Source organism: Dasypus novemcinctus, chromosome 7 (genome assembly GCF_030445035.2).
Source record: "Dasypus novemcinctus isolate mDasNov1 chromosome 7, mDasNov1.1.hap2, whole genome shotgun sequence".
Taxonomy (NCBI): Eukaryota; Metazoa; Chordata; class Mammalia; order Cingulata; family Dasypodidae; genus Dasypus; species Dasypus novemcinctus.
The window spans coordinates 125,107,320-125,179,408 of record NC_080679.1 but is presented as its reverse complement, the minus strand read 5'-3'; the positions used below and the strand labels follow the sequence as shown (position 1 = coordinate 125,179,408).

The 72,089-nt window shown below is 41.7% G+C and overlaps 1 protein-coding gene across 1 annotated transcript; it reads right to left on the bottom strand.

Moving 5' to 3' along the window:
- Positions 1 to 16,699: 16,699 nt before the first annotated feature.
- Positions 16,700 to 52,129, bottom strand: LOC101435679 (cilia- and flagella-associated protein 221-like). Its single transcript, XM_058301236.2, has 9 exons — positions 52,028 to 52,129; positions 46,345 to 46,425; positions 45,571 to 45,678; positions 45,343 to 45,477; positions 41,858 to 42,016; positions 40,159 to 40,250; positions 26,904 to 26,996; positions 20,552 to 20,644; positions 16,700 to 16,876 (listed from the first exon to the last, which is right to left on the bottom strand). Exons 1-9 carry the CDS (start codon positions 52,127 to 52,129, stop codon positions 16,768 to 16,770), a joined length of 972 nt encoding a protein of 323 aa, XP_058157219.1. The 3' UTR covers positions 16,700 to 16,767.
- Between the last annotated feature and the right edge of the window lie 19,960 nt (positions 52,130 to 72,089).

Below are 72,089 nucleotides of genomic sequence, written 5' to 3'. Positions count from 1 at the left end.
ATATAGCAGATAGACTAATTTATAAATTTCTTACTACTATTAATATTCTGCTCCTTTTATTTGAACTTATAATTATCATTATACCATTAGTCATATGTATCCGATATTTAATTCTTTGGACTGTTCATGTGCCAGTTGATCCCTAAATCCCAGCAGAGTTGTGACCAACTCTCCAGTTCTTCACACTTGTCCAGGACGAAAAACAAAAGGATGATGATGGGCAAGCCCCATTCCAGAAAACAGGGAGAATCTACAGCTGCAAGAAAAAGAATTCCTTCCATCTGCCCCAAAATATCTAAGCAGTCTCTCAATCAAAGCAGTCATAGTAGTTATCACTCCAATTTCCTCAAGATCAAAGAGTGAACAAACATAAGGTGGTAATAGTAACCATGGAGCAATGTAGATTTATTGTTATTAGAGGTATTATCATGTGGTAACAGAAGAGCTTGTAACCTTGATAAAAAGATAGTGGTTATCAGAGGTTCGAGGAGAGGGGAAGGGATGAATATGCGGAACATAGGGCAGTTTTAGGGCATTGGAGTTGTTCTGTATGATGTCATAATGATGGATACATGACATTACATGTTTGTCAAAGCCTACAAAACTGTACAGCAAAAAGAGCAAACCATAAACAGTACCATTATAGTAGCAATGCATCAATTTGATTCATCAATTATAATAAATGTACCTCACTAATATAAGGTGTGATTAATAAGGGAAAATGTGCATGTGGGTGAGTGGGGGTTATATGGGAATTCCCTATACTTTTTATATCACTTTTCTATAATCTAAAACTTCTCTAAAAATAAACTTTATAATATCTTTAAAAAGATGTGTATATGTAAGAAAGTCCTATACACTCAACAATACATGCAAGGGAATACAAAATACTTATAGGTGCACAATATCCTCTAATAAAGAACTTGCAACGGAATATAGAATGAAAATTTTATATATACTCAACAAAAAAAAAGATAATGTAACAAAACTTTTGAGACAAGAAACTACACACATGCTAAAGAATGGCAAATGAACACAGGAAAGGAGCTCTAATATTTTATCAATCGGAAATGAAAATTAAGACTATATGAAATGTCATTACCCACCCAGTAGAACCAGGAATATGAAGCCTTTGTAAGACTTTATAAAAAATAGAACTCTTATATACCACTGGTGAGATTGATAAATGGTGCAATATCATATCCAGTAACACCAATACAAAGTCCTTAGATATAAACTTATCAAAAATGTGCAGATTCTATAGGTGGAATAAAGCACTAATGAAATAAATAGAGGAACTAAATCAAAGGAAAGATTTACAGTGCTCATGGACAAGAAGACTCAGTATTGTTAAGATGTCAGTTCTTGAGATGACCCAAGATGGCATCAGAGTAGCTCAGGTAGAGCACAGTTCTCTTGCAAATAGGAGAGAAGGTAGAGAAAGAGTCTGAGGGAGCCACTTTGGGGAACCCTGCAAGCCAGGAAAGTGCCACATGCATTGTCTAGAAGGGTCTGGGTACACAGAGATGGAGTGGCCAAAGGGAAAACCATGGGTTGATACCCCTGTGGTCGGGAACACCCTGGATTCCTGAGGTCAGCAGCCTCAATAAAACCTGTGGCTGAGCAGCCAATGTAGAGGGGAAAGGACAGATTCCTCCCAGGGAAGAGGGAGGGTGCAGCAGGGGGGTGACTGTGGCTTCTCTTCCACAAATGTAACTAGATAATTCACTAACTCAGAAGAGGAAGTGAAAATTGAAGGATTCATCTCCATGGATTGGTATGCCAAGAAACACCTGCCTTTGCTGGCCAGCCAGAAAGTGAGAGAAGACAGGTTGGTCCCCCCAAAACTTGCCCAGGTGCAGTAAAATTGACCAGGTCCCAAAAGGAACTCTGTGCACAATTTTGGCTATTCAAAAAGGGCAATATTAAAATTTAAGGGAAAAAATTAACACCTTTATAATGTAACACTGAATATTAATGAATTCAACTCTCTAATTAAAAGACATCGATTGACAGAATGGAAGAAAACATGAACCATCTATTTGTTGTCTACAAAAGTCTCACCTTCAAAGCAAGAACAAAATAAGGCTGAAAGTGATGTGTTGGAAAAAGATTTTTCCATGCAAATAGCAAAAAAGTAAGAGTGAGTGTAGTTATACTCATATTGGATAAAATAGATTTTAAATGTAAAACTTATTAGAGATGAAGTAGGTGACTATATAATAAAAGGGAAAATTCACCAGGAAGAAATACCAATAATAAATATTTGTGCACCTTACATAGGTGCCTGAAAATAGTCTAGGCACACACTGGCAAAACTGAAGGAAGCCTAGTGGGGACAGCTGAACCCTCAGACATCAGTGACTATCTTGCTTCAACATGTGCAACTGACTTTGGTGAGAAACCAACCTTGAGCTGGACCTTTTAGGGCCTTGTAACTGTACATTTTTACCTCAAATAAATACCCGCTATAAAGGCCAACAGATTTCTGGTACTTTCCATCAGCACCCCTTTGGGAGATTAATACACACCCCAAAACAGCAGGATATACATTCTTCTCAAGTGCTTATGGAACTTTCTCCAGAACGGACTACATGTTGGGACATAAGTCAGATATCAATAAATTTTAAAACTTTGAAATTAGATAAAACACTTTCTCTGATCATAATGGAATTAAATTGGAAATTACTAACAGACAGAAAAAAGGAAAACCCAGAAATATATGGAGATTAAACAATACACTCTGAAATAATTTTTAAATATGAAATTACAAGAGAAATAAGTAAATACCTCAAGACAAATGAAAATGAGAACCCAACATAGCAATACTTATGGGATACTGGAAAGCCCATTCTGAGAGAGAAATGTATAACCCTCAATTCTTATATTGAAAAAAGAAGAAAGAGATAAAATCAAAGACCTGACTGCGCATCTGGAGAAATTATAAAAAGAACAGCAAACCAATCCCAAAGCAAGAAAAAGAAAGAAATAGTAAAGATTACAGCAGTGGGGAAGGAGATGTAGCTCAAGTGATTGACCTCCTGCCTATCACATGGGAAGTCGGGTTCCATTCCCAATGCCTCCTAATGAAAATGAGCAAGACAGTGGGTTGGCATGACAGGCTCGTATGGCGAGCTGACAGGACAAAGTGACACAAAAAGATGATGCAGTGAGATATCGCAATGAAGAGAGACAGTGGGAAATGCAATGAGAGACACAACAAGCAGGGAGTGGAGGTAGCTCAAGTGAGTGGTTCCCTCCCTCCCACATGGGAGGTGCTGGGTTTGGCTACCAGTTTTTCCTAAAATGAAGAAGAGTAGATAGCAAGTGCAAACAATGGGGGAGGGGGTATGAGTTAAATAAATTTTTAATTTTTTTAATATTTTATTTTATTCTTTAACTTTTTAAAAAGTTAATAGATCACACAAAATGTTACATTAAAACACATGTTTCCCCATACCCCACTCCCCACCTTCATCATCTTTTTTTAATTGTATTTTTTGAAGATACAGACATCACAAAAAATGTTACATTAAAATCTATAAGAGGGGAAGCGGCTATGGCTCAATCAGTTGGGCTCCCATCTACCATATGGGAGGCCGGGATTCGCATCCCTTGGCCCCCTTGTGACAGCAGGCTCGCCCGCATGCTGTGGAGAGCTGATGGCCCATGGGCCACAGAGAGCTGATGCAGTAAGGTAACCCAACAAAGGGAGATGAGCAGACACAGAAAAAAGGCACAGCGAATGGACACAGAGAGCAGACAGCAAAGAACAAGCTGCAAGCAGGAGGGGGTGTGTAAATAAATATATAAATAAATCTTAAAGAAAAAATCTATAAGAGGTTCACATATACCTGCCACCACAACCCCACCCCACTTCTCCCACATCAACAACCTCTTTCATCATTGTGGCAGATTCATTGCATTTGGTGTTACATTTTTTTAATTTTATTTTTTATTTTTATTATTTTTATTTTTTTAATTGATTTTGTAAAAACATTACATTACAAAAAAATATATGAGGACCCCTTCAACCCCACCACCCCCACCCCACAACTTCCCCCCCAGCAACACTCATTCCCATCATCATGACACATCCATTGCATTTGGTAAGTACGTCTCTGGGCACCTCTGTACCTCATGGTCAATGGTCCACATCATGGCCCATACTCTCCCCCATTCCATCCAATGGACCCTGTGAGGATTTATAATGTCCAGTGATTGCCCCTGAAGCACCATCCAGGGCAGCTCCAAGTCCCTAAGACACCTCCACCTATCGTCTCTTCCTGCCATTCCCCATACCCATTAGCCACCATGTCCACTTTTCCCACTCCAATGCCACCTTTTCTCTGTGGACATTGGATTGGTTGTGTCCATTGCATCTCTATGTCAAGTGGAGGTTCAGATTCCTCATGGATACTGGATGCAATCCTCTCGCTTTCAGTTGTAGGCACTCTAGGCTCCATGGTGTGGTGGTTGTCCTTCAACTCCATCTTAGCTGAGTGAGGTGAGTCCAATAAATCAGATTGTAGATGCTGGAGTCTGTTGAGGCTCAGGGCCTGGCTATCACATTGTCAGTCCAGAGATTCAGATCCCCTAAATATATCTTAAGCCCCGACACCAACTACAACTCCAGTACAGTAGCATGAAAGTCTTAAGAAGAGAGATCCCATCTGAGTCCAGATTCATCATGCATAAACACCAGCTCCAAAGAAGGGCCATCTGACATGGCAGTTTAATCCCATCTGCCATGACCATAGCACCCATGGTCCTCTTTAGCCCTCAAAGGAACCAATACCTGGGGGTTGTATCTACTTTATCTGTCTCTTAGACTCTGCTCAGTTGTGCATAAGGGCAATCCTTCTGACAGCCTCCAAACTCTTTTTTAGAGACTCGTAGCCATATAAACTCATTTCTCCTTTCCATTTCCCCCTTAGATTAGGTCAAACAGCATTTTAAAGTCATGTTATTTTATGTAGACAGGGATATTCTGCTGATCTGCATTGAACCTTCCATTCAAGGTCATTCTCCAGTTGCATCATCAGTTGGTAGTTGATAGTGATCCCTCGGTGCCAGGGAGGCTCATCCCTGGGTGTCATGTCCCATGCTGGGGGGAAGGCATTGCATTTACATGCTGAGTTTGGCTTCAAGACTGGCCACATTTGAGCAACATGAAGGCTGTCAGGAGGAAACTCCCAGGCACAATGCTGCTCTAGGCCTTGTTCTTATTTCAGGCATATCAGCTCACAAGCATAGTCATTAGCATCAGGGGCTCACTGTTGGACCCTCTTTCCTTCCCAGTCCTTGCCGCTGCACCTGGGAGACTGTCGCTGCTCCCCTAGGGACGATGACAGAGCACCACCAGCCAGGACCCAGTACCCCCCCAGCTGTAGTTTTTAATTGTTGCCACTATGAGTATATCCAAACATTACCATGGACCCTGGACATATGTCCTGTATAGCTCCCTGTTAGCCATATATCACCTGTCAATAGTATCCTATACCGTATTCCTCCATTGCCATTGTTGAACCACTCTGTGATCCAGAACTTCCTGAAGATTGAAGCCCAGTATAATGTCAGGATCCCTTACTAGCAAAATGGCATATAGCGATGGGTTTTGGTGTTACATTTTGGAGCTGCTGCACCACATGGATAATAGTTTCCATTGTAGTTTACACTCTCCCCAATACATTCAGTGGGTTATGGCAGGATATATAATGTCCAGCATCTGTCCCTGCAATATCATTTAGGACAACTCTGAGTCCCCAAAACTGCCCCAACATCACATCTCTTCTTCCCTCTCCCTGCCCTCAGCAACTACCATGGCTACTTTCTCCACATCAATACTACAGCTTCTTCCATTACCAGTCACAGTAGTTCTATAGTAGAATATCAGTAAGTCCACTCTAATCTATATTTTATTCCTTCATCCTGTGGACCCCGGGATGGTGATGTCCACTCCACCTCTATATTGAGAGGGGGCTTAGATGACACATGGATGGTGGATGTAATTTTCCTGCTTGCAGTTTTAGGCACTCTCTGTTCCCAGGTGTGGTGGTTGACCATCTTCAACTCCCTGTTAGCTGATGTGGGTAAGTCCAAGGAACCAGGGAGTAGGAATTGCAACTCTGCTGATGCTCAGGATCCAGCTGGCATATGGACAGTCCAGCAATTCAAGTATCCTGAGTGTACACCAACCATAGCACTAACCACAGTTTCAGTGAAAGTGACGGAAGAGGTCTATGTGGAAAGGTCTCATCTGAGTCCAACTCCATCACACTTAGGTACACAAATTCCAAAGTAGGGCCCACTGACACAGCACTGAACTCCAGAGCCTTCTGCCATGACCATAGAACCTTTGGGTCTTTGTAGCCCTCAGGAGAACGATTACCTGGGGTTGTATCTGCTTTGGTTGTCTCTGGGGTCCTGCTGAGGCATGCAAAAGCACAACCCCTCTGATGACCTCCTGACTCTTTTTTGAAGACTCTTAGCCATATAAACTCATTTGTCTTTGCCATTTCCCCCTTTTATTCAAGGTCAAAATGCAGTTTTTAACACATGATGCTACATGTAGGCTGAGATATTCTGCTGGTCTGAGTTCACCATTTTATTCAAGGTCTCTTTCTAGTTGTGTCACCAGTTAGAGATTCGTAGTAATCCCTCGGTGCCAGGGAGGCTCATCCCCAGGAATCATGTCCCACAATGGGAGGAAGGTAATGCATTTACATGCTGAGTTTGGCTTAGAGAGTGGCCATGTTTGAGCAACATACAGGCTTTCAGGACATAACTCTTAGGCACTCTGCAGCTCCAGGCCTAGTTCAGGTTTCAGGCACACAGGCTCATAAGCATAGTCATTAGTATCAATGGTTCATCATTAGACCATCCTTTCTCATTGGTCTTAGCTGTTGCACTTGGGGGATTGTTGCTGTTCCATTGGGGAATGGGACAGCGCTCCCTTGTGTAGGAACTCAGCACTCCCTCGGTTGTTGTTTCTAACTGTAACTACTATTTTCATAGTAACATATATATGAACATTTTTATGCACCCATATACATGCCCTGGAGAACTCCCTCCCAACCATGTGAACCCCATCAATAACACCCTCAGCATTGTTGCAAGTATCTGTGAGTCTGGTCCTTCAAGTAGTGAAGACTGATTGTCGCTGTGGGCCCTGAGGGGAGTAGGAGAGAGGTATGGAATAGATGGAAACATGGTAACAGGAGGCAATGGAAATGTTCCACAAGATCATGCAATGATGGACATAGGACATGTTAAATTACACCAAAAATGTATGAAAGTCTATAGGTTAAAAGGTAAACTGTAATGTAAGACTTAAGGTAACTAGAAACTTAGAAAATTGTACAATCCAAAATATAAACCATAATATAAACCAAAATGGAACCATATTTCACAGTTTTTCAGTATCTGTACATCAGATGAAGCAAATATAACATCCACATGTAAAAAGATCATTTCTGGGGAAGGGGGAAGAGAGTTGGATGTTGGATATATGGGGGTCCCCTATTTTGTATATGTGAATTACTCTGATCTAAAACTCTTTTGAAGACAAAATTAAAAATTAAAAATAAATAAATAAAGGATGTAGACACTGAGGAGGAAATGAAAGAAACTGCCTTGCCACTGTACATACAGGGCAACACCTATTACAGCGATGAAAGGCAAAACATCCAAAACAAAGCTTTATAATATTTTTCATTTTTTAATACGCCAATTTAATTTATTTTATTTTAGTTTTCCTAAATTAGTATCTATTCTGTTTCTAATCTTTAAATGCATTACTATATTTCATTTCCTTATTAATTGAATTTGGCAATATATTAGGCTTCATTTTTGAAGAAGTTATGGACCACAGAGAGGTTCAACTAGTAGGGGAGGAACACTGGTGTGAGGTGTTAATCTTTTTTTTTTAAATAAAGAAGATAACACAGTTGGAGTCCTCTCACTTCCAGACTTTAAATTATATTATCTAGCTACAGTGGTAAAAACAGAAAGGCACTGCCATAAAGAGAGACAGATTGACTGATGGAATTGAATGGAGAGTTTGGAGATAAAACCTTACATTTATGACCAGGTGATTTTTTGACAAGGCTATCAAACCCATTCAGCTGGGTCAGAAATGCCTATTCAACAAATGGTGCCGTGCAAATTGAATATCCATAACTAAAAGAAAGAGGACCTCTATTTCACACCTTATACAAAAATTAACACAAAATAGATCATGGGCCTAAATATAGAAACTCAAACCATAAAATTCTTAGAAGAAAATCTAGGGAAACATCCTCATGATTTTGTGGTGGATGGTTGTTTCTTGGACCTTTTACCCAAAGTACGAGCAACAAAAGAAAAAATAGATAAATGGTACTGCCTCAAAATTAAATACTTTTCTTCTTCAGAAGACTTTTTCAATAAAGTGAAAAGGCAGCTAGTTAATAGGAAAAATTCTTCAGAAACCATGATCTGATAAAGGGTTGATTGCCATGTTACATAAAGAACTCACACAACTTAATGACAAAATAACAAGCGACCCCATTAAAAAATAGGCCAAAAAATTGAACAGACATTTTCCACAGTAGAAATACACATTGCCAAAAGATACATAAAAAGATGTTCAACATCACTAGCTATTAGGGAAACGCAGATCAAAACTAAAATGAGATACCATTGCACACCATACAAACTGGCCACTAGTAAAAGAAGAGAAAACTTCAAGTGCTGGAGAGAATGTGGAGAAATAGGAATATCATTCACTGTGTGAAATAGGAACACTCATTTACTCTAAGATGGCACAGGCTCTGTGGAAGAGTTTTTGCTGTTTCTCAAGAAACTAAATATACAACTACCATGTGATCCAGCAGTCCCACTACTAGGAATATATTCAGAAGACCTGGAAGCTAAGATGTGAACATGTATTTGGACACCATGCTCATATTGGCATTATTCACAACTGCTAAAAAATAGAAAGAACCTAAGCGTTCACCAACTGATGAATGGATAAACAGGATGAGGTATATTCATATGATGGAATACTACTTAACTGCAAGAAGAAATCAATTGGGGAAGCACAGGACAACATGGAGGAACCTTGAGTGTATTATGTTGAGTGAAATGAGCTAGACACAAAGACAAAGAGTGTATAGTCTCACTGATATGAACTAAATACAATGAGTAGATTATGGAGTTGGACTATGACATATAGGTTGGTGGGAGATGGAATGTGGGATGAGATGGGGAGAAGATGCTGGACTTATGTAGATTGTTTAATAAGGTTAAATGTAAATGCATGGTAATGGTTGGGCTTGACGGTGACACGTTATAATGAATATAACAAACACTGGGACATATGGATGTGATTGTGGCTGAAATGAATAGTCTAAGAAGATTAATGCTAGTTGGAGGACAGCTGGAGGATAGTAATGATCTGCAAGTAGGTGAGGATTGTAGTTAATAGAAATACAAGAATATTCTACTATAGGGTGTTAAAAGTGTGCTCACAGATGGGGAAAACAAGCTAATGTAATTTATGGATATAGTTAACAACAACATTGTAATGTTTTTGTAGCAAAAACAAAGTTGGTTCTATATTAATTCTAAAGGTAAAAATAGAAAACAGGGTTTGGTTTTGTGAGCTTTGAATATGATTAAGCATTTTTTCCTCTTCCTCATTTTTCTCATTAATAAGGACATCTTGATTGTATCACTTAACTAATGTTTTCCTCTGTGTATCTTTTTGAACACTAGAGGAACAACTCAGTTAAAAGTTGGAATTAGGTGAAAGAAAACTGCCTGAAAAAGAACTTTTTAGGAGTAATGTTCCCATAACTGGCTGAGCTGCTTTTTTTCTCTTCTATTTTTGTGAATTTTGAAATAGAGTTTTAATAATTTTAAGAGATGTCAGTTCTCAGGAGTTTGATCAACTTATTTTAAAATATATATATTGGGAAGCGGTTGTGGCTCAAGTAATTGGGCTTCTGTCTAACATATGGGAGACCCTGGGTTAGATCCCAGGGGCTTCCTGGGAAAGTTGAGCCAGGCCCTTGTGGGGGGAGAGATGCAGCAAGATGACGATGCAACAAAAGAGAGATGCTGGTGACTGTCAAGGCAAGATGGGACAGAAACCAGGAACTGAGGTGGCAAAAGCAACAGAGTACCTCTCTCCCACATTGGAGGTTCCCAGGATCAAATCCCAGTGAAGCCTAGAGGAGAAAAAAAAGAAGGGAAGACAAAAATAAATAGACTAGAATGACACACAGCAGTGTGTGGGGGGGGGAGAAAAATAATAAAAAATAAATAAATAAATAAAATATATACATGGAAAGACTCCTGAAAGTGTGTAGTCAAAACAATTATAAAATAGAAGATCGAAGGTGGAAGAGTTAGGTTACAAGTTTTAAATAATTCTTATAAGGGGAAAAAAAAGGAAATATACTAAGTGAAAAAAATAAACAGAACATAGTACATATTGTTTGACAGCATTTATACAAAATATAAATACACATAAATTCGAGAGACAGATACAGAATAGCAGCTATGTACATTGGGATCACATAGAGAGATTGATAGGTGATTACTAAGGGTTAAGAGTTTTTCATTAGTATGTTTGTTGTTTATTATTATAATAATGAATATTTTCTAATAATGATTAAAGTGATGAATGCACAACTATGTGATTAAACCAAATATACTACACACTTTGGATGGATTGTATGCTTTATTAATATGTATTAATAAAATCAATTTAAAATAATTTCTGTAAAGTCACAGTAATTGAGCTTTTATGGAATTTGTGTAAGGAAAGATGGATAGATTATTTTAACAGATTAGAGATCTTAGAAAGAGACTCTAGAGATATAGTCAACTGAATTTTTACAAAGTTGAATAGGAAATTCAGGGAAAAAAGCATGTAAGTTTTTCAACAAATTGGATGCCTATTTGCTAAAAAAAAAAGAGAACATTATGTCATAGCTCATAGTGTATATAACAATTTAGTTCATTAAGGAATATAAAAACAAATATAAAACATAAAATTCTAGAAGAAAATATAGAGCATAATCTCTGTCAATTTTGTTGAGTTCAGACACAACACCAAAAGCTCCCTGGTAGAAAACCTGATAGATAGGAATTTATCATAAATAAAAAATGTTGTCCTGGTGAAAGATCATGTTAAGAGCATGAAAGGACAAGCCACACAGTGTGAGAACATGTGTGCAAATCATATGTGTGACAAGATATTTTAACAAATATATAAAGAACTGTAGGCAGTACAGGGAATGCTGAGGGCCCTCTGAGCAGGGGTTTTATGAAAGGGCGGGCACAGAGGGAGGCTGGGAGGGAGACGCCTCCTCTCAGGGTCAGCGATTTCCTTATCCAGGAACAAATCCACACCTAGGACCACCTCCACTCTCCAGCCTCCCAGCCTGAATTTCCCGTCTGAAACCATAGTCCCAGAAACACGTCAGTTACTTCTCTGCCATCACCATGCCAGTATTTGGAAGACGCTGGGTTATACAGAGCCATAGTCCCTGTGTTATTTCTACTTCTCCAGGGAAACCTGGTTCACCTTAAGGTAAATAATTAGGGCCATCTTACCTCTGTCTTGGGTTTTCTTAGGGGCTGTGCTTGCACAGAGCCTTAGACATAATTAACAACCTCCACCATCGGGAATCAGTCATTTCCAACCCTGACTATGTGGAGCCGAATGGGTATTTTGATAAAAGTTAGGCCGTAATGGGAAGCAAAAGTGGCCCAACTAGGTGGGCACCTGGCTACTGCATGGGAGGTCCCAGGTGCAGGTCCCAGTGCCTCCTGTAACAAGTCAAGGAACCCAGCCCACACCGCAACAAGCAGATGCCACAAGCCAGCAGGGGCCACAGCCCGCAGGGAGTGGGTGTGACTGGGGCAGTGGGGCACTGGCCTCTCATGTGGGAGGTCACGGTCCCTGCCTCCCAGAGAGGGTGAGCAGACAGATGAGAGAACCATCTGGGGGAGGGGGTGGTAAAGAAAGACAGTAAAATAAATAAATCTGTTTAAAAATTAAGGCCATAAGTGTTTATTATTCAGGGAATATGAGCTTGTGAAGGGCTTTTATTTTGGGATGATATTTGTCTGCAAATTTGACATACAAATAGACTCTACTATATGAAATTATTATTATAAAAAGTGGGAAAATTGAATATTCGCAATGCCTTCTTTGGTTTTGCCAAATGGTTATCAAAATGCTTTACACTGACCCCTATGCCAGTGACAACCACAAAATGGGTTATGCAGAATTTTATTAGCTGTGACACTAAAGGCATAGTCAGTAAGATAGAAATACAATAGGGCTTTATAAAAAAATGTTTGTTATTCATCAAATGACATTACTAATGAAATTAAGAAACCCATGACTGGAAAATAATATCCACTGGTCATATAACTGCCAAAGTCCACATGTTGAGACTAAAGGACTAATACTTAAATATTAACCAGTGCAGGCAACCCATGTTAGTAGACATTTGTGAGAGTCCAGGGGTCCCGGGACCTGGATCCCCCTCCTCAGGAGAAACTCAGCCCCTGCATGCCCCAGGACACAAGTCAAAATCTAACAGACCCCCCACAGGGGCACACTGTACAGCTGCTGTCTTAGAAAGTCATTTTCCCCAGACCCCATTTATGTGCTTCAGGTGACCTTAGCAGAAACTCTGTTATGAAATGACTTTGTCTTGAGAGCCTCCATTTTCCTCCAATCTTGGCAGAGCACTCCCTTCGTTCTCTGGACCGCCACCACCAGGGAATCTCTCCTGTCCATTAGTCCCAATAAAGCCCAGGCCCGGCACTGGCCCAAGTGCATCTTTGATCTTGCTCTCTGACCGACCCTGCCCTTCAGGAGCTGGGCTGGAGCATCGTTTTATTAATACCAACCAAAATACACAAATGTGTAGTAGGTGTAGTAAAAGATGCTCCAGATTACCAGATAAATGGGAATTAAAACCACAATTACGTACCACTACTGGTATATATGTTATCTGTCATTTAATATACATGTCCTTCAACCTATAAACCATGGTCTATACATGTGATGGAATATTATGCAGCAGTAAGAAGAAATGAAGTCATCTAACATATGACACCATGGATGAACCTGGAGGACATTCTGTTGAGTGAAGCAAGCCAGGCACAAAAGGACAAATACTGTTTGATTGTGCTACTATGAAGTATATCTCGCATGTAAACTCATGGGTCATAACTAGAATATGGGTCATCAGAAAATAGTATGAGGTTAAAGAATGGAAAGCTGAGGGTAAGCTGTACAGACTGGTAAAAGATTATTAATTTTTGGAAGTGAATGAAGAAGGTGAAAGCACAACATAGTGTGTAACTGGCAGTGCTATTATATGGGTATGACCATGGTTGAAAGGGAAAGTCTAAGGTCACATATATTACCAGAAGGAAAGTTAAAACATGTGACATGGGACTGTATAGTATAGCAAAACCTCAAGTGAAATACGAATGTGAGTAATATCACATATATAAGGCTGTTTTTCTTTGTCTCAATAAATTTATGTTAATCCCACAAGATGTTATTATCAGGCCAAAAAAAACACATTATGCTAAATGAAAGAAGCCAGATACAAAGTAATACATACTCTATGATTCCATTTATATAATGTGTAAACACAAATAAATTAATAAAGATGAAATTAGGTTACTGGATATGTAGGGCTGGGGGAGGCTTGAAGGATTGAAAGGTGACTGATAAGGGAAGGGGTACTGAGTTTTTCTTTTCGGAGTAATGAAATCCCTCTAAAATTTTTTATGGTGATGAATGGACAGCACTGGGGTCATAATAAAAGCCACTGATAGCACACTTTGGATAGATTCATGGTATGTGAAAATATCTCAATAAAACTGCTTTTACAAGAGTGAAATAGGATGATGGGTGATAAGTTTTAAGCCCAGCACCATCACATAATAAGATTCACAATTTCACAAATATTTTCTTTGAAGCAAATGTTGGACTTGAAACAGCCATGTGGGTCTCTGAGCCCCCCCGTGCAGGCTCTTGCTTCCGCTTCAGGACTTGCTATGGGCACTAGGTCTACCAGGCTCCAGGCAAGGGCTGCCTAGCTGTCATCTGCAGTGAAAGTGACAGAAGTCCTGGGAAGACAGTGAAGAGCTGCCTGAACTCCTCTAGGGACTTTCTGCATCTGCTAATGCACAACCCGAAATCTGATGCCAGAGCCCTGTATTTCTGAGTAAAAGTCAGAGTGAGGGGAAGGCCCTGTGCCCCTGGACAGAACCTCTCCTGCGGGGCAGCTGGGAGAGGGCGCTCACGACCTAACCTGGGCCTGGGCTCAGGCTCCTGCTCTGGAGCAGCTAGAGGGAGGTTAGGGGCTGCTTTCCTGCCAGGCTCTACAGTTTCCCTGGGGAACTTCTGTGGGCTCCCACTGACGTCTCTGAAATAGGAAAGTGCCACTGCACTCTTGGGAAACATCTCCCCACTTCCCCACAGCAGACTGCCCCTTAGGAATGCAGTGATGGCTCTGCCAGGATCTCAGTTCTGAGCAGCTCAGGGCAGCCCGGTGAGCCTTGAAATCGAACACAGGGCATAGACCTTGGTGGTATCCCAATGAGGACACTTTTGGGGATTTGGGTGAGAGCCAATAAGAAGGCCGCATTAGGATCAGTAGCCTCTAAATCCTAATAGAATTGCACATATGATTCTCATCCTCAAAGAAAAATGCACACCTCAGGCTTGGAACTGGTCTGGTTGGTTGTCCTTTCTACTCCTAGTCCACCTTCTTTCTCCCAGTTCAGCAAGGCAATCGGGATGTCTCAAGTCAGTCTGCCCCACCAAAGGAGTCTCATGTCTCACTGAATGGATCTCGGTATCACTCCCACACTCAGTCCTTGACTGGGTTGTCTTTCTTGGGCACAAACATGGTGATGTTTTCAGAGAACAGCAGTTGGGTGCTTGGTCCATTAGGTCCCTGGACCCTCAACTCCTCTGCCCCAGCAGACACCAGAAGGCCTCTTTCCAGGGAAGTGTTCAGGAGTGACGCTCCCATTCTGGGCCTTGCCCATGGCCTGGCATGCCCAGGGCAGCATGCTGTGAGCCTCACAACTCTCCTTGCTGCTCCTTTCCTTCCTCCCTTCCCTGCTTGCACCCTTCCTCCCATGACTGATCAGTATACAAAATATATAGGACACCCAGGCAAATTAGAATTTCAGGTAAATAAGTGATCTATTGTATAATATGTCTCAAATATTGGCATAGGACAAGCTAAAAATTATTTCCTGTTTATCTGTAATTCAGAGTCAGCTGGGCATCCAGGGCTGATCTGGCATTCCTGGAGCTGAGCAGGGGCCACTGGGGTCTGCATCTCAGGGTCTGGAGCTCCCCGCCCCCTTCTCCCTCTCACCTCCCCCTCAAGGGCCTTTCCTACCTTCTACTGCAGGTGGGGTCCAGACCACTACAATAAAGTAAGTACCGCAAAAAAGCCAGTCACATGAATTTTTTTGGTTTCCTAGGGCCTATGAGTGTTACGTTCACACTATACTTAGGCTATTAAGTATGCAATAGCATTACATACATAAAACAATGTGACTGCATTAATTGAAACGAGACAAGGAATGAGCAGATGCTGTTGCAAAAATGGTACCTACAGACTTCCTCAAGGCCAAAAACCTTCAGTTGGTGAAACAAACAAGAAGAAAAAACACAGTTATCTGCAAAATGCAAGAAAACGAGGCCTGCCTGTACTTGGTGCATAATTGAATCAGGGAAACTTGTATTTTGATGTTGGACATCTAGGCTCTAAAACTAGGAAGCAAATGCCTTTGATAGCATGAAGGTGTTGAGTGGTATTTGTCGCAGCAGCCCTGGCAAACTGACACTCCCAAATCAGCCTTAAAGCTCCAGCTGTCTCACCATGTCCCCCACTTCCTGTACCCCTCACCAGTGTCTGCCACAGGAATGCCTACTGTGTGCACACCAATACTGTCCTTTCTGGGAGTGGACACCAGCCAAGCCAGCAAATGCTCAGGGAGCTGAGGAGCCCAGTTCCCCACAGAGTGGGAGGGCATCCTCCTTCCCCCACCCACTAACCCCTGGGCCCTGGGTTCTGCACCTGCCATGACTCTCAGGGGACAGTAGTCAGCATCTGGCTTTATTCACTAGTCACAGCAGCTCACACCTCACTCACAAAATCTTAATCCCAGCACTAAATCCTGTGCCAAGAAACTTCATCATGGGAGGAAGGGATGAGATGGGGAGGCGTTTTCGGGACGTGGAGTTGTCCTGGGTGTTGCTTCATGGACAAATACGGGACATTGTAGATCCCCCCAGGGCCCACTGGATGGAACGTGGGAGAGTGTGGGCTGTGATGTGGACCATTGACTATGGGGTGCAGCGATGTCCAGAGATGTACTTACCAGGTGCAATGGATGTGTCATGATGATGGGAGAGAGTGTTGCTGTGAGGGGAGTGGGGGGTAGGGCGATTGAGTTGAATGGGACCTCATATCTTTTGAATGTGACGTTTTTTAAAAAAATGAATTAAAAAATAAATAAATAAATAAATAAAAAAGAAGCTTCAAACACTGCTACCATCCATATGACCTTTATTTTTCAAAAGAAAAAGTAATAACTTAAAAACTACATCACTCATGGTTCAATTTTTTTCTCTAGGAATTTTAATTCCCAAATGGACACAAAGGAACACAGAGTCTCACAGTAAGTGGAAGAGGGGAACCGAGCTATGGGTGATGGTTATTCTAGAATCAGGTATGGGCTGAGGGCTTTTAACTGCAGATTCTTCATCTCCTCAGGCACCTTTTCTCCAGCCTTCTCTGGTTGCTGTGCTTGGTCTTTCACTTCTCTAAATAGGAAAAAATGAAAAGGACACTTGAGGACAATTAGTCACTCAAGCCACCCAGCACTGACAGTGACATCCCAGTCAAATTTAGTGGAACGTTTTAAAAATAAGGTTTTACATGGTATTTTGTGATCATTTAGGTACCGGTGAAAATCTCAGCTTGTGAGTGATACGAATCTGGCATCAATCTCCCTGCGCCGAGGTCTTAGCCTGCCCAAGTTCCATAAATGTTTAGAGCCTTGATTTCCTGAGAGGGGTGGGAGCTCCGTGGAGGCAACAAACACTCTCTCAAGTTCATTACAGCCATCAGGAGAGAGCAGATGATTCTTTGCATCTGTGAAAATAAATATTTGCCAGAAACCAAATGAACAGCAGTCTTCATGGGGAGATGGAAGGCGACATGTGCTGTGTGTTCCTTGTGACTGTCCCTGTCTATTCAGCTCTACTGCGTGTGCCTGACTGAAGGAAGGGCTTCTGTTGGCTTCCAGCTGAGGCTGATGGAGGTGAGGAAGATGAACACGTAAGGACAGAGAAGACAAAACTGAACATGAGATATAAGTCTCATCTTGAGCTGAAGAGAATTTCCAAACCAAAGGAGTTTTGAAAATGGTCTATGGGATATCAGCCCATTAAAATACAATGCAGTCAATCAAATGAGAATTACGTTGACAACTTCGACATGTGGGGAAAATGTAGGTTTGTAGATTTATCTGCAAAACATGTGAATTCAAAATACTGAGGATATATTGATTTCAAATGTATGCAATGCATGCCTGCTGTGAAAAACTGGAAGTTAACTGGTGTTTAGAAAATTTTCAGAGTTTATCATTTGCTAGCTTTTTTTTTTTCTTGCCAAGTAGCTGAAATTCACTTTAAAAAGGAAAAAGAATGACATACCCCTTTGGGCAAATGTATAAAGTAAGAAATTCTATTTCACTTAATAATTTGATAATCAAATGGCATTCCACATTAACCCAGTAGTATAAAGGGTGAAAAATCATTTTAAAGTACAAAAGAGTATAGCGGTATTGGATAGACGCCTGATCATGGGGCAAACCATTCTATGTCCTGGGATAATTTTTGAAATTTATATATATATATATATATATATAAAGTTCTTAGCCAACTATTTACCTGAAACAGAATGCAAAGGGCATCTGGGAGTTGAGTGTAATGGGATATTTTATAGTGTTTATTAACTGATCAAAGCAGGCACTCACTGATTTCCATTCAAAATTTTCATCCTTAAACTCTTACTAGAAGCTTGCAACTTCCTTTTGGAGACCTGTGGGTTGCTGCAGGCCTTGAAATGATCAGAAATGAACCAAAGACTCCCACACTCCTAAGACATGTGGGCATTCCTTTCAGAAAAGATAGGACCCAAAACACCTTAAACTAAGTTAGAAGACAAGCTAGAAAAGAACTTTGCAACATATCTAGAAAGGGTAGAGATCTTTAATATATGAGGGACTCACAAGTAAATGAAAGATAATGTTAAATAGGCAAAAAATGAAAAAACAGTTGATAAGCAGAGGATATTTTAATATTACTAGTAAGTGAAGAAATGAAAGTGAAGACAAGGGGAAGGCATTTTAAAAGGTCATCTTGGTAAAAATGAAGCAAACATAAAAAAGGACAGTGTCCTGTTGTGCAGGGTATTTGGAGACAGGTGCCCTTGACCTCTGCTGGTGGGAGGTATGGGAAGGACTTTCTGAATAGTAATTTAGCAACAAAATTACCTTAAAATGCATCCATAGACCTTGCATTTCTGTTTCTAGGAACATTCTGATACTTTTGCAGGTGTTTCTGGCACAAGGACGTTGGCTGCTGCAAAACATTGGGAAGAGTCTACATGTCCAACAATAGGGGTTGGATAAATACATGAAGGCACATCTACCCAATGAAATAGAATTATGTGTACCTACATTTATCAGTGCATATTTATGGTATATTGTTAAATAAAAATACAGAAAACAATATATGTAGAGCATGATTTAATTGTTCTTAAAAACACTTTATAAATGTAAACATATGTATACAGAAAGGTTTGGGAGGCCATATATTAAAATGTAAAAGTCACCACCCCTCAGTGATTGGATTATGTTTTTGTTTCAATCTTTATATTTTTCTGTATATTCTTAGTTTTAAAATACAAATGATAATAAATAAAAGAAAAGGTATATTCTTTTAAAAAGACAGTTTTAAAAAGACTATACTGCATGTTAAAACTTACAAACCATATGAACTATGGGGGGTTATTTACATCACAAAAGGATTCTTAAAAATTGACATGTTATGACTGTGATGCTGTATATTGGAAAGACAAACAGCATACTAGATGCTCCTCATTTGCTTATGAGATAGATTTTTTTTTGGAGGGGGGTGTTTATAGTATGGGTTTATTTGTTCTGCACTGGCCAGGTGACAGTGAACACAACATTTACAGAATAAGAAGAAGATACTAGAACCTTCCTTACTTTGCTGAAAGGGACTAAACAAGAGGTGCTTGGGGGACACATTCAGGGGAACTCAAAGAGCTAAATGAGGGATAGGGGAGATGGTTTACTAGCTGAAGTGTTCCTGTATTCTGAAAATAAAATTGCCCTTCTGAGCCAACGTTTAGCAAAGTGGAAGATTCATAACTCCAGTGTAGAGGGCTAAACATGCCAACAGAGCAAACAGAAGCCTTAAAGAAATACCACCAATTTCAAACCTAATTCCACCAGTGGAAACTTTCAGTGCTCTGTTTCATGCCCTAGAAGTCTAACTCTGGGTAAGGTTGGGGTGGGGGAGGGAAGTTTTGGACACATGGGAGAACATCTGGGAATAACTTGGTTGCACGTTGGAATCACCTGGGGAGACTCAGAAAACCTAGGCACCTGGGTCTCAACAACAAGAGGTTCTGATTCCATTAGGCTGAAGTACTGTCTGGGTAATGGAGTTTGTAAAGCAATTTTATTGAGCTATATTCACACACCATACAGTAAATCCAAGGTGGACAATCAATTGCTCTCAGTATAATCACAGAGTTGTGCATTCATCACCACAATCAAGTTTTAGAACACTTTCTTTACTTCAAAGAGAAAAACCGCATACCGTTTATGAGTTACCTCTCAGTCCTACTATCCTTCCCCAGCCCTACACAACCACTAATCTAATTTCATCTCTGGAAATAGATTTTATTACTGCATTTTTTTCAGGTGAGGAAAGAGACCTAGGGACAATAAGCAATTTGACTCTAGACCTCACATGTGATAACTGGTGGCACTGGGATTCAGCCCCAGGTCTCACTGGCTCTAGAGAGCCCCGGAGCCTTACACTGAATAAAATGCAATCAGCCATTGAGAAGAAACAGACACATCTCTGAAATCAAATGATAAGCAAATAGAAAAACTGGATTCCATCTTTAAAGTTCACTTGCAACAGACACATCTCTGAAATCAAATGATAAGCAAATAGAAAAACTGGATTCCGTTTTTAAAGTTCACTTGCCAACAACATTTGCAGGAGTGCATGTGTGCAAAATAAGCCCACATCAAAATAATGAAGGCCTTAGAAACATGTCTCCTACTAAAGCCTGAGATATTTAGATTCAGCTATGATGACAGGTCTGTACTTTATGCAGGACAAATTTTACCCAATGCTACATCTTATTATGGCATTAAAATGTCCACTTACTTCTTCTTGGTGTCCTTGCAGTCTAACGTAGGGAATTCCACTTGGATCATTTCTGGAGTCAACATAATATTTATATCCTGTTCACAAAGCTCACTGAAAAGTAATAAGATGTTTAGCTGAAACTATTTCACCTTTCCAAAGGAAAAATATAAGGAATATGCCATCACTTAAGAGTTATGCAATTCTTGTGGCTTTCAACATTGATTTCATCTACCTATTCAAAAAAAATTTATTGAAGTGTATCACTCATACATAAACATACATAAACAAGAAGTGTATAGTAATAATTATGAACTTATAAAACAAACATAACAACATCATACAGGGCTCACATACCTCACCTCACCCTACCACCAATATCTTGCATTGTTGTGAAACATTTTTAACTACTGATTAAAGAGCATCCTCAAAAGATTACTACTAGCCAAAGTATCTTACATTTGGTATATTTCCCCAACCAGCCTATTATTATTATTACTATATCATTTATACATGAACATACATAAACAATAAGTGTATAGTAAAAGTTGTAAACTTGGAAAGGAAAACATGCATAACATCATTCAGGGGTCCCGTACATCAGTCCATCACCAACACCTTGCATTGTTGTGAGACATTTGTTTCAAATTATGAGAGAATATTGTCAAAATCTTACTACAGACTATAGCCCCTATCTTTTTTTTTCTTAAAGATTTATTTATTCCTTCCCCTTCCCACCTCCCTCCCCATTGTCTGCTTTGTGTATCCATTTGCTGTGTGTTCTTCTCTGTCTGCTTGTATTCTCATTAGGCACTTAGGGCAACTGATCCTGGGACCTTCCAGAGTGGGAGGGGGAGATCACTCTCTTGTGCCACCTCAGCTCCCTGATCTGCTTACTGTCTATCCTCTGTGCCTTTTTTTGTTGCATCATCTTTCTGCACCAGCTCTCCATGTGGGACAGCACTCCTGTGTGGGGTAGCATACCTGCAAGGGGCAGTACTCTGTGCAGATCAGACTCCGCATGGGCCAGCACACCACATGGCCAGCTTTCTTCACCAGGAGGCCATAAGCATTGAACCTTGGACATCCCATATGGTAGACAGGAGCCCAATTGTTTGAGCCACATCCACTTCCCTATAATCCTTATCATACATTTGGTGGATTTTCCCCCAAACCAACCCTATTATTATTTTTTAAACATACTTTTATGACACAAGTTGTAAACTTAAAAACAATCATGCACATGTGCAGAATCCCATATAACACCCCTCTAGCAACACACCACACTATGATAGAGCATTTGTTACAGATTATGAGATAACTATCATCAGACTATTACCAGGTCCATAATGTACATCTGGCACTTTTTCCATACTCCACCATATCAACACAGTACATCTTTGGCATAGATGCTTGAATATTACATTATTACTGCTATTCACAGTCATAGGTCACTCCAGTTCTGTTTTTCCCCTGCTTCTCCACATTCACACCACCCTTCGATATTGATGTACATCTGCTCTAGCTCACAGAGGACACCCTTGCATCTGTAGTATCAGCTACAATTCTCATCCACCTCTGGGTTTACTGTGTTAAGTCATTCCCTAGATTATATTCTAGCATTCTTTCATTTGACATTTACATCCCTACAATACCCTTTTCAGCCACATTCCCATTTATAAACCTGCTGTAACTATCATGTGTTACGATCCACGCTATACATTTCCATACTTTTACAGTAAAGTTAGTTAAAACTTGTACATGCATTAAACATCAGGAGTCCATCTCAGTCATTCTCTTATCTCCATTAACAATCTACCACCTACCACCAGGTCTTGAAGATATTTTCTTTTATTTTTTTCTAGAAGCTTTATGGTTCTTGCTTTTATGCTTAGGTTTTTGATCCATTTTGACTTAATTTTTGAATAAGGCGTGAGAAAGGGGTCCTTTTTTTCCTTCTTTTGGCTATGGATATTCAGTTCTCTTGGGACCATTTGTGGAATGGAACATTTTGCCGAAGCTTGGTAGGTTTGACAGGCTTGTCAAAAATCACTTCACCATAGATGTGAGAGTCTGTTTCTGCACCATCTGTTTTGTTCTGTTGATCTGTGTGTCTGTCTTTATGCCAGTACCATGCTGTTTTTACCACTGTAGCTACATAATACGATTTATAGACTGAACGTGAGAGTCCTCTAACTCTGTTTTTCCTTTTTAAGATGTTTCTGGCTATTCAGGACACCCTACCCTTCCAAATAAATTTGATAAGCATATTTTCAATTTATTTTTAAAATGCCAGTGGAATTTTAATTGGGATTGCATTTAATCTGTATATCAATTTGAGTAGCACTGACACCTTAATGATATTTAGTCTTCCGATCTGTGAGCATGGAATGTTCTTCCAATTATTTAGGTCTTTTAAAATTTCTTTTAACAATAATTTGTAGTTTCCTGTCATATTTATTTCCACCATTCTTTTGACACTTTTAGTTACTTTTATTGTTATAATTTTTATTACTATTCTCTCCTCCAAGTCTCTCTCTCCTGTCTTTTCTTTTCAAACCATAGCACCCTTTGGTATTTTCTGCAATCTGTTCTTTGGCTACAAACTGTCTGTTTCTGTTTATATCCGTGAACATCCTAAATTTGCCATCACGTTTGAAAGACAATCTTGCTGGATGTAAGATTCTTGGCTGGAAGTTTTTCTCTTGCAGTGTCTTAAATACATCACACCACTGCCTTCTTGTCTCCATGGTTTCTGATGAGAAATTGACACTTACTCTTATTGAGTATCCCTTATATGTTATGCATTGGTTTTCTCTTGCTGCTCTCAGAATTCTCTTTTTCTTTGGCATTTGACATTCTGGTTAGTATGTGTTTTGGAATTGGTCTGCACAGACTTATTCATATGGGAGTACATTGTGTTTCTTCATCACGGATATCTATGTCTTTCAAAAGGGTTGGGACATTTTCTAACATTATTGCTTCAAATATTCCTTCTGCCCCTTTTCCTTTTTCTTCTCCTTCTGACACCCATGACACATTTGTTTACATGTCTCTTGCAGTCATTTAGTCCCTGAAACCCTGTTCAATTTTTTCCTTTCTTTTCTTGATCTGTTCTTTTGTATGTTCGCTTTCAGAGGCCATGTCTTCTAGCTCACCGATTCTTTCTTCTGCCCCCTCAAATCTACTGTTATATGCCTCCAGTATATTTTTTATTTTATTTGTTGTGCCTTTCCTTCCCATAAGATCCACTATATTTCTACGTATGCTTTCAAATTCCTCTTTGTGATTGCACAGTGTCTTCTTAATATCCTTAATCTCTTTAGCCATCTAATGGAATTTATTAAGGATATTTGTTTGAACATTTATGATAAGTTGTCTCAAAACCTTTGTGTTACCTGGAGGCTTATCTTTTTCCTTTGACTGGGCCATATCTTCCTGTTTCTTGATATGTACTGTAATTTTTTCTTGGTGTCTCCACATCTGGCTTACTAGATGGATTTATTTCTGTGAGCAATTTCTCTCTTTAGATTAGTACTTTCTCACCCTTTCTCCCTTGTATTTTGTGTTCTAGTAGCCAAGGATGTACTTGATACTGTAATCTGTGAGGCTGAAGCTGCCCACATTTCCCCAGAAACTAGTGAAGTTTCTCCCCCCCCCCTCCTTTCTCCTCTGCCAGTGATACGGACAGAGCTACAGCCATATGTAATAATCCAAGTCTTACAGACCAAGACCATCTGCAGTTGCCTGAAAAGAATGATGAAACTTCGTGTACTTTCCCCTACTACCTGGGCCAGGATGGAACTGCAGGTTTGGGCAGCAAACTATGCCATGAAGGGCCAAAATGACTATAGCTGCCAGGTAGAATGACATAGACTGGCCCTCCTCCTCCCCTGCCAAGGGTTGCAATGGATCGTCTGGAGTGCCCAACAATCTAATCCCTGTGAGCCAAATGTGCCTGCAGTTGCCTTGCGAGGCTGAGGGAGTACTGTCCCTTCTGCCCTTGGGGGGAGGGTGGATTCACAAGTGCCCAAGAGTTCAGTCCCTGTGGGGTGAAAGTGCCTGCTGTCACCCAGAGAGGCTGAGGAAACACCAGCACCCACCTATCCTATTGGGGGATGGGGACGAATCCACAGGCATCAATGGTACAGTCCTTGAAAACCAAAATTTCCTGCCATTGCCTGGAGAGGCCGAGGAAACACCAGCCCCCACCTATCCTATTGGGGGATGGGGTTGGATCCACTGGTACCTAACAGTCCAGTCCATGCTGGCCAAAAGTGCCTGTCCTTGCCTGGAAAGGCTGAGGAAGCACACCTTCCTCCTATCCTACTTGGAGCAGGGATGGAGCTACAAGTGTCTGACTATTCAGTCTGTGGGGGACAAAATCAGCTCCAATTACCCTGAGAGGCTAGGGAATCACTGTTCCCTTCTTGTCCTATTGGCATTGGGGTAGAACCATAGATACCCAATAGTTGAGTTCATGCAGGCCAAAAGCACCTGCATTCATCCTGAAAGGTTGTGGAAACACCAGACCCCTCCTATCTTAAGAGGGGTGGGAGGTGAAGGTGGAGATGGAATTGAACTCACTCAACAAACCAGTTCATGGGGGCACACAGAGCCTGCAATTGCTTGGAGAGGCTAAGGAATCACAGCTTCCCTCTTATCCTATAATGGGCTGGGGATGGAGCTGAGTACACAGTCTGTGGAGGCTGAAATCACCTGTGGTTGCCTGGAGAGGCTTAAGGAACACCAGCCATTCCTATCCTATGTGGGTAGAGTGGTGGAGATGGAATCGAAGGTTCTCAACAAACTAGTTCTTGCAGGCCAAAAACACCTGCAGTTGCCCAGTGATGCTGGTAAAGTTCCCCCCACCTTCTTCTTTGCTGGAGGTGGGGCTAGGGCCTAGGCTATCACTGCAACACGATCTGGTTGAAAGAAGCCAGTTCCCATAGTTACTGTGATTTTCAACTCTCATTGAGATTTTCAATCAGTCTCTCTTCCTCTCCTGTCAGAGGCAGAATTAAAATGGTGGCTACAAGCCTCTTTACAACTTGGACAGGTTCAAACTTCAGCTGTTCTTAGGATTATGCTTCAACCAGCCAAATTTACTATTCAGTACATGCAGTTGGTGCCCAGCTGTCTCTTCCTACTCTGTTTTGGGGAAATAGAGCTTCCCACTCCAGTCATGGAATACCTCCTGAGGTGGCTTGTACTGCCAGTGTAGGATGGGCACTGGCTGCCACAGTGTGGAATGATCAATTCATGAATCCTCAATGCAGAGAGGCAGTCTTCTCCTTCCATTACTCATGGATGTTTCAGGATGCTCTTCTGGTCTCCTGCCCCCCCCCCCATGAGGTGCTTTAGATTACACTGGGTGACTACTAACGGCACTGCAGGATGAGCTGACTCTTGAATGCCTTACTCAGTCTGCACTTGCCCAGCCCTTCTAATGTAAATTTTAATGGAAGATGAAGATCTATAAAACTCTAGGCCATGTTGGTTAATTTAACCAGAATTGTAAAATGGATTTTATTCTTGTCTGGAGAAAAGAAACCCACTAACTGCACTGCTCTGGAGGCCACTGTTGTGCAAAAGGGCAGCCCATAGGATCAATGGGGAAAGTCCCTGGTGTAGAAGGATTCTGGGTATTTGTGGAAGGTTGGAACCAAGAGAAAATGCTGAGAAATGGAGGTGGGGTGTGAGAGAAAGAGAGGGAAAAAAAGTCCTGGCTAAAATATATGGAACATTCTCTCTGAAACGATGTGATGATAAAATAAATTCTAACATATTTTTTAAAGGGATAAAGAAGAGCCTGAGACCTAGAGGGACTTGCATATGGGGCTGCACAGGGTTCCAGCTGGAGGCAGGGTACACTGGGTATTGGAGAAACATGCACAGAGGTTCTCGTGTGAGAAGCAGCTCCTGACCAAGGACGCACACTCTGCTGGGTTTAGATTTGCTCTCGGTTCTGATGCTGAGACTCTAGCTACCAGGTTGAAATAGGGATGAAGCAGGAGATTCAAGGACACAGTTTCACTGCCCATTGGATGCTGATTGGTGAGAGCAAATTTAAGGGCCTTGCTTTCATGGCTATCCAAATCCTGCCCCTCTTTCAAGTATTAATCCAAGTCCACATGATCACGGAAACCTTCAAAACCCATTTATGCCCTCTCAGTTCCCCTCATTTGAGCTCCTGGAGTGCCTAAAGATAAGGAAACTTTTGATCCTACCATGAACTTAGTTACCATCTTACCTAGTTAGCGGAATGGCTAGGTGTTGGCCTTATCTTCTTATTTGGCTTTCAAGCTCTCATGACATCTGCGATATTTTTGGAAAACAGACCACATGAGAGACCCAAGGAAAAAAGAAGTACCATTGGGCTATTTCCAATCTGTCTTCTTCTGGCAGGCCATCCACAATTGAAGGGGCATCTATAGGAAGTATAACTGTATTGAAGGAGTCGCAGCTGTGGAGAAAACACACAAGCAGCCAAATGTACGTGATCACATTATTAGTTTGGGTGTCTTTATGTAATTTTCCCAAAGCATGTTATTTTACACTGGGAGAAGCTTCTACTACTGTTTTCCTAGAGGGAAGACCTTCTACTGGGTAGGTTCCAGTAGAACCCAAAAAGGACATTTTACCAGAGTTTAGAAACAGGATCATAAGATTTTTTCCCTTGTAAGGACTAAAATTATATTATTTCTTGGAGAGTGGGGACTGGTAAGTTATTTTTCATTCATAATAGCTTTTCCCACTTTTATATATTCCCTTTGTCATTCTATTCAATGTCAAACCTTCCTTCCCTCCCCCATCCTTATGCATTATTTGGTATTACAAGTTTAGAGCTTTATATAAAAATTCTTGGGTATTAGGACATTAAAGGAATTGAGCTAGGGAGAATAAATGTATTGTTATTTAAATTTGGCCACAGACTTCTGGCCACACACTCACTCTTTGTTTCTACTCCTTCCTTATAAACCTTTCAAATGATATTAAAGGAATAAAAAAAAAAAAATGAACCTGCAACAGAAAAGAGAAAGGACGTCAGTGGGAAAAGTTTCAATAAATTCCAGGAAGAAGTTCTGGATGCTGGGAAGAGAGCTGTCTGAAGCAAAGGAGAGAAGAAAACTGACTTCCTTGCAGACCCTTGAGAGGTAGCAGAAAGCAAGTAAGGCAGCAGATGGGGTGGCAAATGGAATAACTGAAGGCTCCTGGTGAGGACTTACATGTCTTTGAGTTAAGTCTCTTCCCCCCCCCCTTTATTTTGTTTTAAATGTTACATTCAAAAAATATGAGGTCCCATATACCCCTCATCCCCCCTACCCCACTCCTCCCACATCAAAACCTCTTCCATCATCGTGGCACATTCACTGCACCTGGTGAATACATTTCAGAGCACTGCTGCACCACATGGACAGTGGTCTACATTGTAGTCTACACTCTCCCCATTCCACCAGTGGACCATGGCAGGACACACAATGTCCAGCATCTGTCCCTGCAGCACCACCCAGGACAACTCCAAATCCTGAAAATGCTCCCTCATCATATCTCTTCTTCCCTCTCCCTACCATCAGTAGCTACCGTGGGCACTTTCTCCATATCAGTATTACAATTTCTTCCCTTACTAATCACAATAATTCCCCAACAGAACACTAGTAAGTCCATTCTAATCCATACTCTATTTCTCCATCCTGTGGACCCTGGGATGGTTATGTCTAGGCTCTTTATCTTCTTTTAGTTCTTGTGCAAAAATGTGCCAGCTTGCCGAGTATAAGAGATGGTTGAAAAAAATTATGGAACATAGTTTACACAGCTGTAAAAAGAATGGGGAATGGGATCTAAGCCCCTTCTCAGATAGAAGCAGAATGAGCATCACCATTCCCAAACCCTCATGTTGGGAAATGAATAGTGGACTAAAGTAGACTCATCATTATTTTCCTATAGACTTGTTATTTTTCTAGCAATGCAGGAACTTTTATCACTGATATAAATATAGCGCCCACCAGAGGTTCTGAGGGACAGGAGAGGGAAGAATAGGTATAATGTGGGGGCATTTCTAGGACACTAGAATTGTCCTGCATGACACTGCAGTGACAGATACAGCCCACTATATATTTTGTCACAACTTACAAAAATGTGTGGGACAGAGTGAAAAACGTAAACTGTGGTCCATGGTTAGCAGCAATGCTTCAATATGTATTCATTAATTGTAACAAATGTACCACACTAATTAGTAATATTGTTAATGTGGGAAAATGCACATGGGGGAGGGTGTGGGGCATATGGGAATTCCTCAATTTTTTTATGTGACATTTACGTAATCCAAAGCGTCCATCTACCACATGGGAGATCTGAGGTTCAAATCCTGTGACTCCTTGACCTGTGTGGAGCTGGCCCATGCACAGAGCTGATGTGTGAATGGAGTGCTGTGCCACCCAGGAGTGTCCTGATGTAGGGGAGCCCCATGCACAAGGAGTGCACCCCATAAGGAAAGCCACTCAGTGCAAAAGAATGTGCAGCCTGCCCAGGAATGGTGCCACACACATGGAGAACTGACACAACAAGATCATGCAACGAAAAGAAACACAGATTCCCATGCCGCTGAAAACAACAGAAGTGGACAAAGAAGTCCCAGCAAATACACGCAGAGAACAGACAACTGGGGGGGGGGGGGGGGAGAAGGGCAGAGAAATAAATAAATAAATAAATAAATACATATATTTTTTCTTTTTTTTTTCTTTTTTTTAATTGATTTTATAAAAATATTACATTAAAAAAATATGAGGTCCCATTCAACCCCACCACTCCCACCGCACCACTCCCCCCCCAGCAACACTCACTCCCATCATCATGACACATCCATTGCATTTGGTAAGTACATCTCTGGGTATCTCTCCACCTCATGGTCATTGGTCCACATCATGGCCCACACTCTCCCCCATTCCATCCAGTGGGCCCTGGGAGGATTTACAATGTCCGGTGATTGCCCCTGAAGCACCATCCAGGGCAACTCCAAGTCCCAAAGGCGCCTCCACATCTCATCTCTTCCTGCCATTCCCCATACCCATCAGCCACCATGTCCACTTTTCCCACTCCAATGCCACCTTTTCTCTGTGGACCTTGGATTGGTTGTGTCCGTTGCACCTCTAGGTCAAGAGGAGGCTCAGATTCCACATGGTTACTGGATGCAATCCTCCTGCTTTCAGTTGTAGGTACTCTAGGCTCCATGGTGTGGTGGTTGTCCTTCTTCAACTCCATCTTAGCTGAGTGAGCTGAGTCCAATAAATCAGATTGTAGATGCTGGAGTCTGTTGAGGCTCAGGGCCTGGCTATCACATTGTCAGTCCAGAGATTCAGATCCCCTAAATATATCTTAAGCCCAGACACCAACTACAACTCCAGCACAGTAGCATGAAAGTCTTATGAAAAGAGATCCCCTCTGGGTCCAGTTTCATCACGCAGAAACACCAGCTCCAAAGAAGGGCCATCTGACATGGCAGTGAACCCTATCTGCCATGACCATAGAACCCGTGGGTCCCTTTAGCCCTCAAAGGAACCAATACCTGGGGATTGTATCTACGTTATCTGTCTCTTAGACTCTGCTCAGTTGTGCATAAGGGCAATCCTTCTGACAGCCTCCAGACTCTTTTTTTTTAGAGACTCATAGCCATATAAACTCATTTCTCCTTTCTATTTCCCCCTTACATTAGGTCAAACAGCATTTTAAAGTCATATTATTCTATGTAGACAGGGATATTCTACTGATCCACATCGAACCTTCAATTCAAGGTCATTTTCCAGTTGCATTATCAGTTGTTAGTTGATAGTGATCCCTTGGTGCCAGGGAGGCTCATCCCTGGGTGTCACATCCCACCCTGGGGGGAAGGCATTGCATTTAGATGCTGAGTTAGGCTTCGAGACTGGCCACATTTGAGTAACATGAAGGCTGTCAGCAGGAAATTCCCAGGCAAAGTGCTGCTCTAGGCCTTGTTCTTATTTCAGGCATATAGGCTCACAAGCATAGTCATTAGTATCAGGGGCTCACTGTTGGACCCTCATTCCTTCTCGGTCCTTGCCGCTGCACTTGGGGGACTGCTGCTGCTCCCCTAGGGACCACGGCACAGCATCCCTGGCCAGGGACCCAGAACCCCCCCAGCTGTAGTTTTTAATTGTTGCCACTATGTGTATATCCAAACATTACCATGCACCCTGGACATATGCCCTGTATAGCTCCCTGTCAGGCATATATCCCCTGTCAATAGTATCCTATACCAGTATTCTTCCGCTGCCATTGTTGGACCACTCTGGGATCCAGAACTTCCTGAATATTGAAGCCCCAATATAATGTCAGGATCTCTTACTAGCAAAATGGGATATAGCGATGGGTTTAAAGGTTAGATATAGAATACGTGTTGACTTGGAAAAATTCTACATCCTATCTTTTTCTTTTCCTTTTTCTTTCCCCTAATTATTGAACTTCTCTTCACAAGAGCCCTAGACCACAGCAATTCATGTATACAATATACAGCACTCCCACACATCCACCACAAAACCTTTTCCCTTCCACAGCGATACTCTTACAACCTATTCACAACATATTTACTTAAAGTGATGTACAGAGTCTGAGACAATAGCTTTCAAACCAGGTGACATCTGTGCTTACATTGTGGTGCATACTTTAGGACACGCAGTTTTCTAACATTTTTAGTTATCCTATGTTTTACATTATGGTTTACATTATCATTCGGTCATCCCCTATATGTTTATGATGTAATATTACATATTTTATATCCATCCTTGTGTACTCTCACGAAAATCCTCTCTTACCCCACATTTACCTTGGTTTCACACATTTAACATCCATTTTCCCATCCCCTTGGTGCCCACAGTGACAGCCAACCTCCGTTACCCGAGGAGCCACGTCCAGAGATACTTGCAACAGTGTTCAGGTCCTAACTTGCTCAGCTGCCCCAATGCCCTGGGAGCCACCCTTCCTCTCAAGAGATACAGTTCCCTCTATTTGATGGCATTAGTCCTCCCCAAGATGTGGGTCCACCCCCACTCTCACTACTTGGGTCTCTACCCAATGGTATCACCCACTCTGTCAAAACGAGCATTCAGACATTCCCCAGGAGCCCGTCCCGCATCAGACCATCCCTTCTGAGCATCCTAAACAGGTAACCCTCTTAATTATATTTTGATACGATTTTCTCAGCATTTTACTCTCAACCAACACCTGACACTCTCCTGTGTTCGTATGCTACCCTTCCCTCCACCCACTTTTTGGGCAATATTACCCATCCACCCAGCCCCAGCCCCCCTCAAACCCGCAAAGCCCCACCCAAAGGCAACCCCTTGCCCCCATTTTATCAATTCTTTGTGTTCATACTTACCGCCAGCTCATCATAAATTCCACCCCTGCAGACGTCGGCTCACATCCTTCCTCCACCCCCTGATTTCCTGTAAGCCTATCGTTCAGTCTCTAGCTCTCTGAGGCAGCTTGCTTATTTCATATCATTAAGGTCATGTAGTATTTGTCCTTCAATGCCTGGGTTGCTTCACTCAACATAAGGTTCTCAGGATTCATCCATGTTATCACGTGTGTTTCTAGTGTATTTGTTCTTACAGCCGCGTAGTATTCCATTGTGTGTATATACCACATTTTATTGATCCACTCATCTGTTGATGGGCATTTGGGTTGATTCCAACTTTTGGCGATAGTGAACAATGCTGCTATGAACATTGGTGTACACATATCGGTTTGTGTCCTTGTTTTCAATTCTGATGGGTATATACCCAGCAGTGGTATTGCTGGGTCATATGGCAAATCTATGGTTAGTTTTTTGAGAAACCGCCAAACTGTCCTCCAGAATGGTTGGATCCTTCTGCATTCCCACCAGCAGTGGATGAGTGTTCCCATTTCTTCACATCCTCTCCAGCATTTTTATTCTTCTGTTTTTTTTATAACTGCCAATCTTATGGGAGTAAGATGGTATCTCATTGTAGTTTTGATTTGCATTTCCCTGATAGCTAGAGATTTGGAGCATTTTTTCATGTGCTTTTTAGCCATTTGTATTTCTTCTTTAGAGAAGTGTCTGTTTAAATCTTTTTCCCATTTTTTAAATGGGTTGTTTATCTTTTTATTTTCAAGATATAGGAGTTCTTTATATATGCAAGTTATAAGTTTCTTATCAGATATATGGTTGCCAAATATTTTCTCCCACTGTGTGGGCTCCCTTTTTACTTTCTTGACAAACTCCTTTGAGGTGCAGAAGGCTTTAATTTTGAGGAAGTCCCATTTATCTATTAGTTCTTTTGCTGCTCGTGCTTTTGGTGTGATATTCATGAATCCATTTCCTATGACAAGGTCCTATAGATGTTTCCCTACACTGCTTTCCAAGGTTTTTATGGTCTTGGCTTTTATATTTAGGTCTTTGATCCATCTTGAGTTGATCTTTGTATAAGGTGTGAGATGGTAATCCTCTTTCATTCTTCTACATATGGCTATCCAGTTCTCCAGGCACCATTTGTTGAATAGGTCACTCTCTCCCAGTTGAGAGGGTTTGGTGGCTTTATCAAATATTATATGGCTATATATGTGAGGTTCTATATCAGAGCTTTCAATTCGATTCCATTGGTCTGTGTGTCTCTCCTTATGCCAATACCATGCTGTCTTCACTACTGTAGCTTTGTAGTATGTTTTGAAGTCAGGTAGTGTGATTCCTCCAATTTCGTTTTTCTTTTTCAGTATGTCTTTGGCTATTTGGGGTCTATTTCTTTTCCAAATAAATTTCATAGTTAATTTTTCTAGTTCCTTAAAGAAGGCTGTGTTGATTTTTATTGGGATTGCATTGAATGTGTATATCAGTTTTGGTAGGATATGATAATATTCAGTCTTCCTATCCATGAACAAGGAATATTCTTCCATTTATTTAGGTCTTCTTTAGTTTCCTTGAACAGTCTTGTATAGTTCTCGGTGTATAAGTTTTTACCTCTTTAGTTAAATTTATTCCTAAGTATTTGATTTTTTTATTTTCTATTGTGAATGGTATTTGTTTCTTGATTTCCCCCTGATCTTGCTCATTATTGGTGTACAGAAATGCTACTGATTTTTGCGCATTGATCTTATAACCTGCGAATTTACTAAACTCATTTATGAGTTCTAGAAGCTTTGTTGTAGTTCTCTCAGGGTTTTCTATGTATAGGATCATGTCATCTGCAAATAATGAAATTTTGACTTCTTCCTTTCCAATTTGAATGCCTTTTATATCTGGTTCTTGCCTCAGTGCTCGAGCAAATACTTCTAAGACAATGTTAAATAGGAGCGGAGACAATGGGCATCCTTGTCTTGTTCCTGAGTTTAGAGGGAAGGATTTTAGGATTTTTCCATTGTAAACAAAGTTGGCTGTAGGTTTTTCGTATATACTCTTTATCATGTTCCAAAAATTTCCTTGTATTCCAATCTTTTGGAGTGTTTTTATCAAGAAAGGGTGCTGTATTTTGTCAAATGCTTTTTCTGCATCTATAGATATAGTCATATGATTTTTTTCCTTCAATCTGTTTATATGGTGTATTACATTGATTGATTTTCTTATGTTGAACCATCCTTGCATACCTGGGATGAATCCCACTTGGTCGTGGTGTATAACTCATTTAATGTGTTGTTGAATACGATTAGCAAGTATTTTGTTAAGTATTTTTGCATCTAGGTTCATTAGAGAAATTGTTCTGTAATTTTCCTTTCTTGTGGTGTCTTGTTTGGCTTTGGTACTAGGGTAATGTTGGCATCATAGAAGGAGTTCGACAATGTTCTTTCTGTTTCGATTTTTTGGAATAGCTTCAGCAGGATTGGTGTTAGTTCTTTCCGGAATGTTTTGTAGAATTCACCTGTGAAGCCGTCTGGCCCTGGGCTCTTCTTAGTTGGGAGGTTTTTAATAATTGATTCTATCTCTCTGCTTGTGATTGGTTTGTTAAGATCATCAATTTTTTCTTTCGTCAATATGGGTTGCTTATGTGTTTCTAGGAATTTGTCCATTTCCTCTAAGTTGTCATTTTTGTTGGAATATAGTTTTTCAAAGTATCCTCTTATGATAGTCTTTATTTCTGTTGGGTCAGTGGTGATATCGCCTTTCTCATTTCTTATTTTGTGTATTTGCATCTTCTCTCTTTTTTTCTTTGTTAGTCTCGCTAAAGGTTTGTCAATTTTGTTGATCTTCTCAAAAAACCAGCTCTTGGTCTTGTTTATCTTTTCAAGTGCTTTCTTATTTTCTATTTCATTTAGTTCTGCTCTTATCTTTGTTATTTCCTTCCTTTTTCTTCCTGTTGGGTCACTTTGTTGTTGTTTTTGTAATTACTTCAAATGTGCAGTTAATTCTTCAATTTTTGCTCTTTCTTCTTTTTTGATATATGAATTTATGGCTATAAATTTCCCTCTCAGTACTGCTTTTGCTATATCCCATAAATTTTGGTATGTTGTGTTATCATTATCATTTGTTTCAAGGTAGTCATTGATTTCTTTTGAGATTTCCTCTTTGACCCACTGTTTTTCTAAGAGTGTGCTGTTTAATTTCCAAATCATGGTGTGAAACCTGGGCTTCTGTCCCTTGCAAATTTCCACCTTCACTCCACTGTGGTCAGAGATATTGTTTTGTATGATTTCAATCTTTCTGAATTCATGAAGTGAGGTGAGGGGCCCCCGCTTCTCTAGACAGGGGGCTCAGGGTGGGGAGGCGCAGGCGTGAGAGGACGCACAGTGACTCGAAGGACAACTGCGGAGACGAGGCGGATGGCGCAGGTCTACTTTATTGAGGAAGTACAAGCAGTTTTATAGAGTATGAAGAGAGGGGATTGGTGGAGGATGATTGGGTTCTGATAGGCTAGATTAGCTGTTGTTACCTTATAAGGGCATAGAAGCAGAACTCGTCTACTAGGCTGGTCAGTAGTTACTAGTGAGAGCTTAAATTTGAGAGGGCTGAGCTGGATAGCTCGCTGATAGGTGGAAGAGAGCAGGCGTGTCTTTACGAGGTAGGAGGCCCTGAGATTGGCCCAGACGGAGGTGGTGTGAGGGGGCTTGCGTGAGTTTCCCCTGCAGGGAGGCGTAGGTGCATACCTCGTCCTGAGGGGCCAACCAAGGGAGGCGTATTTCGTGCCTCAGACCTCGGAGGTGGCCAGTTCTGAGAGCCAAATTTTGCATGCTTGCCCTCAATGAAGCCTTTCTTTGTGGCCTAGCATATGGTCTATCTTGGAGAATGATCCATGTGCACTTGAGAAGAATGTATATCCTACTGTGTTTGGGTGTAATAATCTATATATGTCTATTAGATCCAGCTCCTCTAATATACTGTTCAAATGTTTTGTTTCTTTAGTGATTCTCTTTTGAGATGTTCTGTCCAAGGTAGATAGTGATGTATTAAATCCCCCACTATGATTGTAGATGCATCTATTGTTTCACTTAGTTTTTCCAGCATTTGTCTCACGTACTTAGAGGCACCCTTGTTAGGAGCATAAATATTTATGATTGTTCGATCTTCTTGACAGATTTTCCCTTTCACTAAAATGTAGTATCCTTCTTTGTCTCTCACAATTGTTTCACATTTAAAGTCTATTTTGTCTGATATTAATATAGCTACTCCTGCCTTTTTTTGGTTATTGTTTGCTTGTATGATTGTTTTCCAGCCATTCACTTTCAATCTCCATGCGTCTCTGGGTCTAAGATGTGTCTCTTGTAGACAGCATACAGATGGGTCATATTTCCTTATCCAATGTCCCAGTCTGAATCTTTTGATAGGTGAGTTTAATCCATTGACATTCAGTGTTATTACTTTCAAGGAATTATTTGTGTTAGCCATATTTTTATTGGATTTGTGTTTGTCATATTTTGTTTGTATTTTTTTCCCTTCTACTTTGTCTTTTTTTTTGTTGCTCTTATACTCTCCTCCAACTCTTCCTGTCCTGTTTTTTCCTTTCTTCCTGCAGAACTCCCTTTAGAACTTCTTGAAGGGGAGGTTTCTTGTTGGTATACTCTTTCAGTTTCTGTTTATCTGCGAATATTTTGAACTCTCCATCATGTTTGAATGCTAGTTTAGCTGGATAGAGTATTCTTGGTTGGAAATTTTTTTCCTTTAGTAACCTTGACTATATCATACCACTGCCTCCTTGCCTCCATGGTTTTAGATGAGAAATCAGCACTTAATCTTATGGAGCTTCCCTTGTATGTGATGGTTTTCTTTTCTCTTGCTGCTTTTAGGATTTTCTCTTTGTCTTGAGCATTGGATAATTTGACAAGTATATGTCTTGGGGTGGCCTGTTGGGGTTTATGACCAGTGGAGTGTGCTGCGCTTCTTGGATATGTACGTCTGTCTCTTTCAGTAGATTTGGGAAGTTTTCAGCCATTATTTCCTGCAACACTCCTTCTGACCCCTTTCTCTTCTCTTCTCCTTCTGGAATACCTATAATACGTATATTTGACCATTTTGCATTGTCATTGAGGTCCCTAAGTCCTAGCTGGATTTTTTCTATCTTTTTATCGACCCCTTCTACTATCTGTTTGATTTCTGATGTACTGTCTTCCACATCACTAATTCTCTGCTCTGCCTCTTCTAGTCTGTTGATATTTGCTGCAAGTGTATTTTTGATTTCTTGAACTGTGGTGTTCATTCCCATCATGTCTGTTATGTTTTTGCGTATGTCTGCAATTTCCCCTCCCAGTGTTGTCTTCATGTTGTTAACCTCTTTCATTACTTCATCAAATTTGTTGGTGATAAATGTTCTGAGATCTTTCATTGCTTATGCGAAGTTCTGCTCCCCTTCCTGATTTTTAGTTTGTTGATTGGATTCAGCCATGTTTTCCTGATTACTGATTTGGTTTGTCGATTTTTTTTGCTTTCTGGTCATCCTTTTGTCTTGACGGGTTTAATCAGTTCCTTAGCTTCTTTGTCTAGTCTTGGAGATTAATTAGCTGTTATTTTTGCGTAAGTGTTATATCTTCTTTTTGTCACTTTGTTCTTCTTATTTTAATTTCTTTTTTTTTTTTAAAGATTTATTTATTTATTTAATTTCCCCCCTTCCCCTGGTTGTCTGTTCTTGGTGTCTATTTGCTGCGTCTTGTTTCTTTGTCCGCTTCTGTTGTCGTCAGTGGCACGGGAAGTGTGGGCGGCGCCATTCCTGGGCAGGCTGCTCTTTCTTTTCACGCTGGGCGGCTTTTCCTCACGGGCGCACTCCTTGCGCGTGGGGCTCCCCCATGCGGGGGACACCCTTGCGTGGCACGGCACTCCTTGCGCGCATCAGCACTGCACATGGCCAGCTCCACTCGGGTCAAGGAGGCCCAGGGTTTGAACCGCGGACCTCCCATATGGTAGACGGACGCCCTAACCACTGGGCCAAAGTCCGTTTCCCTTATTTTAATTTCTTGTTGCTGGTTAAGTTCACTTTAAAGGAAAGTATTAGTGCCGGGGAAAGGCAATTGTGTAAGCAAGGAAAAAGTGTAGAGTAGTATTGGTGATATATGTTAACAAAGCAAGAATATGAGATCTGGGAGGATGGAGGTTAGATTCATGTAAATTGTGTAGAGTTATAGCTGTAGGTAGAGTACCTATTATGAGGTAGATGACTGCATATGGGAGGAATATGGTATGAGCTACAAAGTTATTGTTTTCGTGAGAGAGGGAAAAAGAAAAGAAAGGTAATAGTTTCAAGAGTGGATACCAGAGAGAAAACAAAACAAAGGTATTAGAAATTAAGAGTTAGACACTCTGTGGATCAAAGAAAGGGAGGTGGGGGGTGGAATATAGGAGAGACAGTAGATGATAGCAGATATCAAGATGTAGGGGAAGGGGGATAGTGTAGGTAGCCTAAATCAATTCAAACAGAAATGAGGCAGTGGAGGATGGGAAAATCCAGCAAATGTGCAGTATTCCCTGTAGCACCTATTGTATACTTGAATTAAAATAAAATAAGTGGAAAATGAGGGACAAGAGGGAGAGAGAAAACAGAAAAAGAAAAAATAATAATAATAAAGAAAAAAAAGAAAGACGAGAAGAAAGGAAGAAAGAAAAAGAGGGTGGGCAAACGGTGGGGAACAGGTAGGGGGAAGAGAAATACAGGTATACACGAACCACAATTGCATCACTATCTACAACAACAATGAAAAAACCCCTAAATAACTGTATAAAAAAAGGACTTTGGGGGACACGCTAGGAGAAAAGACTAGGGGATAATGCAATATTAGCAATCAGGGCATCAAAAAGAGTAAAAAATAAGATAAAATGAAAATAAAAACAAAACAATATGAACCAATAAAGATAAAACACAAACGTTAAAGTCCAGGGCACTCAAGGACCCCAGGTAGATGCCAGGGTGTGATGGATTCAGGGTTGGAAAGTCTGAGACACTGAAGACTCAAGAGGTGTGAGTCTGGGGTGTGGACCACCAGAGTCCAGGGGACCCAGCCTGGCAACCTCAAATCCGGTCAACAGGAAGCTTAGGAGCCCTGCAGTGCAACACAGCCCTCAGGGATCCCCGTAGCTGGGTGCCAGCCCCATGGGGGAAGCAGATCTGCAAACTCTATATTTAATGTCTGTACCCTGCAATTCACCTACTCCTCAGGGTTTCTTTGTGTGGGTGTATCGTCAATTCAGCCTTTGGACAGCTCCCACCCTGTGCTCCCACGGAACGGCCACTTGAGGGCGCCTCTACACCGCCGCCAGTTCAATGACCCAGATCCCAAGCCCCGCCGGGTGGCTGGGCTTCAGCTGGAAACGCGGAAAACAGACTCCAAAACCAGAACTCCCAAACTTCGCAAAATATTCCCCAATCGGCTTCCAGACGTGTCCCCCTCCCTCACTGCACCCTGCAACAATCTCCCAACTGTGTCCCCTTATTGCCAAAAATCCATTCCGTTGCAGATCGCCAGCCGGACCTGTGGGGATGGGGCTCCAGGCGGAAGCGCTACCACCCCTGTCCGCAACCAAAAATTCCCCCACTTCACAACAAAACACCGTCTGTCTCCCCAAATCGATCTGCAAAGGAGTCCTGTCCCATCAACCCCTCACCAGCCTGCCCAGGACCCGCGAATTCCTCAGCACCGCAGAGCCTCCAAAAAAAGGAAAAAAAAACACCCTTGCCACAGCGGCTCCCCGAGCTGCAGCAGCGCCCGATACCGCGGCTCCACCCACCCAAGGAGGGAACTTTCCATGCCCAGCTGGGACCTCCGTTTATATATTATAGACTTATCCTCTCTGTTACCTTCCCACCAAATCGAAGTCAGACACCTTCCAACCAGCAAAAATCCCCGAAACAGTGCGGTCCCAAAGAGCCTTCAACGCTGCCCAGCCACCCCCTGCAGAGACACTACCAGGCAAGTTCACTCAGCCACCATCTTGCCCCAACTCCCATATATTTTTTCAAAATCAAAAAAAAAAATTGCCAAATAGTCACCTGTGACATTCCTTTTTTTAAAAGTGTACCTCAATTAACAAATTTGAAATATGAAAATTGGTGGATACATCATCAGAGTTCTCAGAGAAGTAATCTTCTCTCATGCCTTAAAAATACAATTTGACATAGCATCAACATTTAACCTTTCAGGATCACAGCCTCTGTGATACAAACAGATGAGCTTCGGCTTACCTCTGGCTCACCTCTGCCTTAGAGGTGTTGGGCAAGGATGGGAGAACTAGGGACTGGAATCTTTTCCAGTGCATTGTTCCAGGAATAATGTCCTATAATGAAAACCAGCAAAGGGAAACGGATTTGGCCCAGTGGTTAGGGTGTCCGTCTACCACATGGGAGGTCCGCGGTTCAAACCCCGGGCCTCCTTGACCCATGTGGAGCTGACCCACGTGCAGTGCCGATGCGCATAAGAAGTGCCCTGCCACGTAGAGGTGTTCCCGCATAGGGGAGGCCCACAAGCAAGGAATGCGCCTGTAAGGAGAGCCACCCAGCGGGAAAGAAAGTACAGCCTGCCCAGGAATGGCGCCGCCCACACTTCCCGTGCCACTGATGACAACAGAAGCGGACAAAGAAACAAGAAGCAGCAAATAGACGCAGAGAACAGACAACCGGGAGAGGGGGGGGAATTAAATAAATAAATAAATCTTAAAAAAAAAAAAAACCAGCAAAGGACATCAAGTATAAACCCAGTGTGTGGTGAGATAAAGTCTAGGAAAAACTTCCCTTGCCTTCAGGGCCACTGTTTTTCAGTCTGGAAAGTTTAGCTCCAAAATGTTTTATTCCATTAAGCTTAATTTTTCTGACGCTAAGAGACAACTGCACTAGCAAAGAGCATTAAACAGGACAACACGGAAATAAAGTAGGGACAAAGGAGACCTGTTTTCTCCTTTCTTCACACAGTAGGAACAGTATATCCACTCAAGGGGGGATGGATTTGGCCTTTGTGGTCTGTTTTAATGATTGCAAATGCAAGGCTAGTGCAATATTCCAGACAATGGGTAGCTCATCAAAAGGCACTCCGAGCAAGCGGAGAGGCGGGTGAGTACATGAAGCATGTGTGCAGATGAAGGAGGGCACGGGTGGGGACCACCAGATCGGGGGCGTGTAGGATGTGTGCTGGGGGGTAAAGGGGGGCAGGTCACAGAGGGCCTTATGGGCAAAGTGCACGAACCTGGAGCTGGCTCCTGTGGGCAGCAGGGAGCCACCAAGGGCCTCTGAGTTAGAAAGCAGTGCAGCTAAGGGAGACTTCTGGGGATGGTGACTGTGGCAGTGGTGGGCAATGGGACAGAACAGAGAGGATGGATCCACATGCTCTTGAAGAGGCAGACTGTGGGGACTCGTTTAGATGAGTGAATGAGGGAGAAAGTGGTCAGGGTGACCCGGGAAATTGCCCAAGTGCAGTAATGAACTGAACTTGGGAATTATTGAGTCTGAGTGGCCTGAGTGCACCCACACAAGGGGTGTCCTGGATGGTGGGTTTTCAGGACAGCCCAGTCTCCTGGAGGGAGAAGGACATCTTTGGTGCCACCTCTTACTGTGCACCTGTCACAACATCTGCCCATGCGTTCTTCCCACCTTGGAACCCTCTTTACATGGCTGAAATGGGAATGCAGTGAGCCTCAGGAGTAGCCTTCAAGAGGAAAAGTGAGAGAGAATGTTGGGGAAAGGGCAACATGCAGCCCAAGAGGCGGCTATGGGTGGGCAGGAGGTGACAGGGCTGGCAGAGTGAGAGTGAACGGAAACCATCGAGGCTGTTGCTCTCGGTCGAGGCTGCAAGCCTTCTTTTCCTTAACCTGAGTGGGGGCCCATTGCCCTCGGGCCTGCACCTCCCTGCAGCCCAGGGCCAGCTCGGCTGGCAGCCCGGTGATGGCTTTACTGTGTGATGGAGAAAGTGCTTTTGGGTGACAGGAATGGTGGCGCTGACGTGGGAATCTTTGGTAAACTTGCCCTTGGGGTGAGGGCACAGATGATAACCTATCACAGTTTCTGTGTAGGTGAGAGGGTGCATCACAGCCAATAAGCCCGGGCTGGGATTCTATAGAAGAGAGAGAAAGAGAAAGGAAGATTCCTTTTTGTTTATCAGTCTCAGCACTGGGCCAGGACAGTCGCCAACCAGTGCCTCTGACTCCCACCAGCACCAACACTTCAACTCCAGATCATCTCGTCGGGGGTAGATAAGCGGGACAGCAGAGGTGTCTTCAAATTGGCAGGGCTTTTAAATGTCACAGTCGTTCATCCAGGCCACTTTTTGGGTTTAAGAGCTTCATTTCATCCCACGTAGATTTACTGAGTCACTTGGAAACAAGTAAAACTGAAATGTCAGCCTACAATGGCTTAAGTATTTCTTTCCAAATTTGATAAATTAGTGGAAATGTGGAATAAGCCAACTGACTGAAAAGCAAATAAGCTCCTGGTTTTGAAAACAAAAAGAGCCTCCTTTGTCATTTAATGACTTTCAAGAGCAGAAAAAGGAGAGAATGACATTTGACCTATCATATCAGGAAATGCCAACACTTAACATTGGGTAATGTTTTTAATCTGGGAAGGCTCCATTTGGATGTAGGGTCAGGTCCTTCAGGAGGTCTGCACCAGGTTTTTTGTTGGTGTTATTTTTTACTCCTGAATTATGGGGTTTTCTACCCTGGCCGGTGGGAACGGGAACTCTCTTTGCCCTGTGTGACTTTCCAGTTTGCTTCCTTGAGTCCTTTGGGGTTATTCTTTCCTGGCTTTGAGCAGTTTCCTGACACACATGTGCTGATCAGTATTCAGGTGCTGATTTGAGAGAGACCCAACACAAGCTCCAGAACTTTCTCTCTGCACCTCTCTCCTCCCTCGTATCCTGTCCCATGACCTCTCAGACTCTTGGACCCCTCATTCCTTCTCATCAACTTAGGAAGACTCCTGGGCTTGGTGTGGGTTCCCCGACTTTTCCTGCAGCTTAGATGCTCTCTCCAGGTAACCGGCAAGGTTTACCTCTGTCACTTAACATCTCTCAGGGACCACTGTCCTTTGTTAGTTGATGCCCAATGTATGTTTTCCTAAGTTTGTCTGTTTCTCAGTTGATTCAGGCAGGATGGGAAATTCAGACCTTGTTACTTCATTTTGACCAGAGTGGAAGTCAGTTATTATTTCTTGAATGCCATGTCTTCCTTCTTTCTTCATTTACACTGTTATTTTGATGGAGTATATGCCCAAGCAACTTCCTAAGACAGAAACCTGCCTTCCTGTCAAGAGGCTCTGGGCTTAGAGATTTTTTGAAAAATGCAAGTGGGGCAAGAATGAGAACTATGGAACCTCTGCCAGTTTGCCCAACACTTTTAGAAGAAATAGGTAAATACATCTCTACATCCTGGGGACTTCCAACGATCTGAAACCAATGACTACATTTTTGCATGTGAAATTATTGGGACAAATTTTATGGTTCACCAGCAATCTCTTAATGGAGAAAACAGCATAAGAGTGGAATGTAAAATAGGAACAAAAATGCATCGACTCAGGGAAAATTTCATAGGTGAAACTTTATCTAGAAACTATAGCTCTACAAGCAAATCCTGTGATTTTTTTCTCTTCCAAACACAGGCAGAGCTGATAGACCCAAAAATTCCATGGGAACTAAATGGGCATGCGATCTAGCCACCATCCCTGATAATGCTCCCCAGAGCAGAGGGCCTCAGATTCCCTCGTCCTCTGCTCGTGTCCACTAGCAAAAAGTAGGGAATGATACGAACACAGGCTTTCATAGAAAGGAGCCACAGAGGAGGCTGTCCCTGAGCACGGCCGTGCTTGGATTCCCACCCTGTACATGGAATCTGTGCCCAAGTATTTGTGGAATTAAAGGATAAATAAATTCTGATACTTTCCACAAAGTATGAGCCTGACTAGGGAAAATTCTCTTGACCTCTCGAGGCTGGAAGTTTCCCGCTGTTAGAATGGGAGTGGAGTGGAGTGGGTGGATTTGGAGAGACCAGAAGTGGAAGAGTGGTTTTGTAGCCTGCCGTGGGGTACCCCAGGGTTGTGCATGGACACCCCTCTGTGGATGCCCCGAGGGCAGAGAGGGTGTGGGCTGAGCCCCTGACCCCATCACAATCTGAGCAGTCAGAGCCTCCTCCATTTTACCTGTTGGCTTTCCAGGTCAGATTCTATTTGATGAAAGGCGCCTGCCACTAAATGAAGGGTGTAAACCTTGAGGCAAATGCCCTGTGAGGTGAGTTCCAGCTCTAAGATTCTCCATGTCTCCGTGGAACACTTCCCTCACCCAACAAGACTCTGAGGAGTGCATCCCATGATGGCCAAAGTGCTAACATCGCAGCTCGCAGAGGAAAGCAACCTCGATTTCAGAGCAGGGGCGAGGTAAGGAATCCGGGCTCTCAGGTGGGTTTTGGTTCCTCCTCTTACACCAAGTAGCTGAGCAATCTTAGTTATGACCATCAGTAGCTCTGCCCATATGAGAGGCAGAGCTTATATGGAAGAGAGGGAAGACTCCTAAGTAGTGTCTCAAGTACTTCTTAATTCCATGTGTGCACGTGTGTAAGTGAATGGGCAAGAGTGTGTGTGTGTGCATTAATCTTTAAGAAAAGAGAACATAATTTGGGTGATGACTGTGGATTTTCACTGATGGTCACATTATTACATAGAACCTCGTCAGATTCCCTGTCTGGATCTGATTCCATCAGGATTGGGGTAGACAGATATGGAAGAATAGAAGAGGGAACCCTGTGAGGGTAGACAGGTGTAAGTGAAGAGGGCGCACAGTGTGGCTGGGACACATGCAGCAGGGGGCCACGGGGTTGGGGTGTTATTACTGGCCTCCCATGATCAGGAGGTTGGGCTTCATTTGGTAGAAAACAGGGAGCCGGTGAAGAATGTTGAGCAGTGTAGTGGCCTAAGCAGAGTGTGCTTCAGGGCAGTTAATCAAGTGAGGTTATAGAAAACCCAAACACAAAACTGGGAGGAAGAGATACACGCGTGGAAGGAACACAGACCTCTGCCCAAGGACAGAAAAAGGAATAGGCAAATCACTGTAGTGACACTAACTCTGGGTGACAGGGCTTGGGATGATTTTGCTTTCTTTTTCTTTCTCTTTCTTTCCTCTTCTTCTTCATGTATAATACCATGAATGTATGTACAGCTAATGATAAAAGATCATGAAAACAAATGCTACAATTCTTGAAAGAGAGAAATGCAGATATTCTCCAAACAATAAACACAGACATGCAGTTTCCAAGATGAGATATCATTTAACATTTGAAATTCCAAGAGAAAAATGTATTCCCTATTAATGCTTCAGTTTTCTTATAAAGTCACTCACTGTTGAAATAATGGAACAGAGAACAAAAGACTGTCACTTAAAAGAACTGTCACAAAAATATAAAGCTGATCATAGTCTAGGGACTTGGCCAAGGCCTCAGGTGGCTTCATGTTCAAGATCGAGGTCTTTCCAGAGAGCTGAAGTGTGGCATCCTGCTTTGGAAGGGTGATGATGGTGGTGGCTTCATCCTTCACAAGGACTAAGAGGAGGCAGTTTGACTCTAGGCCACAACAGGGTGGGGTAGGGAGTCTGGGGCAATTCTGGGAGATGGGACATGTTACCTCAGCTCCTTGCTTCAGGGCTTGAGCAAGCTTTTGAGGTTTGTAACTTGTCGATGACTTCTGGATAGAGAATGGCTGATACCCTTTGATTTGGTACACTTGAGGGACCTGAAAATGAAAGAAGACAACTGAGTGGATATCCTTCAAAATCTGTTACCCTTCTCGAGCACTACCACACATGCTGGGTTACTTCAAGAGGTAGGTGGGATCTATTTCTAAATGACAGCATTTCTGAGCCACCCGATGTTAAAAGTAAAACATGCATCACAATGTAACCGGAGATTGTGGTGACTGCTAATTAGGACCAGCACCAGATAGATGTCAGTCCAGAGCCTTCTTCTGTGTCCCACCACACATAAAGATTCATACTTCCTCTCCCATACCAGATGGCTTAACTGCAGAGAGACACCCAACACTGGCTGGTCAATTTAAACATTTTCCAAAAAAGAAGTGGTCATATACCTCAAGAGAGGTCAATTAACTCTTATTCACTTCATCTTGCCTTTTTTCCTCAAGTTTCTAATAAATGCAGTTTGGAGAGCTTCATGTGTGTACAATCTGTGATTTTCATAGTTAAGACACTGCTCTGTGTGAGCCACATTCAGCAAAAAGGATCTGTTACACCTCACACATACAATAAAATAACAGCAGAAAAACATACATAGTATGCTACCCAGTAACACCAAAATGATAAAATAATACAATTCAAATTTTAAAATATTTTGTTGACTTCATAAGAAACACAATCAACGAATGCCATGTGACAGGTCTGACCTGCAAATTCAGGAAGGAATAACACTGCTTAATCTGAACTTCTGAAGACCTAATTGGGACCACCCCAAGACCATCAGTTGCCTAAAATGTGAAAAGTTTTAAAATTGGCACATAATCCACAGAGGAAAATCTTCTATTTCCACTACATTTTGAAAGAGGAAATTGACAGTTCTCAAGGAACACTGTTCCCGACCCCAGTTGCTACTCTACGTACGGGGTGCTGAGGCAGCTCTAGTTATGCCTCTCAGGACTGAGGAGGGCCACATTCCCACTGAGCTGGAGGAACACAAACACCAGCGGTAACCTTGAAACCGGGTCCAAACAACAACTCAAAATGCACCAAGAAACACCAGCCCAGGAATTATAATGGAGGAAACCTAGTTTTCTCTGATTTCCTACCATAGGAAAGTAGTTATTTATAGCACTAAATAATCTGAGATTGATTTTTGCCCTGGTTTTTATACCAATTGGATGAGATATCTTATTAATTTACTAGAGACTAGGTGAAATTCTACTTCTGCTGAAAGAACATACAACTGGAATGGCACTCTGAAGTGTTGCAAGGCCCTGGCTTTGTCTCTGAAGTGACGCTAGCGTGGGATGGAATACAGACAATACTGTATACCTGTAGTCCAGGAGGATAGCACGGTTTAAAGTCTGCTGTGCAGGAGTAAAGGAGTGGATTTTTTAGGAAAGTAAGCATTCACCAAGTCAGGTAAAAAAACACTGTACAAGGTTCATTTTTCTTTGTTTGGGATAGCCTCATAAAGAAAACTTGAAGAATTTGTGATTCTAACTTATGTCCTTACTAGGAGCTGTGGGGGCAGTTATAATACATAATAGCTAACATATATTGAGCATTTACTATATGCCAGGAAATGTGTGAAGAGTTATATTAGCTCATTCAATTCTATCAACAGCTGATAAAATTTAAGGTCTCATTTCATAGATGAGGAAATTGAGGCTCCAAAGATTTAAGGAATAGGTGCTTGGTGGTACCAGGACTGAAACCCAAGCCTGTAGCCCAAAACACACACTCTGCCTTTTAAGGAATTGGCACTGCAGGCCTGGCCATCTCTGAGGCCTTTTCTATTCTTTCTCAAAGAGGAAAACTCCAGCAACCAACCGTTTTCACCTTTTTTTCATTTCCTGCGGCTGGGGTTTGTTTAACCCCGACGCTGACGGGGGGGGGGTTTGGAGGAGTCAGGCTAGACTGCAGCGGCATCTGAGGCTGTGGCAGACAGCCTCAGAGGGGCTCTCAGGTGTGGAGGACGCATGGCAAGGGGAGGAAGAAAGCCGCGGAGACCAGGTCTGTGCGCAAGTCTGGTTTATTGCGGAAGGGGACACAGCTTTATAGGGTTAGGGACTGCGTGGAGGGATTTGATAGGTGCGGGCGGGTACTGCTTCCTCATAGGTGATTGTAAGCGGTTGCTAGGCAGAGGGCTGCCTGAGAGGTTTGGAATAGGGGAGGGGAAAGGGGGAGTGAGAGCTGGCCGGATGTTGGGCTAGGCAGGAGATAAAAAGGGGGAGGGCAGCGCCGGCCAGCCGTTAGCAGCAAAGGCCTAGTCAGGCGTGGTCACCTTATCTAGGCCCAGTGGGCAGAGGCGGTATCACTTCTTGCTGCACCGTTTGCTACTGTGGCAAGCCGGGCGCCCTTCCTCCCACAATTTCCCAAAAGAGTCACATGCAGATGTGTGTTTAAGCCTTTGTTCCTCAGGTTGTGTATAGCTGTGGAATCTATCAGCAGTTTGATTGGAAACCAGCCTGGAAGAATACTAGTTGGCTCTACTCTCAAATCACTGCAGAGATATGGAGAGATATGGAGATGATGACTCTGTTGTAATTCACTGCTGGCCCAGGATGTTTTCCTGATTAAAAGCCAATTGTGGTTGGCGTTGGGGAGGAGGGAATCTTAATATTCAAATCTATCCTTCTGTCTGAATTGCTATCCTGAAAAATTTCATATGAAACTGCAAATTTTGTAGGTCAAAAGTGGTTAACTAGCAGTAAGTTCATATGGTCCAAAGGAGTATTTCTAGAATTTTCACTGGTATTCCTCTTCAAAAGGGGAATAATGATTATATATCACAGTCTTCTGGATTTATGGTTTCATGTTTGTAAAAATGACAATGCTCATTTTTTCAATCAAGGAATAAGAAAGTAATAAAAGAAGGTAAACATTCATTCAAAATTCTAGCATTTGGATTTGATAAACATGATTTCAGATCTCTTCTCCCTATATACAGGCATAAAGATGAAAGCAACTTTTGGAAATGGGGTCCAAATATATGTGATTCTAAAATTAGAGCAAACATTAAAGGAAACTTTTAAGTTTAACAGAAAAGGAAACTGAGGTGAAACTGAAAAGAACATGCCAATTAATTTCTAGAATGCCCCTCTCCCCATATCACCTTTACGAATCCTTGTTTCAGGAAGATAGAATTACCTGAAAAATTTTTGAGCATAGGAAGATTCCCTTCCTCCTCCAAACTCCTCCTCTGTTTCCTGGGTCAATTCTTCTATTGATGTTTTTATCTGCTGATGCCCTTTCTCTTTTCCTCTTCTTTCTCCTCCATTCCCATTTCTCTCACACTCTGCCCCAGTATCTAAGCAAAATCCTCTACCGACCCCTGGTTATCATTCATCTTTGAATGAAGACAGTTCCATGGAGATCATTAGCTTCAGATTAGAGTGGGGAGGAATAAAGCAGGGTACTGCAGTTTGGATTTATCTCTTAAATTTGCAATGCCTTCCATAGTGGATATAAGCCTCCCTCTTGGTTTTCAGGGGTCCAGAAGGAAGGTATCACTCTCAGAGGCACTCTGTAAATCACTGGCTTTCTTTTCGGTGATCTGATGAGTGCTGCTTTCCTTCCTTCCTTCACTATCTTCACTTTTCACTATCTTCACTTTTATCCATTTTCCTTGGTGAGGAGGGTAGACCACAGATTATGACTGGCATACTGCCTTGACCTCCCCTGCCATTTTGCAATCTCCAACAGCAGTCCCTCCTCCTTCCATGCATGACCTGTGACCTGCATGTAACTACCATCAAAGACTCCCTGGGCAGGCCTTTTAGGGATGTGATACCAGAAAAAATGGCATCCTGCCCTAAGCCTTAAGAAGGATGGACAGGCTCATAGCTTCTTGGGGGTTTTGACTCAAATTTTACAATGTGGGCTGGAAATTCAGCATAATGTATGGTTTGAAACTAGTTTCTTGTTTCGTTGAAAATGGAGCTTTCAACTCCATTTTCCATTCCAGTTTTCAAGGAATGGCAGTGCAGTGAAAATGCCTTTAGTCCATTATGCCTATGACTTCAATCTTAATAAACCTGGAGGACTTTGTTTGATTCTTCCATAAAGCTATCTATGAGACTGGGTACCTACATTCTAGGGTCATACTTGAGAAAGGAAGTTATACTACTTTTCTTTTTCTTTTTCCTTCATGAAATAGATTTTATTTTTTTAATTGATTTTGTAAAAATATTACATTAAAAAAATATATGAGGTCCCATTCAACCCCACCTCCCCCATCCTACCCCTCCCCCCCAGCAACACTCATTCCCATCATCTTAACACATCCATTGCATTTGGTAAGTACATCTCTGGGCATCTCTGCACCTCATGGTCAATGGTCCACATCATGGCCCATACTCTCCCCCATTCCATCCAGTGGGCCCTGGGAGGATTTACAGTGATCAGTGATTGCCCCTGAAGCACCCTCCAGGGCAGCTCCAAATCCCAAAGATGCCTCCACATCTCGTCTCTTCCTGCCATTCCCCATACCCATCAGCCACCATGTCCACTTTTCCCACTCCAATGCCACCTTTTCTCTGTGGATCTTGGATTGGTATGCCACATGTCATATCCAAGTTGGAATTGTACTTGTTTGCATTAGTGTTTCATCTCCTCAGGAGTGATGAATTCCTTGAGGGAAGATTCTGTATGTGATTTACCTTTTCTATTTTCTACTGCAGCACCACTTAGAATCCCCTCCAGGCTTGAGGGACTATGTCTCCAAGCTGCCAGGAGTCCTCCTGAGACAAACAGCTCTAGGGGTCAACGCTTTTCAGGCATTGCCTTCGTTGAAGGTCAAGAGGAAAGGGTATACATACATGGGCCTCTACCTACTTCAGCTGCAGAGCTCATCATGGTTCAGCCAATGTGTGGATTGAAGCCTCTCTCCCTGCCAGTCCTTCTGTCCCTGCCCCCTCACAGGTGCTACTCCTAAAAGCACCCTAATATGCATTCTGTGTGCTAATTTCTGTCTCAGACACCCACAGAACCTAGGACAGTGCCTGACATATTATGTGCACGCAAGAAATACCATATTTCATCTATACTAAGACACTGTCACTAAATTAGTATGAGGCCATGCTAATAGGCAATTCTGTATGAAATATTTCCCAATTACATAGACAATAAATGTAAGAAGAAAGTGGATCCTAGGAAGCATGAAATACAGAATTTATCAGAATCAATAATTCTTTTTAGAAAAGAAAACTGAACATTCCATTTTTCATCAGCCCTGACCAGCAGAGAAGTCTTTGTAGAACTCAAGAACCAAAGGAAATGTATAAGGTCTGAATTATTCAAAAGTACTCAGATGGGTTCCAAAAGAACATGTGGAAATTGCTTTTCATCTGTACCCCATTAATTATTGAGTATTAGGCATTTATTCTTGCTTGAAAACCACAAATATATTATTTCATATGAGATAAATAGTCTGATATTTTAAATCATTTAATTATTTAAGTGAAAAAACACATGGATTCTGAAAGTTGATCTTGTAATTCTTGAGGACATTAATCTGCAATGCTTAGCAAGTATTTTGGAATGTGAATGGCACGTTTATTCTCTGAAATTAAAAATCATTTTGCATATACTCTTCGATATTGATTTAATCACACTTTTTATTATTTACTTGGAGAATGTGGGCAACATTTAATTACTGGCTATGTGACCCTGTGCCTCAGTTTCCTCATCTGTAAAATGATAAGCCAGTCTCAAAGATTTGCCGCAGATCAAATGAGTGGATACCACTAAAACTCTTTAGATACTGCCTGACACTCAGTAAATGCATTGTAAAGGTTAGCTATTATTTTTATTATAATGCATCATTATGCCCATAACAAAAAGAACTGTCACACCTCCTCCTCACCACTTTGAGAGAGAAAGAGAGAGAACTACTTATAGGGAGAGAATTGTGAGTCTGATGGTTTAGATTCTGGGGACACATTTCCTAATTACTAGCTTGGGTGACAAATCTGGGGGCTGCCCTTCTCTGGCATACCCATTACCCCATGCAGCAGAAGGGCTCTGATGAGCAAAGCCTGTCTCCTGGAGCCAGGCCTGGCTCTCTTGGTTTCTCTCTCTGCCCTTCTGCTCTCACACCAGTTCTTGGGTCTGGGTTCTTGGAAGGGGCTCTAGTGCTCTGAGCCAGATTCCAGGCTGGGCAAGACCCAGCCCAGTTTACCAGGATGCTCTGCAAAGGTTTATCAGATGCAAGGCAGATGCAAAGAGATGATCCCTCGTTTCCCACTGGGCCCAGTTCCCTGGGCACAGATCTCCTTGGAACCTTCCTGGAGGAGGTTAGGGGCTGGGAATGGGCTAGGGTTTGCCTTGGCTGCCCAACTACATCGGGCCTCATCTGCTTCCATGCCTCAGGCTAACAGCACCCACCAACTCATTGGAGCCTTGTGGAGGACTGTAGAATGGGAAGGCAAAGGGCAGCACAATGCTGGGTGATACAGAGAACCCGATAGAGTTATCATCTTGACTCATCCCAGGCAAAAGAGGTATTTGGAGGGAGTTTCACCTATGGGTGGGGAGAAAACAGTACTTTTAGGGCTTCTTAAAGTATTTTATGGGAAACTACCATGTTCAGTTTAATATTTTGACAGCTTCTTGGATATTTGTCACACACCATTTCAAAAGTAAGATGTCTATATAGTTTCCCTCATTTTTTATCCCTTTTTTCCCTAATCTCAACTGCTTCACAAGTTTTAAAGAAAAAATTTGGTTTAAAATATTTTTTCCCATAAATTATAATTCCTAATTAAGGTATTTCTCATGAATATTCTTTGTCTTTGCAAGGACAGAAGAAAAAGAAAAGGTATATGAGTAGATTTTAGAGATAGCCACATATAATTTGTAGATAATTTTTAAAATATTTTTTAAACTGACAGTTTCTCTATTGGAAGCTCAAAACCAGAGACATATAAAATACAGGAGGTGTGGTAGTTTATGACTGTATGGACCACAGAAAATCATGATCTTAAAGCAAGTACATTCCTGTAGGTGCAAACCTATTTGAAGTAGGGCCCTTTCATAAGCTTCATCCTCTTATTGGAGTCCTTTATAATAGGATGAACAGAGAGACAGAGACACTGAAATACAGAGGCATGAAGATGAAAGCAATGAAACTTGGAAGAGAAGGAAGAGCCCAGCAGATGCCACCATGTGCCTTGCAATGTGACAGAGGAGTACAAGATCACTGGCAGCTATCTTCGGAGAGAAAGCATCACCTGAGGATGCCTTCACTTGGACATTTTTCTCACTCTCAAAACTGTAAGCTTGTAAGGTAATAAATTCCCACTGTACAGAGCCAATCCAGGAGATCAGATGTGGCTCAAGCCCATCTACCACATGGGAGGTCCCAGGTTCGATTCCTAGTGCCTGCTAAAGAAGACAAGCTGATACAACGAGATGACACAATGAGGAAGCACAATGAGGAGGCACAACAAGGAGACACAACAATCAGGGAGCAGATGTGGCTCAAGTGATTTGGCACCTCCCTCCCACATAGGAAATCCTGGGTTCAGTTCCCAGTGCCTCCTAAAAGAAGACAAGCTGACACAGAGAGCACACAACAAACAGACACAGAGAGCAGATGGTGAGCACAAACAGCGAGGCATGGATGTGTGTTGGAATTAAATAAATAAATAAATCTTTTTTTAAAAACCAACTCATTTTATGGTATTGCTTTTCACAACAAAGCAAACTAAAATGGGAGGAAAAGTGCAAATCATTAAAATGCTGTAAAATGTTTTGAAAAACACAGGCTATACATACTTCTGGATCTTGGCAGTGAGGAAGAAAGAAGCATGTGGCTGCTGCTGGTGAGGTGACAAGCCTGAGGAAAGCCCAGAGAGTCAGGAGAGGCAGAATAGAATGAGACTGGAAGGGTCAGAGCCACCTGGGTCCCTTCAGAAGATCCACGGAGTGGAAAGACTGATATTGGGAGAAGATAGGACTATGCCTTTGGGACACCCAGAAGCTGCTGAGAATGGGCCTCCAACAAGACCCAACCAACCTGGGGATTGGAGCGCTGGGATTTTTTAAATAGCAAAGACTTGTGTTCCACAACATGACATCAAAACTTTCTGTAAAAATGCTACATTGAGATGATATCAAACTCAATCAATCAGCAAGTATAAATGATGACAGTCCTAGTCCACCTGCTTCCAAGAGGGAGCAGAAGACATAAAACCAGAGAGTGGAGCCCCAGTCCAATGTCACAGATGCCAAAACTTGGCCTGGGGTCAGCCTTGTCTGCTGTCAACTGGGCAGGTATTTTGGCCAGACCCAGCATGAAGGTTTGCTTTATGGGATGTGGCAGGCTGATAACAGCCCCCAAAGGCATCTGTGTCTTAATCTCCAGAACTTGGGAGCATGTTCCACTACAAGGTAAAAGGGACATTGCAGAGGTGATTAAGGATTCTGAGATGGAAAGATTACTCTAGATTACCTGGGTGGGCCCAGTGTAATCACAGGGGTCCTGATAAGAGGGAGGCCTGAGGGCCAGAGGCAGGGAAAGAGACCCACTGACTAAAGAAGAAAGGTTGAAGGGGGAGTGGATGTAGCTCAGTGGTTGAGTGACTGCCCCAATGTACAAGGTCCAATTAATTCCCAGTACAGAAAGGAGGGGGAGGGGGAGGGAGGGGAGCAGAGGGGAGGGAAGGGGAGGGGAGGAAGAGGTTGGACTGATGAAAGGAAGGTGCCAAGAGCCAAGGAATGCAGGGGGCCTCCAGAAGCTGGAGAAGACATGGAAACAGTTTCTCCCCAGTAACCCCTGAGGAAGTGCAGCCTTACTGACCCCTTCATTTGAGACTTCTGACCTCCAGATCTCTAAGACACTAAATTTGTTCTGTTTTTAAGTCACTAATTATGTGGTAATTTGTTACAGCAGCTGTAAGAAAATAAGATGCATGATTTTTGAAAATATTGTTCCTTTTCAGCTAAAATTATTATAAAGGAAACTCATTGTTGAAACTGCTGAAGTTCAAAGGTATACTTTACCTAACAGTGATGGTTTTCTTTGACCAACCCCTTTTAGTGGCCTTGCTTTGTCAATTTCACGAACAGCATTCAGCATACGGATTAATCGCAGTTGAACCATGATCTGGAATTGGGAAGAACAATGATTTCAAGTTATAATGGATACGTGCTCATTGTGGAGTTCAATTTAATTCACTTCCCACAACCACAACTGAGGGCTGAGGGGGCACTCTAAGTCAGAATTCACAAAGTGTCACACTGCCACACGTGGAGGCCATGAGGACTTTTAGGTCTAGGCAGTGGGTGACTTGCTTGAAAATAAAGACCAGGTGAGCAGGTGAGCTCGTCCCACCCAGTTTATGAGCCCTGATTTTCACATGTTGTCAGAGCAGGAAAGAAGGATTAGCTCTACATCACTTCTTTTGGAGGCATCTGAGGAAAAATGCTACCACTGTGCAATTTTCAGAGCCAAAGGCAAGATGACACAGATGATTCTGGAGAGAGCTATGAATTAGGGGCCACCCTCCTTTACATGTAGAGAGGATGCTACTGAAAGTGAAGGTACAAGAGCTGGGGCTGAAGAGATCACTGGTTCCATGATGAACACTCTTTGCCATTCTGCAAAACACTCATTCACTCAACAAATGTTCTCAAATGGCTACTCTGGGCCTGATTAGTCAAAGAGCTGGGGATGCAATGGGGAGCTAATGTAGTTCCAGCCTGCTTGAAGCTGAGAGTCCAAGTTGTGTGGGGAGGGGAGGGAGTGGCCACAGTAAGCCCCTAAGTGAGAAAACAAACCAGCACTGTAAGGAAATGGACAAGGGCATGACAGAAGGGACTGGAAGAGGATCTGGTCCCTTGTGCAAGGGTCGTTAGAGAAGGCCTTCTCTGGGGAGGGGAGGTTTGATCTGAGACTGGGATGATGAGGAAATAGTGATGAGGTCACCTTGGGAAGAGTTACAAGGAAAGGAAACTAGCAAATCCAAAGATCCTGAGGATATGCTTAGGAAACAGAGTGAGATCCAGTGGGCCTTGTAGCCTTGATTTTTTAAAATGGGTATTTTATGCTGATAGTAATGAGAAGGGTTTTCTGAAGGGAGAACTGCTATCCTCGTTAAGCTTTGGAAAGGCCACTGTTCTGGCTGCTGAGAGGAGACTGGAAGCAGTGGGGCCTATGGCAGGGCCCAGGCTAGAGCTAATGGCCTGGGCTGTGACTATCTGGGATTATGGCAAGAAGCCACTGGGCGGAGTATATTTTTGGACCTAGGACTGGTGGGACTCTCTGTGATGAGGAAAGGATTAAGAGCCAGCACTCAGAACAAAGCACATGAATCTGGACAGGGCTTTGTTAGGCTGGAGGGCTCCTTCCAGAAGGGTTCAGGGTGTCCTGCTCGCAGCAAGCAAGCCTGGCCAGCTTCTTGCTGATTTGTCCCCTCAGTCAACTACTGCAGCCTCCTCCCTAGAGTTCACTTTGCCTGCCTCTGTCCACCACTTTCCTCTCTGCATGTGTTCTCAGCAAAGCTCCACTGGGAACACTGGCTCTCTAGGGGCCTTGGTTGGTCATGACTGGGTCACTCAGTGGGGCCACCAACCCAGGCTGAAGGTACTGCTTGAAATATAACACTTAACTCAAACTTTAGGGGTTCCTGATGTAATTTCTCATTTAACTTTCATGGTGACACTTTAAGAAAGGTATTATTATTATCCTCCTTGTACAGATGAGGAAACTAAGACACAGAGGTTATAGAAATTGTGGAGGAGCATAAGGCTTCTGAGAAGCAGCTCCAAGAATTATGTGTGGGCAGTCAGGCTTCATGGGTCAGGTCTGAGCTCTACAGAGTTGACCTGCTGGAGGTGCACCTTGGTCCCCAGGGCAGCCTAACCTCATAGTAGGAACAGAGACCCACAGATGGCACAAGATGCAAGGGGTACCAAGAAGACCCAAGGACTAATATGTTGAAGGACTGCTTCTCCCAGGAAAGGTGAACTTGAGCTAGCCCAAAGGATAGGGAGGTTTGGAGACAGATGGAGGAGAGCTGGAGAGGCATTTTAGTCAGAGGATGAGGTGTAAACATACAAGTTTGTGGTAGGGAAAGAGCAGGGGGTGTTTGGAAGAAGAGAGGGACAGGGAGAGTGCAAGGGGACAGTAGGAGACTGGAGAAGTGTGGCAGTAGCCAGGCCTGTGGGTACTTTGAACTCTCTCCTGGCATCAAAAGCTAACAAGTCAACATTTTAGCCAGACAAGAGGAAGCCACTGGAGCCACATTTAGAAATGTACTTCGTGGAGACCAGTATGAGGTGGATCAAGCCACAGCACTGTCAGCCATCAGCCTGAGTGTTAGATAGAAGATCCCACAGAAATTCTCAATTGTTCTCTCCAAAAAGAATCCATCAAACTCCCTGTGTCCTAGAGCAACTCTACTCCGAGGTATATATCCAAGAGACATGAAAACACGTGTCCACCTGAAAACTTGTACATGAACTTTCATAGCAGCATAATCCAAAACTGCCAAAAGGTGTAAACAACCCAAGCAGCCACAGACTGATGAATGCATGAATAATATGGTCTACTAATACAATGGAATACAATTCAGCCACAAAAAGGAATGAAGGGCTGATGCGTGTGACAACACGGACGAGCCTTGAAGACATGCTAAGTGAAAGAAACCAGTAACAAAAATGTCTGATTCCTTTTGCACAAAATGTGGAGAGTAGGCGAAATCCATAAAGACACAAAGTAGATGCGTTATAGAGGATGGAGAGTGGGAGGGAGAAATGGGGAGAAACTGCTCATGAGAGTGGGGTTTATTTCGGAGGTGATGAACATTTTCTAAAATTAAAAATGGTGATGGCTGCACAACTGTGAATATATTAAAAAGTATTGAATTGTACAAGTTAAAGGGGCAAACTTTATGGTATATGATTTATATCTCAATTGATCTCATTAAAAAAAAACAAAACGACTGTTCAACTTCCTTGTGCTGATGACCAAATGAATTAAACTTTCAATCCGGTGCTGAGACTTACCTTGCATGCTGCTTGTTGAAACCACTTTTGTGCCTGTTGATCCACATGTTGTTAATGAGTGGGTCAAAATTAGGACAAAATTCATGGACTTTCTGTGAATATAAAATATTAGCACCTTTTAGATTTAAGTTTTCATTCTAGGCTAGTGCATTTAATCAAAACAGAGTATTGAATTAGAGTCTGATCTCAGATCAAGTTATTATTTATTTGTTCTTTCATTTAATAAGCATTTCTTAAATACTTCTGGTGTGCAGAACATTTCAGGAGATATTTCTGGGGTGGGAACCAAAAAAAGAAGATGAGATTGGGTTTATAAGGAACTTACGGTCTAGTTAGGGCCATTGGGGAAGCTCCAGGAGAAGTCATACAGAAATCAGTCCCACATGGTGAGACTGCTTCTGTCAAGAAAGGAGACCCTTGAGGTGCTTCTGAGGGACAGGAGGAGAGGGGAAAGAACATAAACTATGATGTCTGTGAGTGGGGATGCGTGTCTGTGAATGGAGAGGATGGTATTGCTGGGGTCTGCAAGCCAAGCGTCAGGCAGTGTCCACATTATCAGTGAATGAACGAGGGGTACTGAGACCCACCAGAGCCCAAGTTCAACTTTACATGTGGCTCTGAACAGGAGATAAATGAAGCAGCACACATTCTTGGAGTGGCAAGGGTAAAGGCAAGAAAAAAGTGGGTAGGAGGGGACAGTTAAAAATGGACTTGATGGAAGCGAAGAGCCCATGCCAATGGGCAGCATGGGGCAATGGACATGCACATGTTGTGAGCTTTGAGATCAAAGGGCCTAAGTCAGATTCCAGCTCCACTGTTTCCTGCTGAGCGAGTGACTTACTCTTGCTTTCATGGCTGTAACACAGAAATCTTCTTACCTACCTCTAGCTTGTTATCAGGAGCAAATAAGCTAAAACAGGTAAAAGCATTACTTCAACAACAAAGCTATAGACCCGTGGTTCTCAGATTTTAGTAAGCATCAGCATCCCTGGAGGACTGGGACATGGGGCCAGGCTGTGCCCAGAGTCTTTGATTCAGCAGGTGAGGAGTGGGTGGAGAATTTGCATTCTTAACAAGTTCCTGGTCCAGAGACCACACCTTGAGAACCACACTGGGCCATGTTAGAGTTGACTGAACTGGTCAGTGTTAAGGAGGCACTGTAGGCTCTTGAATGGGAAAACAACATGAAGAAAAAGGCATCAGAAAAGAATTATTCACATGCTGGCACAAGGAGTGGACTGCAGAGGAGAAGGCAGAAAGGCAAAATGCTGTTAGGTTAGTGGAAGGGTATGACAATTTGAAGTTCTTTTATGAATGCCCAAAAGAAAAAGTTTATGTTTTTTAAAGAATCCATTCCTGTGGGTGTGATACCCTTTTGATTGGACTACATTAGTGAGGGGTGATTCAGGTTGAGTCTCTGCCCTCTAGCTGGGTTTGACATGAATGGACACACATTGAAAAAGGAAGGCGCCACGTTGAACCCGCCATGTGAGAGAGAGGACTGCAGGAAACAGGGAAATTAGACAAACATTTCAGAAACAGCTATTTAATGTGAAAGAGCTCAATGATAGATGCAGAGAGAACCACTGATCCACACAAAAGCACTAACAATTTCAAAGCTTTATTTTGAGCTAAAGGTGCAGGTGCCAGAGTCCACTCTTATTTATTTTGTTTTTATGAATTACGAGAAGTGGCAAAAATGTCGCAGGTGATAGAAATCAGAAGAGAGGCTGCACGCATATGAAGGTGGTGTGCATATTGATTGAAGGTACAGGAGTTCTTTTCTGGATTAATGCAAATGAAGGGTTCATATCTTGATAGGGTTGTTGGACAATATGGAGAACTGAAGGGGGAAAGTTCTTTAATTTGACAGTCACTCAGTTAAGATGGGCACGTTTCACTCCATTTCCATTTTACATCACTTTATTGTTTTTTTGCTCTGCCTTTTTTGTTTTTGTTTTGTTTGTTAATATTTTTATTTTTAAAATACACTTAGGTTACATAAAATGTTACATGAAGAAATATAAGGGATTCCCATATGCCCACCCACTGCCACCACCTCCCACTCTTCCCCCCATTAACAACTACTTTCATTAGTGTGGTACATTCACTGCAAATGATGAACACATTTTGGAACATTGCCACTAATCATGGATTAGTTTACACTGTAGTTTACACTCTCTCCCACTCAAGTGTGTAAGTTAAGGGCTTATCTATAATGACCTATATCTGGCATTGCAATGTCACACAGCACAATTCAAAGTCCTGAAATTATCCCCATATTATACCTCTTTGTCCCTCTCCCTGACCTGAGAACCTCCAGTGGCCACTGCCTCCACATCAATGATATCATTTCTTCCATTGCTAGAATCACAATAAGTCTACAGTAGAATACCAGTAAGTCCACTCTACTCCATATTTCATTCCCCAATCCTGAGGATTGTTGGACATATTACATCACTTTAAAAAAAAAACCTAGTAAGAAAAGAAAGAAGAATAATCCTTAGAATTTAAAGGAAACAAGGAAGCTTTCTTTCCCAGGTCTCCCTTTCTCCCCTGCCTCCTGACCCTCCACTGATGGCATGCCCAAGCTGCCAGTTTCTGTGTGTTCCAGGTAAAATCCTGGAGAGTTCTCTCTGGTTTGTTGTGGCTGACACACCCACAGTTACTGGGCAGAGCCTGTGGGAGGCTCCATCATGTGTGAGAGGGGGACACTGTGACCCTCACCTAACATTGGACTGATCCTTGGGGAGATGCAAGAGGTGGTGATGGAGCTGCTGCCAAAGGACATGAGCCCAGGCCTCATGTTCCACAGCCTCCACCGGTCATTGGCTCACCGGTGGGTCCCTCATTGTTCAGACTTGTCTGGTCTGTTAGAAGCCAGATCTACAGAAATGAGAAGGGTGGCTTGCCGACACACAGGCTGCACTAACTGAAGAGGAATGCCAGTGCCTTGGCAGGATTAGTTTGCTCACAAGGTTTTACAGAGACTCTACCCAGCCTTGTCGATACCTACAGAAAGGCCAAGAGTGAAAGTGATGCAGATGAGATTAACTTCCCTGGCCCAAAAATTAGAGGAAGAGAGACCAAAGGCTCCAAGCTGAAAGGAGATTATTGGGGATACTGTAATAAATACACTGAAATATATCAAAAGGGACGTGAAAACCACAGCAGCACAAGGAATTTTCGAAACCCAGCGTGTGGCCCCCAGCCAACCTCTGATGGCCTTTCCCCCAGGACGGGGCTGGGAGGTAAAGCAGGGCTGTCCACTCCCCTCCACTCAGGCTTCCCAAGCCTGCAGCTGCTTTCATCTGGCTCCCTCTGAAGGTGCTGGAGCCAGGAGACCCAACAGGACCTCCGCAACTGACCTGAGTTCCTCCACCTTCTCATCCTGGGCAAAGCCATGGCCAGTTCCTCCTTTCAAGTGAAAAGACCATCCTTTTCCAGAAAAACAGGAAATGTGGAGCCTTCTATTCAAAGAAAACTTGAATTATGAACCAATAGTGGAAGAAACTGCTGCTATTTAAACATTTACACAAAGTGAAATTGATCAGACTACATTTCCCAAAACAGCATTTTCTAATTATTATGTATCTACCAATCTTAAGTGATTTGTGTCAGTTTTCTTATTCTATCTATATATCACTAATACTGTATTGTAACTTTTAAAATATACTGAGACATTTAAACATCAGGAACTTAATTTTGGGAGAGTTGAGCTCCTAGTAATCACAACTCCTCAGTAAGGAACTTTATTATTTAAGATGAGAATATATTAGTTATAACGTTAAAAAGAAATAAATCTTTCTGAAGGTATTCTTTAATAAAAAATTATATCCTTTAATATTGACACTCTCATATAAGATAGGCTAAAAAAAGAAATTTAGCAAGTTCGTGTGTAGATGACTTTCTTTCTCCGCCTAGCTCTGCAATGAGAACTTTCCAACCATGAAGAAATCTCCTGTGGACGATTTGGAGAAACCTCCACTTCCCATCCCTCACGCCTGCCCCTCACCATCTGACACACCTCACAGGAAAGCTGAGGGAGCAGCAGGGGCTTTGCTCCCACAGAAATATCTTCTATCCCCAGAAGTAGTAGTTTTAGTCACAAACAACACTGCTCCTTATAGACAATGAGCATTAAGTGGGAATTGTTAGTGATGGCAGAAGGAAAGCAGAAGTGACACTTTGGTGGGGGGGGGGGGGGGGGCAAAAAAAGTCAATGTCAGAAAAGCATAAGAAGATAAATGGTTCCTTCCCGAACAGAACAGTTGAAAATGAGAAAGAATGTCCCTGTACTTATTTTTGGTGACGATAAAGTAACAGAGAATGTGCATAAAAGGCAGGAGTTTGGGTGTGGAGAGGGCACTTGGGAGGAGAGGTCCGGAAATTCCCCCTGAAGAGGGGAAGCTGAGCAGTGAACCACCTGGGGACAAGCACTGCAGGACGAAGGGACAGGACAGGCGGTGGCTGTGAAGTGTGTGTGCGAACGGTGTGTTCAAGATCAGCCAGAGAAGCCTAAACGCAGTGAGGGAATGGTTGCCAGGGGGATGGGGGTAAATGCTGTCACCAGGGTAAGAGTTTAACCTTAATTGGAGAGAACAGTGGCTGCAAGATGGGGAAAAGCCATTAAGGAAGAACAGGTGGAGACCAGGGACTCTCTCTAAGATGAGAATACTGTTTGCAGTAGCAATATGTGAAATCCTATTTTCTTGTACCTTTAGTTCTTTTGATGCTCCTACTAAACCTTACGTGGTCACTGAAGCCCCATGAAGCTATTCTGGGATCTTTTGTTATCTCACCATCTTTGAGCTCTTCATGAATTTATGGTATCTTGTGTCCCAGGCTCATCTTTTATTTGCACTGCCTTGATTCAGATATTTCTTTAAGAGGCTATTTCTTTCTGAAGAATAATTACCATAATAAAATAATAAGGTGGTTTTTAAAATTCCTGGTATGTATTTTATGTGGTAGGAATTCTGTCAAAGTACAAAGAGCTAAGGGGATTCTAAAATTTCTTGTAATAAAATAAATTCCTCTTATTGTCTTGCATGAGTATTATAGCAATAATAACTACCATCTTTTAAATAACTTGTACTTCTCAGTAGAAAGAGTCAAACAGTTAAGGTGTCTTTAAAATTTCTTTAGACACAACAATCCTCCATTCCATCCTAATCCAATATTTCTAATAATAAGGCTTCATTTCTTTAAATTCTTATTTCTGGGCAGATGTTGTATTTATAGGAATGTTAGCACATGGAATGAAGTTAGAGTGAAATCATTTATGATGATGAATTTAATAATTACAATAGGATATCATCATAAGATAATAATTTTAATGGCCAAAGACCTCACAATATTTTTATTTATATCTATTTTCATGAGGCATTTCTGTGAAAGGGTCAGCTAGGCAAGCCAGTTAAGAGAAATTAACAGAGTTTTTAAGCTCTTACATTAGAATTGATTCATCAATAATATCAACAAAACTGTAATGCTAAGCACTTCCCTAAATGCACTCACCCTGTCTTGGAGTTTTATGGGGATTTTCTAATTCATGAGTGGCTCTTTCCCCCGTGAAGACTCCTCCTGGGGTTTCAGCCAGACTTGTTGATGTGCACAGTGAAAATTCCCATAAGAGTTGGACAGAAATGCTCAAAAGACCTTTTGGTTCTTGTTTGGTATACATGTATGTATGTATGCATGCATGCATGTATGTATATAGAGACAATCCTGTGACAATTACATTTGTAATGGATACAATAATTTAAACAACGCCCTCACTTTTAAATTAGGGAAGAGACTCACAAGTTTCTCCAATGGCATCGGATGCCCTGGGCTCCAGGCCACACCCCCTCTTCAGGCAGCTGGTTCAAGTAGGGGGCTGTAGGTCAGTGGGCTAGAGGGGATCAAGTTCACTGCAGGCTGCGTTTACTCATTCAACATTCACAACAACACAGACATATACTTATATCTCAGGTTCATATAGAAATAATGCACATTTTCTTCACCTTTTTTTTTATTTTTTAAAAAATACTTCACTTACATATATGTTACAGAGAATATGTAAAGGATTCCCACAGGCCCTGCTCCCCACACCTCCCACATTTTCCCACATTAGCAATATCTGTCATTACTGTAGTACATTCATTGCAATTATAAACACATTTTGGAGCACTGTCGCTCAGCATGGATTATAGATTACCTTGTAGTTTACCCTCTTTCCCATTCGACTCTGTTTTTTATAGCCAAATATATAATGGACTGTATCTGTCACTGTAATGTCATTCAGGATGATTTCCAAGTACCAAAAATGTCCCCCTACTAAACCTGTTTTTCCTTCTCTGTAACTTGAGAACATCTATGGGGTCACTGCCTCCACAACAATGGTAGTTCTCCCCTTGCTAGAATCAAAATAAGTCTTTAGTAGAATACTGTTAAGTTTATCTTAGTCCATAGTTTGTATCCCAATCCTGAGGACTCTGGAATGGTGATACCCACTCAACCATTAATCAGGGAGACTTTGATTCCAAAAATCTGATGGATGGGACTCCTTTGCTTGCAGTTGTAGGCACTCTTAGTTGATTGGAATGTTGTTTGTCCATCATCTCTTCCCTGTTAGTTGTCCTGGGTGAGTCCATTGAACTGCAGTGTAGGTATTGCAACTCCATTGAGATTCTGGCCTCAGCTGGCACATGGGCAGCCTACAGATTTAAGTCTCTTGGATGTACACCTCCCAACTCTAGTACTAATTATAAGTTCAAATAGAAGGACAGACCAGTCATGCATAGGGAAACCACTGCTGAGTCTAACTCTGTCACCCTGGGGAGCATAAATCCTAGATTAGGTCCCACTGGCAAGGGGCCAAGTTCCTGTGCTATTTTCCCTGACTACAGTGTCTGGATGTCCCCATATCCATGAGGAGTTTCACTATCGGGGGCAATAGCTATTTTGGCTGTCAGTGTAATCCTCTGAGAATGTCACAGAACTCTCCTGGATAGGAATTTGATAGTAGAAATAGTATGTTTTTAATACTATTTTATATACATATTATATTGAAAGGAATAGATCATGGATTATTTATCATTCTGTACTCATTGCCAATTCCTAAGATTCATTGGCATGTGCTCTCAATTTTATAGTGTCATGGTCATTTCTTTCCCCACTCCTCATTGTCTTTACTTTTCTTCCCTGTTGCACCCATTCTCCCTTGAACGCATGGAAAATGCCATTTCAGCCCACAGTATCCTGTTCGTTCTGATCCCCATGCCCAGTCCCTCTCCGCTCCCCCAAAGTGTCTCCTTCACAGGGTCTCTTATCCATGGCCAGCAGGTCTCCATGTCCTCTGTGTTGTCCCGGGCCCTCCCAGATTCTCAGATGCCAGGGTCCCATTCCATGGCTCTAATCACCTTCTCCTAGGGCCCCAGTTCACAAGGTGTCAGCACTACCTGGTGGCTGCTGGGTCATATCGGGTGTGTCTGTCTCAGTGATAAGAGTGATAACAGTGGTGGTAAACCACTCTAAGATGCTTTCAGTTCTTGGCAGATATTTTGTTTTGAGGGATTTCTGAGGAGGTGAATGCCAACTCTGGAGGACTGGCATTATTTTAATAAAATAAACAACTGGTATTATTTTATTAATGGCCATATGGGCTTTTACCCATAGAGGAATTTCTGTAATGACCAAGGGACTATCTATGAATTGTTCTGATTTAACAATGGACCTTGCCATCTTTAATTTTCCAAATTAATAACCAGGATACCACAAGAACAATAAACCCTTTACTCCGTGAATATTTTCTATTTGCTCTGCCATTTTACGTAGAAGTATTTCAAAGAGAAAGCCACAGTTAAACTCATTTGAAAATATTTTTGGACACAGAACCCCTTATTATTAAGATATTTAATTTATAGGTATAATAACCATGCCTAAAGACTTTATAAAGAATGTATTTCTTGGGATGGTTTCCATTTCACAAATTTTCTGCACATGAATTAATACAACTGATATTTGAAATTCCCTTTCATGAAATAAATTTCTGGTGTTATCTTACAAATGAAAATATAACAATGATAACTATAATCTCTTTCAAGTCCTACCTGTCAGCAGGTATTTAATCTTGAGAAACATTTGTAAAAGAGTCAGCTGACATTGAGATGTTGTTTTAATAGCTAATCTTTGGCTTTGTTTTAATTTAAAGATGACAATAAAATATAAAACCATATTAAAACCCCTTAGTTTCAAGTATAACCTATGACTAGGGCATAGGAGTTTCATACAACTACATTTAAAATATTTCCAGGAAATCTAAGAGTTATGATAGCTTTCATGGTTTTTTCCTCATAAATGTTACTTCTGAGTCATTAATTATGACATTAATGGTTGAATATATTAAAAACCCTTCCATACCTTGGCAGTAGTTTGATGTGGAAGATTTCTTTGGAAGGAGGAACTCAATCTAGAGTATGATTAGTTAAGAAGCATCTTTGAGTAATCACAGCACAAGAATGCCACTAATAAAATATTGGATGTGTTAAGGGAGAGAGATCAGGAAATTCTGATCTTGGGCACCAGGAAGCAGCAAGAAACATAAGACCACTCAGAATTCTAGAGAAATCCCTGAAACCCTCTCTGTGGCACTTATTGTCCAGAACTCATTGACACTTCCCTGATGGTGATTAAATAATCCAGAAAAGTTTCAATCATCTCTGCAAAATACGGTTTATGAACAGCAAAGAGTGCAAGCTGTCTAAATAGCAGCCATGCTGGGACCTCCTGGTTGGGAGGGGCACAAAGGCTCCTGCCTTGCCTCACAGCAGAGGCTATGGGTGAATGGCGGGGCTGGGGCAGCGGCACCCTGAAAAATGACTGCTTCATCCACTTCCCATCCCATGCACACTATTGCCTGTTGGTGAGCTTGCTAGCAAGTAACATCTAGCCAAAATGGCCACTGAGAATGCATAATGGCTACCACAAATGGCACCACCCTTCTTCCTAGCCATTTTCCTGCCAGAGAAGCCTGTGCGTGCCATCTTGAAACCTGCCTATCCAACCAGTAGCCGCTTCAAAGTACCCCAGCTCCCCTAGCCTATCTATAATTGACATGTCACCTCAAGTCCCCACCCCTGCCTATATAAGCTATACCACTTCCCCAGTAAACTAGACCTGTGCCACGAGCCTGCGTCTCCAGAGCGGTTACTGTGTGTTTCCAGGCTGTGTGATCCCAGGGCTCTGCCGTCACTTACCTCACCGGAGGGGAGCAGCAACAAATGGTGCCCAACGTGGGGCCCTGCCAGTGACTCAACTGCCGGCCTCCTGAGTGCCTTTCCTGCACCTCCTCCTGGCTAGCCTTCAGCGGGATCCACATCGATCCTCTTCGTATCAGTAAGTGAAGCTCAGTATGGGCAATTTAGCCTCATCTGAGAAAGCACCTCAAGTGCGTGCACTTCACGCACTTTTAGCTAGTCACCGCATTAAAGTTACAGAGAAAGAATTTTCACATTATTAGAACATAGTTGTCTGTTGTAACCTGTGGCTTTCCACCACTGCAATATGGGATCCTGCACTTGGGCTAAATTGCTCAGGCGAGTCAAATCCGCCGAGGCCCATGAGGGCAAAACCTGCCCTCTTAGTCTCATATCTGCTCTTTTAGCTATTCATGGTTGCCTTACAGGCATCCCGCTAGACACTGGATGAAACTGCCGGAGCCTAACTCTCTCACTGCCATGCCTACTACACATCCCCTTTCAGCTTGGCTTACTGACTCTTTCACTGCCGCACCTTCTACACCTCTTTCAGCTCCACTTACTGCAATTGTCCTTAATCACCACCCATTCACTCCTCCTCACTTCTTTTCAGTAAATTACCACAATGATGATTCTCCTCCCTTTCAGGCTCCTTGGCATCATAAAACCATTACCTTCGTAAAGCCATTCAGAAAGATGGTCTTAGTAGCCCCTGCGCTCAGATGTTATTAAACAGCATTTCTCATGCTCACAATACACCTACAGATTAAAAAAACCTAGCCCTTGCTATTTTAACCCCTGGAGATTATATTACCTGGAAAGCTCTCTATTATAATGGAGCCGAATGTGTAGGTACCTGCAACATTACTAACAGAATAACAGTCATTCCCCAAAGCACTTTGAAAGGTGAGGGGCAATAGACACTTCCAAAGGTTCAGGCTAGCTGTCCCGTCCCATACTTTGAACAATGTTTAACCATAACTAAACTAATAACAATGTTTCCAAGTACCAGCTTCCATGTTACAGGCAACATGGATTCCAGAAGAAATTTTTAAAAGTACAGTCTAAGATGTGATATAAAGGAGAACTCAAAAACAGCTATACCAAGAAAGTAAGAATTATGGGTTAATTGTAAACTGTATGTTTCTGTTACTGTGTTGTGATTGTTCTCTGTTCGTTCAATGTCAGTGTATATTTTGATACCTCTGGATGGTAATATAAATTAATAAAAATTTATAAAAGAACTCTATTCAAATGGCCAAAAATTAAATAAGCACTTATATTAATACTTAAGTTTAAATGTTAATAAAATCTCTACAATGATAAAAATCATAAGTCTTGATTAACAAAATTACTAGAAGTCTTTTTATAAAAAGTTGTTCTTGCCTAGATTAAAATGAATAGCTTATTTTTCTTCACAGGATAATATGAAGAATGTAAAACTTAAATGAATATTAAAAAGGTTAAAAGTTTGTGAGAATGCTAACTGAAATTTAATAAGTTTTGCAAAAAGGTGTGTTTGGTCCTAAAGTAGGTCGGCTAATTTTCATAAATTCTTGGAACTTAAATGCATGTGGCAAGTTACAAAAAGTATTATAGTAACTTTAAGTAAAGAAATGTCTTCTGTGAAGGTAAAATTTGTCTTAAAACAATATAATTATAGTCCATATGGTTATAAATAATTATAAGAAGTTTTATAAAGCATTGTTTAAATTAAAGTGTTTAAACATACCTGAATTAATAATAATAATAGGCAATTTTATAACAGGAAAGCTTGGCAGCAGCCAGCTTCCCCTGCCAACTTGCTTCTAGGGAACTGTTTCTAATACTGCATGCTACTAAGTCTTTAAAGTGGAGAAAAGTTTATTATTTTGATAAGCTTGTTTAGTGTTGATGGTATTATGTTATAAGAAGTTTGCTTGATAACTTCGTATGTCAGCTAGATGGAGTGTGTTTTTATTATTAAGGAAACAGGAGGTGATTTTGTCCTAAGATAAAATGATTAGTTATTAAGAAAGAGTAAAATATGGTACAAAACCTGAGTGAATACTGAAAGTGCAGAAGGTTTGTGGAAAAGGAATTTTTATGGTTAAAGTTGAATAAGATTTAATGGTTCTATCTATAAAATTTTAAAGGCTTTAGTATCAAGTAGTATGCTGATGAAAAGTTAAAAATTTTGTTCTTTCTCAAGGCCTCTCAAATCATTAATCTGTTTTGGTAAAAGTTTTTATCCTCAATAATCAGTATACAAAGAAAGTCTGTTTTATCAAAATAGCTTCTTGTGCTTCTTGTGCTCATCATTTCCTCGGTGTTCCAAGAAAGGAAAGTTTTATCTCTTTTAAAGGAACATAATGTTCAAAACTGCTTTCTCAAAATCAAATCCTGAACAGTAGCCCCTTTTATTCCAAACTAATTATAAGAGATTTGTTCTTTTACCTTAAAAGAAAAATTAAATTAAATAATTAAGTTCATTTAATATAAGTTGAATAAAAGGTGTTTTAAACTGTTATAAAATTAACAAGCTTTCTCTTCTTCTTTAACCCTCTGTTAATTAAAGTTGTATGAATAAAAGGTTTCTATAAATGCTTAAGAGTGTATAAAGTTACCAATATTTCAACATAATATTAAAGAAAAGTACAATGTAGTTATTTCTGGTTTTCATTATTATAAAAGAGTATGTGTCACAGAAACAACCTCCTATCATAGATTAGAGTATCAACACTGTATATGCTGCAATCCCAAACACTGCTAGTTTGTTGCAAAAAGTTAATGTCCAGCTGTATTGCTATCACTTTGTTTTAAAACTTGCTAAGACTTTCTTTAGTGTCTTCTTAAACAAGTCAAGCCAGCTGAATTCCTGTATCTGTAAAAAAAAAATCCAACAATAAACTTTTGCAGTGCTTTTCAGGGCTGTGTGCATAGCCCAACCATCTTGTACAGTATTTACTGAGGTAATAGCAATAGTAAAGCAGCATACATTACTTCTCAAAAAGAACAAGTTTGGCAAACTCCTTATTCGTCTGCTCAATGCACAGAGCTTTCAGCCATCATTAAAGTTTTCAAATGTTTTGAGAGCCCTTGAACATTGTCTCTGACTCTAAATATGTATGTCTTACTGTCAAGCATATTGAAACAGCTCATATCTTTGCTACTAATGAGTTATCTCAACTTTTTGCTAACTTACAACATCTCATTAGGTTAAGACAGCATCCTATTTACATTACTCATATACACTCTCATACCTCTTTGCCTGGTCCTATGACAGCAAATAATGCTTGAACTGATTTATTAGTAGGGTGTTTACAAAGTGCTCATGATTACCATGCTTTAACTCACATTAATGTTAAAGGCCTGTAAAATAAATATCAAAAGTTAACAAGACTACAGGCACAAGAAATTATTCTCATTTGTCCTACTTGTGGACCACTAACAGTGGTGCCTTTTCAGGCTGAAACTAATCACGGAGGCCTGACTCCTAATCAATGATGGCAGATGGATGTTACTCATATACCATCCTTTGGTAAACTACAATATGTTCTTGTTTATATTGACACTTACTCTCATTTTATGTGGGCTACTGCTCAAAGTAGGGAATGGTTTCATCATGTTCATTCACATTTATGGTCTGCTTTTGATGTAATGAAATGCCCTCTGGAAATTAAAACTGATAATACACCTTCTTACATTAGTAAATCCTTTAAATCTTTCTATTTAAAATATGGTATTGAACATGTTGCCGGCATTCCTTATAATCCTACATGTCAAGCCATAGTTGAATGCAGCCATCATATCCTAAAAACTATGCTTTTAAAACAAAAAGGGGGAGATAATGGCATTATAACACCTAAAGATCGACTGGCAAAAGCTTTATTTATTTTACATTTTCTTAATGTTTATAATTCATTAACACCTATGGAATGTCACTTTGGAAAATGTCAAACATCTACAGTGGATGCAGGAAATGAAGATCAACCAATATTCTAGAAAGATATTGTAAGCAATGAATGGAAAAAAGGCAGGATTAAGGTAAGGGGGTGAGGCTATGCTCTTATCATTTCAGAAAATGGAGAACAAATTTGGTTACCTGCAAAGAGGATTAAACCCCGGAATGAAGAGATGGGGTCTTCTACAACTTCTGATGATGGTAATTGTAAGTAATGAGCAAGCTGCCAGTAATTACACTTATTGGGCCTATATACCTAACCCCCCATTACTTAAAGTGTTAACCTGGAAAGATCCATTCTTTCATATATATCTAAATAAGACCCATATATTCCCTGTACCAATTGATGATCGATTGCCAATTAAACCCTATGAAGAAGAACAAAGAATCAATAATCTCATATTACCATTTGATTATCGACCCTTATGCATTGGTAACCATCCTTCCTGTATGTATGTTAAAAATCAGGCCATAATTATCTTCAAAAATAATTACACTCAGTTTATTGTGACTTTGTTTCCCTCTTACAATTTAATCATAACAAAAATCCTACTTATGATTGTCAGAAAATTAACTATAACCCAAAAATGCTCTATTCTATAAAAATGAGGTCTTGCATCCTAGTAGCCATTACCCCACAACTAACATACTATGGAGAAGGAAAACTAGAAATTTTACTATCCGCATCTGTGTCAAAGAGAACAGCCTTCCTCCCTATATTAGCAGGAATTAGTCTCACAGCTTCAGTCACTGCAGCCACCACAGCAGGTGGCACTCTTGATCATGGCCTCATCAGCTCGCAGTACTTTGAAGAACAACAGCAAATCAGCCTAGAATCCACTGCACAGTCCCTTGATTCTCTGCAGCAGCGACTAACCTCCCTCGCCCAAGTAGCCTTACAAAACCACAGAGACATAGATCTACTCACAGCTGAAAAAGGGGGAACGTGCCTATTCCTCAAAGAAGAATGCTGTTACTATATTGAGTCTGGAGTTGTGGAACAAAATGTTTAAAAACTTAATGATCTACATAAAAATTTACAAAAAAAATCAAAACAGTGCCAATTGTTTTCTCAATTTGTTTTCCTCTCCCATCACAGCATGGCTCGCCCCCCTAATTAGTCCCCTTATTCTAATCATAATTTTCTTCACCATAGCACCTTGTCTCTTAAAGTGGCTGAAGAGGCGTATGAAAAACATCTTTGCCTTTACTGTTTATTCACTCCAGCTTCATCAGTACCAACCACTCACGC

Coding starts and splice junctions, on each gene's coding strand:
- LOC101435679 (XM_058301236.2), bottom strand. CDS start 52,129: ATGAGTCAAGATGATAACTCTATCGGGTTCTCTGTATCACCCAGCATT. Junction 46,426..52,027: donor CACAAGGCTCCAATGAGTTG/GTGGGTGCTGTT, acceptor TTCACATTTTAG/GCAACTGATGGTCTTGGGGT. Junction 20,645..26,903: donor AGATTGGAAATAGCCCAATG/GTACTTCTTTTT, acceptor ATTACTTTTCAG/TGAGCTTTGTGAACAGGATA.